Consider the following 72089-nt stretch of genomic DNA (forward strand, 5'->3'; position numbering starts at 1 on the left):
CAAGACCAAATTCCAGCGAATAATGTAGTTTCCATCACCATGATAGTTATTTTGCTTAGACACATGAAACACTGGGTGCAGTCTAGATAAACCTGGAGGTAAAGCCAATTCATAGGCCACCTCTGCAACAGACTTAAGAACTTCAGACAGTCTAATATTCCTCGGAATGAGCTTACCTCGCTTACCAAACCTCACCACATCCTTCATGGGAGAAATTTTCAACAACATCATAAACTTATGTCCCTGACCTTTTAGTCTGCATACTCCTTCTGCCTTCGCTGAGCTGCTAGAAGCTTCTTCTAAATGAATTTCAGATTCTCTAATGATTCCCTTAAAAGATCAGTTCCCCAAGGTCTCACCTCAAATGTATCAAACCAACCAATAGGAGACCTACATCTCCTCCCATACAATGCCTCAAATGAAGCCATATCAATACTCGAGTGATAGCTATTATTATATGAAAACTCTACCAAGGGTAGGAACTGATCCCAATGACCACCAAAATCTATCACGCATGCACGAAACATATCCTCTAACACTTGAATTATCCTCTCAGACTGCCTATCGGTCTGAGGGTGAAATGTAGTACTAAGATCCAATCTAGTACCTAACTCAACCTGTATTATCCTTCAAAGGTTAGAAATAAATTGCCTACCTCTATTTGATATGGTGGAAATCGAAACTCTATGCAATCGAACAATCTCGCAATTATAATGTTTGAATATGTCATGCCCCGAGAGGGTATCATAAGTGTGGCCGGCACTCAGAAACCATCTCTAGCTTCCGAGAGAACCACTTGGTCTCATTACTCATTTGTTCCTCAGTGGAAGACTTAAGAATACTAATGTGGGCTTGTCATCATCAACATCAAAGGAAAAATAGATAATTGTTAGAAGAAGTAGTTTCTAAGGAAAACTACTCCGATTACATCATCAAACTCTGTTTATGAAGCCTCTAATACTCTTAGATGGTGCCAATGACATGTCCATGACTATCTTAAAAGAAAAATAATACTAAAAAATAATAAAAGGATAGAGAGTTCCTCCGAATACAATAAGGACTCACCAAATAGCTGAAAAATAATGATCTTCAATGATGCGCCTGTTGAGGATCTCTAACACCTGTATCTGCATCATAAAATGATGCAGGTCGAATGACGCCAGTACATGAAATGTACGAGTATGTAAAATGGCAGGAAGGTAAGGACATATATCAAGAAATCCCTCTCAGGAAAACTCAGCTCAGAACTCAACAACATCTCAACATTAATATGTAATGTAAATTTAAAATAATAATAAGAAATGCTTACTCAGTTGGGAGTTTCTCTAACCGACAACCATCACTTATGAGCTAGCGATGATACAACGAAGCGATGTCGTTGCCACATTCATCCAATACCTTGCCAGGGTAAAGGACATCACCATCTTGGATCCACTCATCAAAGTCCTTTTTTGGGACTTAAGAGGCATAACCTCCATCATACGCTGACTACGTAGTTCTGGGGTTTGAGTCAATTAAACTCTTACCTAACTCGATGCTTAATACTACTCCCAAAATATGTGCTCATATTAATATCATCATCTAGTCTCATTGGACTTTAATTTAAATCATCAAATTTATCTCATTACCTCTTCATCAATCATTATACTTCAAAAACATCATTTACATCTCATCAAAACATCATTTACTCAAATTCATTTAAACTCAACTCTTTTGCTCTTTCAAAACTCAATAAAATACATATATAGTATTAATTCATATAGCTCTTTTTATCAATGAAAATATTAAAAAGCCAACATATTTACTCAAAACATGTGTAATAATATTTTTGAACATCAAATCAACTAGGATTCATGAGAAAGTAGCCATGAACAATAATTCCAATAATATGAGAGATAACAATAATAATAATATTAATGCATAAATATATCAAACTCAATAGAAGAAGAATTAATTTATTTAGAATTCAAGATTTGGATAAAACTCAACTATAACTCAATTATAATGATTTTAAATATTAGGCGCATGGACGAACTCAATTCGATGCTATGAAAGCCTTACATACCTTAAATTCGAAGCTTTACTCTGAATTGGAACACTCTTGGACTGCTAGACTTTTCTTCTTGTTGGACCATTTTGTGTACTATCCGGAGTATAAAAATCACGAGAATAGTATTTTTATACTACTAAAACTAAAACTATATTTGAGAATAAGTAAAGAAGTGTATAGAGAGAAGAGTTGCTTAAGAAAGCTTGATGAATAAAATGAGGAAATAAGGTGGGTATTTATAGGTGTGGAGGAGGGACCTAACAATAAATAAACATAATCATAAAGGATGATCTTGAAAATTCAATGGAGAATTTTGATGTCATGGATGATGTCAAATGGTTCTAGATCTTTCTATGGTAGGTGAGATGAGATCTTTTTTAACAGAATATTCGTTTTCGAAGCTGCATTTGAACAAGATAAATTCCTTATTAGGATTTGGTGTCCCATAAAAATTGTAGATATAGAAGTCTAGTTTCAGTTAGTTCAAGAATCATCCAATTTGGAGAATGCTACATCGAGATATGAATTTTATTCTACAAACACTCAATTCCATCACAACACTATGTCTTACAAAGATTAATTTATTTGATCTACGTAAACTTCAAATCTGATATGTTCTTCATGAAAGTTGTAGGTAATGATGTTGTGGTTACTCAGAAATTTGAACCACCTAATTTGGACTATTCTATGAAAAGTTATACCTAAATTACAGAGACATTATTATTTTCATCGAGAATTGAAATACCGACATACAACGTTTTAGGGGGTGTTACAAAATAACTTCTCTTCATTATAAATCATCTTAACTGGAATGAAGTGTGCAACCTCAGTTAACTTGTTAATAATCACCCATAGCGAATCAAACTTACCTAATATCTTTGGAAGACCAACCACAAAATCTATTGCAATTCTTTCCCACTTCCATTCAAAAATGGGCATTCTCTGAAGTGTCCCTCCAAGCCTTTGGTGCTCGTACTTTATCTGTTGACAATTTAGACACTAGGCAACCAAATCAATAATGTCACGCTTTATTTTACTCCATCAATAATATTATCTTAGGTCATAATACATCTTTGATTGCAACAGGATGTATAGAGTACCTCGAACTATGAGCCTTTGTAAGAATACTCTGAATCAAGTTGTTAACACGGGGCACACATACCCGCCCCTTAATCCTCAGACACTTTCCTCATCGATCACAACCTCCTTGGCCTCTCCCTCTAAGACCATATCACGAATCCGTCTCAACTTCTCATCATCAAACTGCTTTTCTTTAATCTTGTCTAGAAAAGAAGATTTTACCTCCACACATGCCAAGAATCCTCTTTTCTCTGTTACTTCCATCTTTATAAAGTCATCTACCAGAATTCAAACGATCCAAACCAATATAAAAATGCAACATCTTCCACACATCACTGCTTGTCACTCAAATCAAAACCCAAATTCCATAAAAGTCATTGATAAACCCTTAGTAGGCTTCTCCCGAACTAGTTCACATTGCATGGTCATATCTAGACTAAAAGGCAAAAATCTATACCGCCTTCCACTTCGAACCAAGGGTCTATATGAGATGTATTATTCCTTCACCTTCTTAGATTCTTTCCATGATGCAAATTTCAAATACCTTGAACTCTTTAAAATACCAGACTCTTGTTTCTTTCGCTAACTCGTTTACCAATCTTATCCTTTGACCAACAACCCATGATATTTTAACTCATGCTCTAAATCAATAATTTAAGTGGAGGACTTCCTTAGACCCTTTAACAATCAAAAGTAACAAACTCTACGACTCAAACCCTGCACAAGTCCTTTTAATTGCCCAATACCTAATGTGATCGATCATTTCTCACCTTATGAATCGATACCTTACTGAAACCTACTACCACAATCATAAACTCATAATGAAAAACTTGAATTCTGATTCTAACCATGTCACCTCATTCCCTTATTTATCAATAGTAGCTTATACCTTGAAAATCTTTATGAATTCACATATCTTAGCATATCATTGATCGCCGCTCCATCGACCTTATTATATCCTTTGTTAAAAATCCAACTTTACCAGTTACCAAACTCCAAACTACAAAAGAAAACGTATCACCAAACTCGAGCCAAACGCCTGTAGACTTGTTTTTCAAATCTTATCCAACAACTTTTAACCCATATAAATGACACATAACACTATCACCATAATTAGAGCAAAACAGATGAAACCACGTGTCTCTGAATTCAATTCTCTACTCTCTTTAAATATATATCTTTGTCCTTGCAATCAGAGTAATGATCCTTGTTCTCGCCTCCTTCCGAAGGTTAAACTACATCCCATTAATTCCTTCCATTTATGACTCTAGTTCTTTTCAATTCTATTCGAGAAATGTTTCAACACACCCTATAACTTTCCATAGGACCACATGACTCATCAAATAGTAGCAAACTACAGTCTTAGATATTTCCAAGTCGTTATTATCATACCGAATTTATTAAATCGAAATTGTTTAGCATATAGTTGCATCCCAACTATAATCTATCATGAACTCTTGTTATCATCATGCTCAATAACTCTTGCCATCACCACAAGTCACCCTTGGCATCGACATGATACCTCAAACTTAGCTATACCAACCAAATTCAAAGGAGTAACCCAATTTTATAGGCACCTTTTTACTAAAATCTTCAATTGCCTTTACCCAAGTATCCGTAGTAACAAACTAGTTCATTTCTCAAGTGCGAACGCAACATTTGATCTCATTATATGAGCATGTGATACAACTGATAACTCCTTAAGTAGTTAGTATTCGCACTTGACAATCGACATATCTATTTCCATATACAACTAGTACCATATTATACCTATTGAGAAAATTATACCAAATGGCCTACACATTTCTACCCATTGAATAGCTGCAAAACATTACCAAATATGTTCCATATCTAGCCCAAGAGATATGCATTCTTTCGTAGATCAGGTCGCTAGCAGAAGTAACACAATCCATAACTCTAACTTAGTAAGCATCGATATCATTATAGTAGTCGTATCATGTCCCTATTTTATATACACTCAATCTATAAAACCATAGTAAATATTATGACCTCAATTCTTTCATAAAGCGGTGAAATATGCTATTCTGTACTGAAGCAAATGTGAGTATCATATCTAGATAAGGCACAAAATCTGTCCTCATAGGCTGCAATGGAAATCTTCCCTTTCTCTATATTCAGGAACTCATCTCCCCTTTCATCCCTCAAGGTCCAGGGGATATACTTCTATACAAAGAAGTTAGAAGACGCTGCCCAAGTCATACAGAACCTCTAACAACACTATCAAAAATATTAGATCAATAGCTATGATTGTAAACAATCCTTAAGAGCGACAAAACTAGACTCAATGATCCCCATATTCAATCACACATAGCCAGGAAGTGACCCCGATGACTAGATGAATCTTAAGACTGTCGAACAATTGTAAGTATTCATGGAAGCTCTTATATATATTCTCATAAGTAAAGTGGTGCATGTAGAACCATTGGTGTACTTTAACTATCCCAAATAACACCAAGTATGCCATAACTCAAATGACCAAGTCTTCCTAAGGATGTCACCCTACCAAGATGACAATCACATGATCGGTACACCCATTCCACCACTAAAAAATCATCTCTAGATATGGAAACACGTGTAAACATATATAATGAATTATATTCCAAGTCATATACGAAATGAAGTAGGTGGTAACATAAGAATGTACAGAACCAAGGTCGAATAACACAAGATACTCCTTTCATAGTGCCTATATCAAACATATCCATTCATCTGACTCCATCTCTTTAATTTTTAGCTACCCACAATCAAGCAATCTGGTCCCTATTACAATCATACACATACTCGATTTATCAAATACCACATACTCTTTATGGTACTCCAATTTAGTACCAGGTCTAACGAATGGCTTAGATATTGTTGTTGCTCTAGTTCTGATCATTTGCAAAAATAGAGTGAAGAAAGTTAGATACGAATTTGTATCACCAAGATACCAATTGTATTCAAGTAATAGCATGAAAGAAAGAAGGAATGAATTTTTTCTAAAGTCCTGTAGCTTCTTGAAGAAAAGTAAATGCGTCCCCGTACCGTTCCGCAAGACTCTATGTAACACCCCTTAAAATGTTATTGATTCATGGATCCTTTCATTCATGAAGTCCAAATAAATTATCAAAAAAAAAAACTATTTAATTCAAGCATTAAACTTTATGGATTTTCATATCATGATTCTAATTGCATAGATTATTAAATATTTGAAGTTTAATCACCTATCTTATGTTAGTTTATGTTGGCTCTTAAATGCATTAAAATTTTTTTTGATTAATGAAAGGTCCTTATATGAAGACATAAAAATGTTTTAAAGTATTTTGATTATATTATGATCTCTCATGCCTAAAGTATTTTGATCATAATTATTTCTCTCATTACTAAAGTATTTTGATTATATTATGATCTCTCATGCCTAAAAATATTTTTATCATATTATGATCTCTCATTACTAAAGTATTTTGATCATAATTATATTCTCTAATGACTAAAGTATTTTGATTATATTATGATCTCTCATGTCTAAAGTATTTTGATCATAATTATTTCTCTCATGACTAAAGTATTTTGATTATATTATGTTCTCTCATGACTAAAGTATTTTGATCATGTTCTAAAGTATTTTGATCATATTCTAAAAGTATTTTGATCATAATTATTTTTCTCATGACTAAAGTATTTTGATTATATTATGTTCTCTCATGACTAAAGTATTTTGATCATGTTCTAAAGTATTTTGATCATATTCTAAAAGTATTTTGATCATGTTCTCTCATGACTAAAGTATTTTTATCATATTCTAAAAGATTTTGATCATGTTCTAAAAGTATTTTGATCATGTTCTCTCATGCCTAAAGATTTTGATCATGTTCTAAAGTATTTTGATCATGTTCTAAAGTATTTTGATCATGTTCTAAAGTATTTTGATCATGTTCTAAAAGTATTTTGATTATGTTCTCTCATGCCTAAAGTAATTTGGGCATAACTTTTCATAGGATGGTCCAAATTAGGTGATTCAAATTGCTAAATAACCATAACATCATTACCTACAACTTTCATGAAGAACATATCTTAAGATTCGGATTTTAAGTAGATCAAATAAACTGATCTTTGCAAGACATAGTGCTGTGACGGAATGGAGTGTTTGTAGAATAAAATTCATATCTCGATGTAGAATACTCCAAATTGGACGATTCTTGAACTAACTGAAACTAGACTTCTATATCTACAATTCTTATGAAGACACCAAATCCTAATAAGGAATTTATCTTATTCAAACGCAGCTTCGAAAACAGATATTCCGTTAAAAGAGATTTCATCTCACCTACCATAGAAAGATCTAGAACCATTTGACATCATCCATGACATCAAAATTCTCCATTGAATTTTCAAGATCATCCTTTATGATTATGTTTATTTATTGTTAGTTCCCTCCTCCACACCTATAAATACCCACCTTATTTCCTCATTTTATTCACCAAGCTTTCTTAAGCAACTCTTCTCTCTATATACTTCTTTACTCCTTCTCAAATATAGTTTTAGTTTTAGTAGTATAAAGATACTACTCTAGTGATTCTTATACTCCGGATAGTACACAAAATAAACCGACGAGAAGAAAAGGCTAGGGGTCCAAGAGTGTTCCAATTCGAAGTAAAGCTTCCGATTTAAGGTATGTAAGGCTTTCATAGCATTGGATTGAGTTCGTCCATGCGCCCAATATTTAAATTTATTATAATTGAGTTATAGTTGAGTTTTATCCAAATCTTGAATTCTAAATGAAATAATTCTTCTTCTATTGAGTTTGATATATTTATGCATTAATATTATTATTATTATTGTTATCTCTCATATTATTGAAATTATTGTTCATGGCTACTTTCTCATGAATCCTAATTGATTTGATGTTCATGAATATTTTTACACATATTTTGAGTAAAGATGTTGGCTTTTAAATATTTTCATTGATAAAAAGAGTGATATGAATTAATACTATATATGTATTTTATTGAGTTTTGAAAGAGCAAAAGAATTGAGCTTAAATGATTTTTTTTGAGTAAATGATGTTTTGAGCAAGATGTTTTGATGAGATGTAAATGATGTTTTCGAAGTATAATAATTGATGAAGAGGTAATGAGATGAGTTTGATGATTTAAATTAAAGTACAATGAGACTAGATGATGAGTTTAATATGAGCACATATTTTGGGAGTAGTATTGAACACCGAGTTGGGTAAAAGTTTAATTGACTCAAACCCCAGAACTACGTAGCCAGCGTAGGATGGAGGCTATGCCTCTTAAGTCCCAAAAAGAGGACTTTGATGAGTGGATCCAAGATGGTGATGTCCTTTACCCTGGCAAGGTATTGGATGGATGTGGCAACGACTCGCTTCGTTGTATCATCGCTAGCTCATAAGTGATGGTTGTCGGTTAGAGAAACTCCCAACTAAGTAAGCATTGCTTATTACTATTATTTTTATTATTATATTTTAAACTTGCATTACATATTGATGTTGAGATGATGTTGTGTAATATCCCCTAAAAACGTTGTATACGATGTTTCAATTTTTGTCTAAACATAATACAGCCTCTGTATTTTGGTCATAACTTTTCATAGAAATATCCAAATTGAGTGATTCAAATTTCTGAGTAAGCACAAGATCATTACCTATAACTTTTATGAAGACCATATTTTAAGATTCGGAGGTTAAGTAGGTCAAATAAATTAATCTTTGTAAGGTAGGATGCTGTTACGGAAATGAGTGTTTATAGAAGAAAAATCATATCTCACTGTAGGTTTATCCAAATTGGTTGATTCTTGAACGATATGAAACTAGACTTCCATATCTACAATTCTTATGAAGACACCAAATCCTAATAAGGAATTTATCTTATTCAAACGCAGCTTCCAAAAAGAGTATTCTGTCAAAGATAACTCATTTCACCTACCATAGAAAGATCTAGATACATTTGACATCACTCATGACATAAATTGTCCTCCATTTAACATCATCCATGACATCAATATATTCCACTAAATTTTCAGATTTTTATTTATAATTATTTTATTTATTGTTAGGTCATCTTTCCCACCTATAAATACCCACCTTATTTCCTCATTTTATTCATCAAGCTTTCTCAAGCAAATCTTCTCTCTATACACATTCTCAAATATAGTTTTAGTTCTTAGTAGTGAAGAAATACTATTCTGGTGATTCATATATTCCGGGTAGTACACAAAACGTTCCGGCAAGGAGAGAAGCTAGGACTCAAGAGTGTTCATTAAGTCTTCCGGTACCAACTAAAGCTTCGGTTTCCAGGTATGTAAGGTTTCAATGAGAGTATTCCTTCCACTCTCATGTCTAAATTATTTTGATTATATGATAAATTATGTTTATTTTCTTTAAGCTTTACTCTAAGTTATGTGGGTGTTTATCCATGGGTTCTTTCACCCATGTAGTCCAAAAACTCTTTCAATTAAATCTTTTGATTTCAAGTAATATTTTCTTATGGTAATTCTTATTTTTACTTAATAGTATGAATCATGGTTAAACTAATGATTATTGGTCTATTTTGATGCAACATAATTTTATATATATGAATTGATGGTTTACAAGTAATTCCTCTATTTATCTATTTAAAGGCTCTTGAAATTCATGGTGGGTTGTTTAAAGCATGATTTTTAATTAATGGATTTCAAAGTATTTATGAATATTTATTTACATACATATTTGCAAGTTGAAGTGATTTGAACCCACCTAGTTTTACTATGTTTTTAATAAAGTTTGACTTGAAAGTTTTGACTCCAAATAAATGTTTATGAAAGCAATATCTATGATAAAAAAGGGAGTCTTATGAAATGAAAGAATGATGAAATGATATGAATGATGGATTCTTTATGCAATAAGGACAATTCTTGCATATTTGAATTATCAAATGTTTTAATGAGCTATTCTACCGAATATGATGTTTGAATTCTTAAGTTATATGCTATGAATATTTTGAAGTATTAAACTATTCCGTGGGATTGACTTAGCACCGAATGAGGCATTGAGGTGGGATTCGGTAAGGGAATCCTAGTAGCAACCCCTTGTCTCATTAACTATGTGCCAACATAGGAGCCCTTGTAGGCTTAGGCTAATGGATCCATAAATAGCCCTTAAAGTTAAAGTTAAAGAAACGAATGAAGTTGACCGAGTTCTACCTGGCAAGTAGTCTCCCCGGCCAACGTAGGGGGTTATGTTGGATTCCATGTAATAGCTCGCATGGTCTTAAATGTCGGTTATGGTTACCTTCCCACAAAATGAATGTTTTAAAGGATATCCATATGATTTATTATGCATGTATTACATTATGTTCCATATTACATAAATGTTATAATATTTTCTCAATGTTCATGCATCCTTACATACTTAGTACATTCAAAGTACTAACGCATACTCTTTTGCCTACATGATATCACCATGTAGGGATCGGTGCTCCTCCTCGTTCTCCTCCACGTGGCTAGTTGATATTCCATCGAAGACTACTTTTGGTGAGTTCCCATGTTCCGGGAACAATACTCCTTTGTCTTTCTAGCTTATGATATGTTAAGATATTTTATTATGGCATTTCTTCTATTATGATTGAGGGTGAGCTAGGAACTTGTCTTAGCCCCATTAAATCTAATAGTTAGAGGTATTGTTGGACATATGTAAGTTGAATATTTATTATTATGATTTCTGCTTGTCTATTTATCATCATTACCTATGAAAGGCTAAAAGAATGCTAAGAGGCTTGTTTGAGGTACTTTCGGGTTCCTCATTCGCTATGTCACGTCTAGGCCCTAGGCTTGGGTCGTGACATGTTGAGTTCTGAGATGAGTTTTCTTGAGAGGAGTTTCTTGATATCTGTCCTTACCTTCCTGCCATTTTACATACTCGTACATTCCACGTACTGATGTCATTCGACCTGCATCGTTTTATGATGCAGATACAAGTGTTAGAGATCCTTAACAGGCGCATCGTTGAAGATCATTTCTTTTCAGCTATTTGGTGAGTCCTTCTTTTATTCGAAGGAACTCCTTATCCTTTTATTATTGTTAAGTGTGATGTTTCTTTTGAGGTAGCCATGGACATGTCATTGGCACCATCTAAGAGTATTAGAGGCTTCATAGACAGAGTTTGATGATGTAATATGAGTAGTTTTCCTTAGAAACTACTTCTTCTAAGAATTATCATTTTTTTTCCTTTTGATATTGATGATGACAAGCCCACATTAGTATTCTTAAGTCTTCCGCTGATGAACAAATGAGTAATGAGACCAAGTGGTTCTCTCGGAAGCCAGAGATGGTTTCTGAGTGCCGGTCACGCCTAGGGTACCCTCTCGGGTCGTGACACTCTACTAGACCTGTCCTTGTGTGATGAGATCACCGAACCTAAAGCTCTGATACCAAGTTTTTCACGATCTATAATGGGTTATGAGTGGCACCACACTTAACCTCCTAAGTGGGAGAACCAACGATACAAACCCCAACTTATAAAATATGACAATAACGCGGAAGTTCAATTTATGAGAGCAAGAAGTAATTAAAACACTAAAGTCTATTAAATACGTTTTCCCAAAACCTAAAAGTCATCACTTCAAGGACATATAATTCTAAAATATTACGTCTGAAAATATCAAACACCAGAATAAACAAATAACTTAATGTTTCCGAAAACTAAGGACATTATGCCATGTCCGAGAGAATCCAACACGAGCTAGAAGGAATTGCTCACCCTGGAACCTGATGTGCTGGACACTGGCTAGAGCTGAGGTCGAATCAAAGTCGATAGAACACTCGCTGCACTCCACAAAATAAAATAAAGAAAAATACAAGTAGGGGTTAGTACGGAACAATATGTACTGAGTAGGTATCATCGGCCTACTCAAAATAGAAATCAATATTCATAAAGTAATAGCGAAAAATCAACATAGCACTTAACATGTGACAACCAATAAGATCAAGATCAAGTGATTACACAATGAACAATTACATCAATCAACAATATTAAGATCACACATGAGGACTCAGGCCTCCATATCACGCACATTTGGGAAATGAGTTATTGGAGTTTGGGTAGCATTAAGTCATTTAAATTTATTTTTCTTTAATATTACCGTGTCAGAACATGACACCCAATAAAAATATGCCATGCCGGAATGTGACACCAGATCCAAATGTACCATGCCGGAATGTGACACCCGATCCAAATATACTGTGACGAAATATAACACCCGATCCAAACATACCGTGTTGGCTCGTGACACCCGATCCAAATGTAATTAATTTATCTTTCTTTATTATTACATTCCACTTTATTAATAATATTTCATCAAGCCTTCTTTATTCAATGCACCATTTTTGATAGGGCAAGTTCAAGATTATGGATTTTACGGTTTTGAGATTTCAGACCAATCACAACAACATACCAACCATCCAAACCACAATAATTAAATGCATAGTAAACTTCACACATTACTCAATGACTATAAGTCGCTATTAAGAGTCTATCTATGATATAAAATAAAAACCATAACCTACCTCAACCGAAGAGCCGAAAGTCAAGCAAGCTAATTCACCAATGTCTTTCCTTTCTTCGATGCCTCGCGTTTCCAATCTATCAAGTATATAATATTCATAAGCAAACGAGTCTGTTGACACCCATATTACTATAATCAACTTGCTAAATCCCAAGCCTAGGATTAAGTCTTAATTCCTCCAAATAACATAACTCTAAGGTTTCCATATTTACACCTAATATATAATTGGGTACACTAATATTATCAAAACTTGAATCATAATATGATAGTAAATTCGTGACCAATAACTTCTAACTACGGAAACAAGATGCATGACCTTAACCTAAATGTAAACATCCATTCTACCTATCCTTTTCTCTAATGATTTGCTTATAAATCATTATTACTCATTAAAATTTTGAACCATAAGAATCAAATTTGCCAATAATTCTACCAAATACGACAGAACAATAAAAATTGTCCATTTAGCCTTACCAAATTTGCAGCAGTATCCATTCTTTTCTACACCAAAATAAGATTCTCCAAAAATTAAGCTTTTACCAATGCCATATAATGATTACCCCATCACCATCCAATCTGTCCAATCATTAATAACCATTAATTTATTCAACCTAGTGGCACCGAAACTAGCACATCAATTGATCCCCGATAAAAACCAACAATCCTCACAATATTATTATATTACATGTCAAATATACCAATTAAATCACTAACCTGAGATTTTCACTTCGAAGTTAAAGGATGATGTCGTGCGTGTCCGACAGTTCCTCGTTCTTCTTTCGAGGGTTTGAACCGCAGTTATTTGTGGTATCGCTAAAAATTATATCAAATCCTATTAATTTATTTTAATAAATAAAGTGATATAGGGTATTAAGTAATTTATAAATTTAGTCCACCAACTAAATTAATTATCTAAAATCACCTCTCAATTAATTATCTAAAATCACTCCACTAAAATTTACGAAATGAGTCTTTTATAAAATAAAAAGTTCTAATTATCAAAATGACGTAATGGGTAGTTATTGAAGCAAATGGTATATAGGGGTGGGATGGGGTGGAAGGGAGCCAGAGTGGACCATTCAAAAAAAAAATAAGTCAAATTGGGCGGTCATTATCAATCAATTTTAATTTGCTCAATTCTAGTCGAACCTACCTACTTGACCCCCCTAACATATCTCATAACTGAATATGCAATAAGACCACAAAAAGAAAGAGAGAAAAACTTGCAAGTCGTCTAAAGTCGATGCTTCTTTGGATACAAGTCAGTTTTCAAAAGGTAAACAAAACACAACAAGAAAGACAATTAGGAAACAGGTCCTTTAAGGTGCACAAAAAGTGAAACTTATCTTATACATCTCAGTCCACAAAAATAATTTTCAGCTATGACGTTTTAAATGAGAATTACATTATACCAACAGCTGTGATAATATAAGTTGTAGTTCTATTTGTAGATAATAGATGCAAAATTTTATTTTTTTCTAGAATAGAAACGAAATTGACCTCCATTTATAGAGGAGATGATCTAGCTATCTATTAAAATCAATAATGTTACACCCCCTAAATTTTATGACGTTCCAACACATCTTGATGTCTCCGTATTTACGATATAATTTTATTTTGTCTTGATACATTGTATAATTGACGTCTAGAAGCAAATTACTACGAACTTAACATTCTGCATGCCCTTTGAGTTTGACTAATATTTGCTTAATTTTAGCCATAATATGTTATAGTCTTTTCTAACAAATCAAGTAGCTAGTAATAAAAAACCAGACAATTTTGCAAGTCATAATATAATTAATATAATCATATCATGCATGCATCTACAAAACTCACTTTGTACCAAAAAATATTCACAAAACTCGTTTCGTTGGAGCTTCTATATTCCATCAAATATCGACAGAAAATTTGGCCACAAATATCATTCGTCGCTTATTTTATTTTTTCCCCAAATTTAACACCACTAGACAAAGTGTCACTACACCAAACATGATCTTTAGCGATGATTAATTAACGACAATAGCTTAATTGCGGCTCAATATGTTATTTTAGAGGCAATTAACTCTCTTTGTAACTGTTGCTAAAGTTTGTAGCGACATTAGATCCAATGACAATTAACTAATGCTGGTAAAGGTTTTAACACTTTTTGTTAATGTGCATGTTTATAGCCAATAAAATTTATTTTTGTTGTAGTGTATCTAGCGGCCTTTCATTAATAATAATCAAAAAGGCGTAATACATAAATATGCCGAAAAAACTTTATTGTCTGAACTTTCCAATCAATTTATATGTTGGATCATGTAACACCCCCTAAAAACATTGTATATGGTGTTCCAATTCTCGACGAAAATGATACTGCTTCCGTATTTTGGGCTTAACTTTTTATATGTTGGTCTAAATTAGGTGATTCAAATTTCTAAATAAATTCAACTTCATTACCTACAACTGTTGTGAAGACCATAGCTTAAGATTCGGAGGCTAAGTAGTTCAAATAAATTAATTTTTTCAAGACCTTGTGCTGTGACGAAATGAAGTATTTGTAGAAGAAAAATCATATCTCACTGTAGGATGCTCCAAATAAGTTGATTCTTGAACGACATGAAAGGAAACTTCTAGATCTACAATTCATATGAGACACCAAATCCTAATTAGGAAGTTATCTTGTTCAAACGTAGCTTCGAAAAAGGATATTCCGTAAAGAGAAGATTCATCTCACCAACCATAGAAGATCTAGATCCATTTGACATCAATAGTCGACCAGTTGACATCACCATGACATCACAATCCTTCATTAAATTTTTATATTTTTTTTATAATTATTTTAATTATTGTTAAGTCCATCCTTTACACCTATATATACCCACCTTATTTCATCATTTTGTTCATCAAGTTTTCTCAATCAACTCTTCTCTCTATACACTTTACTCATTCTCAAAATATAGTTTTAGCTTTTAGTAGTGTAGAAATACTATTCCGGTGATTTATATATTCTGGATAGTACACAAACGCTCCGACGAGGAGAAAATACTAGGATTCAAGAGTATTCATTAAGTCCTTCGATTATGAGTAAAGCTTCAGATCTAAGGTATGTGGATGTTGATTCATGGATCCTTTCATCCATGAAGCCCAAATGAATTATCAAAGTCTTCTTTTTAATTCAAGTATGAAACTTATGGGTTTTCATATCATGATTCCAAATGCATAGATTCTCAAGTATTTGAAGTTTAATTACCTATCTTATATTAGTGTATGTAAGGCTTCAATGAGAGTATTCCTTCTACTCTCATGCCTAAAGTATTTTGATTATATGATAAATTATGTTTATTTTCTTTATGTTTTTCTCTAAGATATGTGGGTATTTATTCATGGATCTTTTCATCCATGAAACCCAAATGAATTATCAAAGTCTTCTATTTAATTCACGTATGAAACTTTATGGGTTTTCATATCATGATTCCAAATGCATAGATTATTAAGTATTTGAAGTTTAATTACCTATCTTATATTAGCGTATGTAAGGATTCAATGAGAGTATTCCTTTCACTCTCATGCCTAAAGTAATTTGATCATATGATAAATTAGGTTTATTTTCTTTAAGCTTTACTCTACAGTATGTGAGTGTTCATTCATGGGTTCTTCCACCCATGTAGTTCAAAACTCTTTCAACTAAATCTCTTGATTTCAAGTAATGTTTTCTTATGGGTAATTCTTATTTCTACTTAATAGCATTAGAACCATGGTTAAACTAATGATTATTGGTCTATTTTGATGCAAAATGATTTCATATGTATGAATTGATGGTTTGCAAGTAATTTCTCTATTTATCTTTTTAATGGTTCTTGAAATTCATGGTGGGTTGTTTAAAATATAATTTTTAATTAATGGATTTCAAAGTATTTATGCATAATTTCATTCACATACATGTTTGAAAGTTGAAGTGATTTGAACCCACCTAGTTTTACTATATTTTCAATGAAGTTTGACTTGAAAGTTTTGACTCCAAATAAATATTTATGAAAGCAATTTCTATGATCAAAAGGGAGTCTTATGAAATAAAATAATGATGAATGATGGATTCTTTATGCTATAAGGACAATTCTTGCATATTTGAATCACTAAAGGTTTTAATAAGCTATTCCACTGAATGTGTTGTTTTGAATTCTCAAGCTATATGCTATGACTATTTTGAAGTATTAAACTATTCTGTGGGATTGACATAGCACCTAATGGGTCATTGAGGTGGGATTCGGTAAGGGAATCCTAGTAGCAACCCCTTTGTTTTATTAACTATGTGCCAACATAGAAGCCCTTGTAGGCTTAGACTAATGGATCCATGAAAGCCCTTAAAGTTAAAGTTAAAGAAATGAATGAAGTTGATGGAGTTTTACCCGACAAGTAGTCTCCCCGGCCAACGTAGGGGGTTATGTTGGATTCCATGTAATAGCTCGCATGGTCTAAAATATCGGTTATGGTCATCTTCCCACAAAATGAATATTTTAAAGCATATATTTGTGATTGATTATGCATGCATTGCATTATGTTTCATATTAAATAAATGTTTTAATGTTTTCTCAATGTTCATGCATGCCTACATACTTAGTACGCTCAAAGTACTAACACAACTCTTTTGCCTACATGATATCACCATGTAGGGACCGGTGCTCCTACTCATTCTCCTCTACGTGGCTAGTTGTGATTTCGTTTGAGGGCTAATTTTGGTGAGTTCCCATACTCTGGGAATAATAATCCTTTATTTTTCTAGCTTATGATATATTGAGATCTTTAGACACTTACTATGACATTTTCTTCTGTTATGATTGAGGGTGAGCTAGGGACTTGTCTTAGCCTCGTTAAATCTAAAAGTTAGAGGTATTGTTGGACATATGTAAGTTGAAGATTTACTATTATGATTTTCACTTGTTTATTTATTGTCATTACCTATAAAAGGCTAAAAGAATGTTAAGAGGCTTATTTGAGTACTTTTGAGTTCCTCATTCATCATGTCATGTCTAGGCCCTAGATTTGGATCGTGACAGATCATGAGTTGCCTAACCACAGTTACATTTTCTATCCTTATAAATGGGCAACCCACTGTACCTTTGGGTGTAACTAAAGGTGATCTACTTTTTCAATAGCTAGGGCTGCCCTTAAGCACTAAATTAAAAGACTTTCGCTAGTCCAATGCCAACCCCTAATAAACAAAAGAGTAACAACAACAACAACAACCCAGTAAAATCCCACAACGTGGGGTTTGGGGAGGGTAAAATTTACGCAAATCTTAGGTTACATAAATTTGAAGACTTGGGAACACAAACCTTGAGAGGTTTGTGGGAATTAGAGTTTATAATTCCTTAGGTTACATAGGTTTGTAATCTTTTGTTGAAACGTTCATTGTGGTTTCGTAAAGTTGGGAGTAAATCCTGTAGATGTACAAGTTGTGGATTTTACATCTTTGTGAGTCGGGTGTTTTCACGTAAAACTAGTATATTCTTTACTTACTGCTTTTACTTTGTTGGAACACGTTACGCAACTTATTTCACTCGTAAGCTAATTTTTAAAATAATCACTAAGTTGTGTGGAATATCACTTCCTAAGAAATTAATTTAGTTCAAGGCTTCAAGCTGAAAAAATTTACAGAACTTTTCTCTGGTCAAGAGGAGTGGGGGTTTCAAAGGAAGGTTTGCTAGCCTGGGACAAATTTTGTTCGCCTAAGACTGCAGGTGGAGTGAACTTTCTCAATATTTCTGCTTGGAACAACCGAACAAGGCCGCTCTTTGCAAACTCTTGTGGAATCTTAGCCATTAAATGACACGTTTATGTATACATTATGCCTAGAAAAATGAATTCCTCAATAGAAATGAATATTAGCAATGAAGCTAAGTCTTGCGTTACCAATTCTAATGAGGTAATGAACCGCTACTAATTAACTATCATAAGGGGAAAAAAGCTAGAGAGCGCTAACACTCTATAATCATCACATAGTTTATTATACACTTTATGAAGTTCGTTGCTTATTTTGTTGCAAGGTTTGCAACCATTTTTTTTTGAAACATTAGCTACGATCATATATAATACAAATTAAACCTTGTACAAATTTCAATCAAATGGTCTTTCAGTTTACTGTCTTAACATCTCACCTCCAAAGAAGACTTATCTTAGCTGTCGTAATTAGACAATGAATTAAAAACAAATAATTAATGAAGCTCAAACTTGTGCCCAAATAAAGGACCATTTATGCAATTTGACTTTATTAACAGTCACTGGATCTGGACATAACCGTATCACAATTTCCTCGTTTTCCCTTAATTTCAATCCTTGAACAAGTATGCAAAGTCCAATATACTCCTTCAGTTTCATTCTCTTTCACTTGTCATGTTTCGTATCTCTAAAGTTAAATTATATAAATTTTAATCGATATTTTAAAGTGTATTATCTTAATCATATTAATATGAGAAAGATTGTAATTTATAGTATTTTTTATATAGTTTTCGAATATACATCTAAATTTAAATCTATAAAGTACTAACATGTCAGGTAAAACTATATAATAACGGTATAAAAAGATTCCACTATTTTGTAACAAGCGCGGTTTGAAAATCTATAAAGTACTAACATGTCAAGTAAAACTATATTATAAAGTACTAACATATCAGGTAAACCTATATATATATCGAGCACAAAAAATAAATAAGAAACACACTTATTTTCTTTACAATATTTTCCCTCATACTGGACACATCTTTAGAATAAAATGAATAGTTTAAGATTAAACTATTACTAAATATAAAATTATGATATTTTATAGAACTGACTAAAAAAGTGAAATATTGCACAGAGAGAGCATGGTATGATCCGCAAATTAGAATAGTTTATCAGGAAAAAGGTCAAAATATTCATCTAACTTTGAAAAAATACTCATCTTTACTATTTATTAAAAATTGGGGTCACCAATATCACTCTCGTTCAACAAAGTGCCCATTCTTGCTATTATTTTTTAATGAAAAACATATTCGATTTTGACACACCTTGTACACATGGCCAACAATGATATGGCCACACTATTAATTAAATTAACCAAAACACAAAATTCATAAATTAAAAAAACTCACTCTTTCCCTTTCAATCTGTTGCAAGAAGAATTAGAACCGTTTTATATTTAAAAATAATTTATTTTTAAATTTCATTTAGTGCATAATATTAATAAGATGATTTAAAGTAACCAACGAGGGTTGTGGTGGAATGGTAAGTACTCTTTCATCCTTAACCAAGAGGTCTTGGGTTCGAGTTCCTTCGAGTACGGAGTCTCCTTTGTTAGGGAGTGCTTTACCGCCTCAATGTTGGTACTTCACTGATTGAATCTGGATTTAATCGGGCTCCAGTATGGGTATCAGATACCAAGTGGAAAACCAAAAAAAAATGATTTAAAGTAGCACAAATTTTTAAAGCTTGTTTTAAGTCATAAGTTTTAGAAATTTTTTGTCACGCCCCGAGAGGGTACCCTAGGCGTGGCCGGCACTCAGAAACCATTTCTGACTTCTGAGAGAACCACTTGGTCTCATTTCTTATTTATTCATCAGCGGAAGACTTAAGAATACTAATGTGGGCTTGTCATAATCAAAGGAAAAATAGATAATTATTAGAAGAAGTAGTTTCTAAGGAGAACTACTCCGATTACATCATCAGACTCTGTCTATGAAGCCTCTAATACTCTTAGATGGTGCCAATGACATATCCATGGCTACCTCAAAAGAAACATCACACTCAACAATAATAAAAGGATAAGGAGTTCCTTCGAATACAAGAAGGACTCACCAAATAGCTGAAAAGAAATGATCTTCAACGATGCGCCTGTTGAGGATCTCTAACACCTGTATCTGCATCATAAAACGATGCAGGTCGAATGACGTCAGTACGTGGAATGTACGAGTATGTAAAATGGCAGGAAGGTAAGGACAGATATCAAGAAACTCCTCTCAAGAAAACTCAGCTCAGAACTCAACATCATCTCAACATGAATATGTAATGCAAGTTTAAAATATAATAATAAAAATAATAGTAATAAGCAATGCTTACTCAGTTGGGAGTTTCTCTAACCGACAACCATCACTTATGAGCTAGCGATGATACAACGAAGCGATGTCGTTGCCACATCCATCCAATACCTTGCCAGGGTAAAGGACATCACCATCTTGGATCCATTCATCAAAGTCCTCTTTTTGGGACTTAAGAGGCATAGCCTCCATCCTACGCTGGCTACGTAGTTCTGGGGCTTGAGTTAATTAAACTCTTACCCAACTCGGTGCTCAATACTACTCCCAAAATATGTGCTCATATTAAACTCATCATCTAGTCTCATTGGACTTTAATTTAAATCATCAAACTCATCTCATTTCATGTTCATCAATCATTATACTTCCAAAAACATCATTTACATCTCATCAAAACATCTTGCTCAAAATATCATTTTCTCAAATTTATTCAAATTCAACTCTTTTGCTCTTTCAAAACTCAATAAAATACATATATAGTATTAATTCATATAACTCTCTTTTTATCAATAAAAATAATAAAAAGCCAACATCTTTACTCAAAACATGTGTAAAAATATTCATGAACATTAAATCAATTAGGATTCATGGGAAAGTAGCCATGAACAATAATTCCAATAATATGAGAGATAAGAATAATAATAATATTAATGCATAATATATCAAACTCAATAGAAGAAGAATTATTTCATTTAGAATTCAAGATTTGGATAAAACTAAACTATAAGTCAATTATAATGAATTTAAATATTGGGCGCATGGACGAACTCAATCCAATGCTATGAAAGCCTTACATACCTTAAATCCGAAGGTTTACTCCGAATTGGAACACTCTTGGACCCCTAGCCTTTTCTTCTCGCCGGAGCGTTTTGTGTACTACCCGGAGTATAAGAATCACCGGAGTAGTATTTTTATACTACTAAAACTAAAACTATATTTGAGAAGAAGTATATAGAGAGAAGAAATGCTTAAGAAAGCTTGATGAATAAAATGAGGAAATAAGGTGGGTATTTATAGGTGGGAAAGAGGGACCTAACAATAAATAAAATAATTATAAAAAAAAATCTGAAAATTTAATGGAATATATTGATGTCATGGATGATGTTAAATGGAGGACAATTTATGTCATGCATGATGTCAAATGCATCTAGATGTTTCCATGGTAGGTAAGATGAGTTCTTTTTAACAGAATACTCGTTTTCGAAGCTGCGTTTGAATAAGATAAATTCCTTATTAGGATTTGGTGTCTTCATAATAATTGTAGATATGGAAGTCTAGTTTCATATCATTCAAGAATCAACCAATTTGGAGCAACCTACAGTGAGATATGAATTTTCTTCTATCAATACTCAATTCCGTCACAGCACTATATCTTGCAAAGATTAATTTATTTGACCTACTTATACTCCGAATTTGTAGTTATGTTCTTCATGAAAGTTGTAGGTAAGGATGTTGTGATTACCCAGAAATTTGAATCACCTAATTTGGACCAACCTATGAAAAGTTATACCCAAAATACAGAGGCTATATTATTTTCGTCGAGAATTGAAATACCGACATACAACATTTTAGGGGTTGTTACATTTTTCTTTTTTTTCTTAAATTTTGTGTCTTAATGAGATACGTGTCAAAAAATACACCTAAACTATCATTTTTTTGTGAGTTTCATATCTAAACTATTGGAAGTGTGAGTTTCATATCTAAACTATCACTTATTAATTTGAAAAACACACCTCAGTGGTGTGTGTAATATACTCTCTCTTTTATTTGAAAAACCTTATCACATGGCTTTGCACATGAATAAAATATTCCACTTTGACAATATATAAAATTTAAAAATCAAAGTATTACTATCCACAAAAAGGAGAAATTATTTTTTTTAAAATAAAATTTAAAATATTTTTCTCACCCAACTCTACCACCACCCCCACCCCCAACCCCGACAATCCCCCGCTCTTATATTTTTTTAAATTTCCTTTATAAAATATTTTTGAAAATTTTTGACTTCACCTCCTCTCCCGCTCCTTCCTAAAAAAATTGATATTATTTTTTTAAAAAAATAATTCTATCCACCCCATCTAATCATCCGCTCCTAATTTATTTTGATTTTTTTTTACATTTTTCTCGTTTTGTGTTAGATATGTATATATTTTGAGGAAAATATTTTTCTACTTGCATACCGAATTTAACAAAAATATATATTTTTTAAAAAAAGTCTTGCGGTAGGTAATATATATATATATATATATATATATATATATATATATATATATTATCAAAATGAGAAAAATCAAAAGCAAAGAATTAGGTGGATGGGATAAAATTATTTCTTTAAAATATTAAAACAATATCTAAATTATTATATGGTGGGGTGTGGGGGGGGGGGGGGGAATTTTAAAATAAATTAAAATTTTGGGGCGGCGGCGGCGACGGTTGTGGTTGTGGTGGTGGTGGTGGAGGGGGGGAGGGTTACGGTGAGAGGAAGTGGTGGAGTGGGGTAAGAAAAATATTTATATTTTAATTTATAATTTTTTTTTGGGATAGTAATACTTTAATATTTAACTTTAACTAATTTAAGTTTTGTCAAGGTGGAATGTTTTGTCCATGTGGAGTGTGATGTGATAAATTTTTTTAAATAAAAGAGAAAGTACAATATACCCACTATTATGAGGAATAAAAAACAGGTGTATTTCCCAAACTAATAAGTAATAGTTTAAGTGTAAGACTCACACTCCCAATAGTTTAGGTATGAAACTCAAAAAAGATGATATTTCAGGTGTGTTTTTGACACTTAACTCTAAATTGACGCACTAACAAAGTACAAGATACATGACCATATAAGCAAAAAAATATTTTTACCAAATAAATATGTACTTTTCAGTAAAATATTTTTTCCACTTAAACTGAGAGAAGTTGAAATATATCACATACTATATATTACTAATGAAACAATATAATATCCTATATATATTTGTACACTAGCTAAAATCACAAAGTAGTCGTCATTGGAAACCTAGTAACAAAGTAGCTTCTTAATTGGTTCAACGATAGAAATAACATTTTCTTAATCTTTGTTATCTTCCTTGATGAAAATTTAATTCAAATCATGAATCCGCGGTTATAAATGAGAGGAGTTGATTTCATGATTGTGTTTGCCTTCATATGTAGTAATCAAATAGCTTGAATCATGTCCATCTCTTTCAACTTTCTTCTTTACCTCACATCCTCGAATTGAACACTTGTAGTAATTCCTGTCGGTTATACAAAACACATGAACATATATATCATTTGTTGGAGCTAGAGTCTGTTATATGAATATTCTAGATCTCTATATATATGCAATCTAACTCTTCGAGCCACATTAGGCCTCCGTTGTTTGTACTTAATGAATGTCTTAATCTCAATTATTTATATCTAAATTGTTAAATTTGTTCCCTTTTTAGACTTGAATCTCAAATATGCAGATATTAATTATTATGTGCGTTTGTTTTATCTGAATTTACAACCATTTAATGAATCAAAATAGATTTAAATGATTAATATTTATAACAAAGTATTAATATAACTAGCTACATGAGAGAGGTAAGTCAAATGGCAGACACACTAGCTAAGGAAGGATGTAAAATGTGCAATGTGCAGTTCCACTTCTATTAGTCTAGTAAAGTGGAAGTAAACAAAATAGGAAATAGAAACTCTTATTGTTAGGTTGAAAACTAAACTTGAAAAAATGTAATAATTATTATGATTCTCACCCAAGAACAATCCTAGCAGACATGCACAAGCTGTCTTGTCATTTATATGTAATGATGCTTATTAAGTTAAGATAATATATACGACATATCTTCGTTTACCCAAAACAATGCATATATATTCAAATGTTTCTACAAAGATAGGCATGTAGTTCATTAATATTTCATCTATTTTCACCACTAACTATCGTCGATGTTTCCGCATACCATCATCAACTATCATCATGGATCCATAACCTACAACTACCATCATCAACCACAACTACAAGTCCTTATCACCACCATTTATAATTACCACTATATATCAACCACCAATCATTAACGACAATCATCACAATTATTCACTACTACATATCGTCAACCACCTTCTTCATTCACCACCACCTTGGCTATTATTACTGTCCACTACAAAATTTTATTTGTCATGACCAAGGACGACCATTGTTATTAATCACTATTGTCAGTTATCAACACCCTAGCTACTATACAAAGCCACCGTCATCACCCAACACAATCCCCAACATGCATCACAACCACCATCACTATTCAAATCGTAATACGACATCTTATATTGAGATTCAAACATCTAAATCTTAATGCGCATCTTAATATTTTTATGTGCATTTAAATTTAGACGTCTTTAAACAACATCTAGCTTTATTGTTACTAGTTTTTTGCTTTTTGGAACATGTAATTGCTTATAAATCTTTAACTTGATCTCTCCAAGTTACCAACTCTAAGAAGGCTTGGTCTATCCCTTCTTCTTTAAATGTACTCTACTTTCAGTGACAACATGATTCGAATTAACAAAAAGGAGTAGAATTTACTCCCGCCAAAAAAAAGATTTGCATGAATAATATTGATGATCATATTGGTGAGATCGATATGAATAAGCTCATAATTTATAATTTACCTTAAATAAATTTTGTTACTTTTCACCTTCTTCTTGCCATACTTTCTCCATTTATATCCATCATCCAAGATCTCAAGTTGAGTCTCTGTTCTAAAAGTAATAACATGTATTTCATTCTTCTTGATCTCTTTCTTTATGATCCCCACTTTGGATTTTCTGTAAAAACATCAAAAACGGCATCAATAAATATATGTATACCAACAATTATTAAAAAAAAAAAACAAACAAAGAAAGAAAGATAAGATTGTATAACACGAGCTTGTGATATAGCTGAGTTGGTTTCTCGTAGGGTCATTCAACTTATAGTTATTATCTAAGAAAGTAACATTTCATTTTTATTTCAATTTTCTTAATTCAACAAAGTTAGTGACATTCTGAATAATAACTATAAATTGAGTGACCATATAAGAAATCAACTCTGATATAACTATATAAATCTGATTCCAAACCGATTATTGCAAGAATTATAAATAAAGAATCAAGATAAGCTCCTATGTAATATAAAATGAATAGCATATTCCGAGCAATCTTTACTGAACTATGATCTTCTTAGCCTTGATGACTTACTCTTTCAAGTGTTTAATGTTTGGCGGTGTGGCATAAAAGGAATTGGCAGAACTTCCATTATGACTATATTCTTGAGTCATCATATGTGAATGATTTTCTAAAAGACAAGTATTGCTATTGGTAGGAGAATAATCAACAAGAAGTTGATCTACAAATGAAGAAAATTCAAAATCTTCAAAATTATAACTATAATCTTGAGTCATCACATGTGAGTGTAAAAGGGGAAAAGTAAAATTAGGGTTTCCTGTCTGAGGGAAAGTATTTGTTTCTAGGAAATTGGAGTTCATTGTGTTTGGAGAAAAAATAATTAGCCAATAAAACCTAAGAAAGACTTTTCAAGAAAAGGGTGACTTTCATAGAATGGTGGTGTGTTTCTATATCTAGCATTGTGTATATATTTTTTTGTTTTGAGGGAGCTTTCTTACCACCTTCCTAGCTTGTACTCCTTCTGTTTATTTTTACTTGTCCACTATATTAAAAATAGATGTTCAATAATATTTATCCAATTTATGAAATCAAGAGATAATTTTAACTTAGTTCCTAATTTACCCTTATCACTAATTAGTAGTCATTTTCCTATTACATTTTTCAAGAAATTATAATTATTATATTCAATGATTGATATGGTAAAATTACCCTTCTATTTATAGTTTCTTAAGAATTATATAAAATCAATAGTTGACAAGTATTGTTAAATGGAGGAAGTAAGATATAAGGAATGTGTAGTTTTTCTTCATTTATTTAATCTCTAATTATCCGGTATTAAAATATACCGACTTGACTAATTCATATTCTTATTGTGTAGGGCCCATTTAATGGGCGAAACATCTTTACATCAGGAATTCACTACTAGAAAACAAGAAATCAGCAACGGACAAAACTATGTACCTAAAAAGCAAATACTTCATGATAATCCCATTTATTTATGGATTAGCAACATATCATAAGAATATTCAATTAGCTAGGAACTTTTTTAGCAACGGATTTGCTAGAAATTATCGATAAATTTTGTAGCTAATTTCATTTTTTTTTAGTGTTTCTCCATTTTCAATGATCAAAATTGAAACCTTTTGTTAAGTCTGGTTGAGTGGCGAGAACCACATAAATTAAAACAAAATCAATCTAACACCCTTCATCATATATTTAAATCAAAAATCATTACATATATACACTAAATACTGAAAATTGTTCACGAATTTTTTTTTACTTCACCAATAGAGCTTCATATCTCATTACCATAATCCACACTCTTTGGTGTCGTTCTTGGATACGTAATGAGTGATGGAAATTGAGAGATGCGGTAAGAAAAGTCAGAAATATGAAAAGGAAAATTTGCTTATAGGTTAGTCCAGTGATGGAGATGTTTCTTTCCTTATCATAATTAAATAGGGTATTTTATTTAAATTTCATAGTGAAAAAGCTCAATTATAATTTTTTCCAACTTTTTTGGTAATTATCCGAATTCTCTCTTTTTTCTAGATTTCTGATAAATACGAATGACGCTGATATATCGCGATTTGATACATAAGTCATTTAATGATACATCGCTAGTTGATATAAACCAAACATTGTAATATCAATAAAACTTATGAATCAACTTATAACACCTAATATATCATGAACACAATAAAAATAGAAGTAAAACTTATGTTTTACTGATACATTTTGTGTTTGGTTTATATCAACTAGCAATGTATCATGAAAATGACTTATGTATCAAATCGCGATGTATCAACATCATTCCTATGCATCAGAAAAGATATTTTTAATTTTTTTTATAAATGATAGAGAATAATTGAAAATATAGAAATATAAGGTGTGTAATTTGATAAATTTTTCAATTAAATATTATAGGAGTAGTGTTTTTTGTTTCTGATGGTCTTTGACTCTTGACACATTTTCCTTTGATAGGAAAATATAATTAATTAAAAAGAATTACATGCATGACAGCTATTATAAGGAATTAGTTTTTCCATTTTAATTAAATTATGTAATAAACTAAAATTCTGGTTGACCTTTGGACAAGTAGAAATAGACTTGTACGTATAGGGGTCGTTTTTTTCCTTCTATATATGAAATACATCTATCCAGGCTTTTACCTTCTGAGGTAGTAGGGAGTTTCTACCTTGTATATTATTTAGGTAAAAGAATACAAGAAGGGGATCAAATCGTATATCTAGTTACAAGGGGATGTCAAGGGGAGGGATGGAAGCAATAAACTCCAATTTAAAAATAGCTAAAGTAGACAAAAGAGGTTACTATTTATATGAAACGGTCGAGGTCTTTAGAGTTCGATTGCACAATGTACATTCAATTTCTGACTCGATGCATTTTTTCTGATGTCTTCAATAATCTTTTGGAGTCTCCATGGCCACTTGTAGCATTTAAACAACGAGCATCGAGTCAAGTTTCACATCTAGTCCTACAAAGTGTGGGTTACAACACCAACTAATACCAATTAGCACGGTTTGAGCTTCACTGAAATTGTTAGTGTATAATTGGGTGTTATAGGCAAAAGCCATAAGCATGTCCCATTTCTATTTCTAACAATTCCTCCGGCTTCTGCTTTGTTGATTAGAGGCATAAAGCTTCTATCTGTGTTGAGATTCCAATTGTTAGCCATAGATTTGGTCCAATTGACTAGCAATCTAATGATAATGAGCTTGTATTGTTTCACTATCCAGCAAACAATCCTTCCAGCTCCATGTCTCCTCCATATTGCTGAATTTTTTTCTCTATTACATGCCACATTCACTTGAAATAAAATTTAATTAAAAAATTTAGCAATCAAGATATTTCCCAACATGTAGTGCTAGGAGTAATATGAATAAGAAAGTGAAGTAGTATGTTCTTTGGGGTAGAATTTTACCACTACAAGAGTCTATTTAGCACATTTGTTCTGTTGAACCTCATGCCTAATAGCTACGATATTTGCTTCCACACTTTAATTATAAATTACTCTCTGCAAAAACATGATCTTCTATTTCATCTCTGAAAATCTTACATCAAGAACAACTGAAATCCAAGTTAGGAGTAAATATCTTAATAATATTGTATAAAGGAAGTTTTCTTTGCAAGAGTCTCCACATGAAAAAATAGGTTTTTGAGTGGGAGTTTCTGATAAACTCCATTAATGGAGCTTTGTAAAGTCGGAAATGAGCAGAGAAGGATAAGAGAGAAGAGAAGAGAAAATAATGAGAGAAAGTAGTTATTGAGTTAGATCATCTTAGATCATACAATATTTGTGAGTAGCATGTGTATTTATAGATTACATGTGGAAGCTACTCTCTAACTAACCATAACTAACTTCTAACAAACTTAGTTTGCTTAACTAACCATGATAGCTTGCCTAACTAACTTCACTAGTTAACACTCCCCCTCAAGCTTATGGTTTAAAAAAATCCATGACACCCAAGCCACTTAGGAGTAGTTGATGTTGTGATTTGCCATGACTCTTTGTGAGTAGATCAGCTAGCTGATTTTTAGTATGAGTGAACTCAGTTTTCAGAATTCCTTGACATATCCTTTCTCTTACAAAGTGACAATCTATGTCTATGCGTTTAGTCCTTTCATGGAAGATAGGATTTGCAGTAATTTGTATTGCTGACTTGCTATCACACACCATTCTAACTGGTAACTCAAATTGAACTCCAAGCTCTCTGAACAGGCCTATTAACTAAGTGATATCAGTTGCACAGTTTGCCATGCTCCTGAATTCAGCTTCTACTGAGCTTCTAGAGACTGTCTCTTGTTTCTTTGACGTCCAAGAGATCAGAGCTCCACCAAATTTGATTAAGTATCCAATGACAGACCTTCTAGTATCTAGACATGCTTCCAGTCTGAGTCACAGTAGGCCAGGAGTTAATTTATATCTTCAGATGGCATAAAAAGTCCAAGACCTGGAGCTTCCTTAATGTACCTTACCACTCGGAGTGCTGCTTCCATGTGTGATTCCTTAGGACAATGCATATATTGACTCAAAACCTGAACTGAGAATGCAAGATCAGGTCTAGTAATGGTGAGATAGAGAAGCCTTCCTACTAATCTTTGATATCTGCCAGGATCCTTCAACATGGGATCTTCAGGTTCCCTTATATGAGAGATACATTCATCATACTTTACAGATGTTAGTTTCTGGTTCTGTTCAAGTTGTGTAATTGCATGCTTAGCTCCCCTTAGGCCAGGCACAACTGTTAACTCCAATGCATATTTCCTCTGAGACAAATGTATACCTTAACTAGATCTAGAAACCTCAATTCCTAGAAAGAATTTAAGTTCTCCTAGATCCTTCATTTTGAATTGTTTTTGCAGGTCCTTTCTTATGTAGTCTATAAGTGTTTGATTGCTGCCAGTGATTAAGATATCATCTACATAAACCAGTACAATAACCATGTCACCTTCAACCTGTCTAGTGAAAAATGAATAATCATAGTGACTCTGAAGGAATCCTAGTTGTACCAAGGCTTCTGTTAATTTCAGATTCCATTGTCTAAGAGCTTGTTCAAGGCCATAGAGCAACTTTTGTAGTTTGTAGACCTTACCATGCTCCCTCTGTCTTGCAAAACCAACAGGAATAGACATGTAGATCTCTTCCAAAAGATCACCATTAAGGAATGCATTGTGAATATCCATTTGGTGAATGCACCAATCTTTAGAAAAAGAAAGAGCAACAATGGATCTAACAGTAACCATCTTGGCAACAGCGCTAAATGTCTCACTATAGTCCAAGCCTTTTTGTTGGCTATATCCTTTGGCCACTAGCCTTGTCTTAAATCTTTCTACCTCTCCTGAAGCCTTGTACTTCACTTTATATACCCACTTACAGCAATTAGGCTTCTTTCCAGGAGGCAAGTCCATCACACTCCAAGTTATTATCCTACAAGGCAATAATCTCTAGTTCCATAGCCTGAACCCACTTAGGATTAAGTGATGCTTTAGAGTATGAAATAGGTTCATCTATAACTGAGTAGACAGCTAGAGCATGAACATATGAGGGGGAAAAATGAGCATAGGATAGATGATCAGAAATAGGAAAGGAAGATGAAGTGTTGTGATGTGTAGTTACAAAGTCCTGGAGCCAAAAAGGGGGGTTTAGTTTGTCTAGAAGACTTCCTAGGAGGAAGAGGAAGTACATCTGGCTGAGAGATAGTAGAAAGGTATGAGGAGAGAGAAAGAGATTCTAGAAAAGGGACAAGAGGAGAAACAGTGGTAGGAGATGATTGAGATACTACAGGAGAAGGAGAATGTGGCACAAAAGAAGAATCGAGAACTTGTGTAGAAAGGGTAAGAAAAGGAAAAATAGGATTAGAAGAAATTTACAAATCTTTGAATGGAAAAACATCCTTCTTGAACACTACATTTCTGTTGACAAACAGAGATTTTGAATGCAAGTCATATAAGAGATAGCCCTTTTGTGATAGAGAGTACCCCATTATGACTGGAAGAATGACTCTAGGAGAAAACTTGTCTAGGACCTTTGGATATGCAGCATAGCATGGACATCCAAAGGTTTTTATATGTGAGAGAGAAGGGGGGGATGAATATAACATTTCAAAAGGAGATTTATAATAAAGACTTTGGAAGGAAGTCTATTAATAAGATAGGCAACAGTGGTGACACATTCACCCTAGGATTTCAAAGGAATACTAGCCTGAAATTTGATAGCTCTAGCCACATCTAAGATAGTTCTATATTTTCTTTTAGCAACACCATTTTGATGAGGTGTATATAAATATGTAGTCTGATGAAAGATATCAAAAGTAGATAAAAGAGATTGAAAGTCATGACTAAGAAACTTACTTCCATTGTCAGTCCTGAAGGTTTTAATAGTAGTAGAGAATAGATTGTGAACTTATGAAAATAAGTTTCTCAGCACCACTATAGTATCAGATTTAGATGTTATAAGAAATAACCAAGTAAATCTGAAGAAGTCATAGACAACAGTAATAAAATACTTCATTCCAGAATGAGTTGGTACTCTATAAGGACACATATATCATAATAAACTAGTTCAAACACAGATTTAGAAGTATGACAGCTTATAGGAAAAGGCAACTTAGTTTGTTTAGATAAGGGATAGAAAGTACATGGTAAATGCATAGTGGTATGCACAATCTCAAGACTAGTAGACCTTTTTATTATATCTATAGGGGCATGTCCTAATCATTTATGCCATAAGGAAATAGACTCAGACTAACTTGATGATGAAGAAGAAGAGCTATTAGTTGAATGTGCTGAATGAGAGGGGGCTGGAACTGAGTTGGTAAGATCTTCCTTGAGGATGTAGAGACCTTGATCTTCTCTACCAATCCCCCGGACCAGTCCATTGGAGAGATCCTGAAAAATACAAAAGTCAGGAAAGAAAATTGCCATACAATAAAGTTCTTTGATAAGTTGTGACACAGATAATAGGTTACACTTAAAGTCTGGAACAAACAACACATTATTAATAATTTGACCACCAAGTACTTTAGTTTTCCCAGTATGTGAACCTGGTACTATATTACCAGTAGGCAAGTGAACTTTTCTCCTCTCAGAACTAGGCACTAATTGAACTATATAAAGCACATCAAGTCTAGATGTCATATGATATGTGGCTATAGTGTCAACTATCCAATCCTTAGGCACATAGTTGGAGACTAAACCAAACAAGATACTATTGCAGTAGCTGCTTTGGCTGAGTGCTCTCCTACATTTTCACTTTCTTTTGCCAATATTTGCATGATTTGATGATACTAATCTTGTGTGAAAAAGGCTGCTGGAGCTGGAGGATTCAGACTGGTAGCAGTATTACCACTTTGTAATAAACTAGCAGGTTGAGAAGCTTCAACTTGATTGTCATAGGAGCTGGTGGTTCCACCTTTGTTCTTTGATCTTCAGCCAACAAGATAACCTTTGACTTTCAAGCATTTCTCCTTAGTGTGTCCTCTGTATCCACATACTTCACACACAATAACAACCTTCTATAGCTTTTATGGCTTGTATCGAGAGTCATATTTTCCTTTATTTGGATGTCTATCACCTCTTGGTTGATGTCCAAAATTATCATTCCTATGAGCATGAGCTTTCTGACTAAACAAAGTTGTACTTTCAACAGCTCTAGGAAGAGAAGCATCTGAACTTGTATGAATCAAGTTTCTCTAACTTTCATGATCTAAGATGAGTGATAATGCTTTGTTTAGGTTAGGAGTAGGAGTCTATAGAAGAATTTGACCTCTAGCAGTTGAATAGGATTCATTCAATCCCATTAGAAACTGAAGTAGTCATTGATACTCATAATGTTCTTTGAATTTCCTAGACTCATCACAAGAACATCCTGGACAAGGCATGATGGAGTCGAACTCATTCCATAGACTCTTAAGTATAGTATAGTAATCTGTTACTGACAAAGTTCCTTGGCTAAGACTGTAAATCTCATTGTGGAGATGAAACACATGTGCACCATTGATCTTGTCAAATCTCTCCTTTAGATCACACCATACTTTGTGAGCATCACCACCATACACTACACTGCTATGCAAACCTGACCTCACAACATTCATTATCCATGACAAAACAACATCATTGCACTTCTCCCAAATATTAAAATACTCAGGCCCAAACTTAGATTTAGGAAATCTACCATCAACAAAGCCTAGTTTACTCTTTCCTAATAGTATAATGCACATAGATCTACTCCAGAGTGCATAGTTTTCTGTGCCAGTGAGTTGCAGAGAAATTAAGGAGCTACCGGGAGTTTTATTAAGTTGAAGATACAACGGATGATTGTGATCTATAATTGGAGCACTGAAATTGGCTGCTCTAGTAATTGTATTTGCTGTGTTTGAGTTTAGATTGACAGTTTCCAATGATCCAACTTCAACTTCTTCTGTAATTGCCATTGGTTCACGACTTCGAAACTTAATCTTCTATTTGGATGCTTACTCTATTACTTAGCTTCGAATCTTAGCACTCCAGCACACTAAACTATAGTACACAATGATGTTTTTAGTCTAAGAACCAACAAGGCTCAGATATCATGATAAAATCCATTAATGGAGCTTTGTAAAGTAGGAAATGAGAGAGAAGAAAAGAGAAACTAATGAGAGAAAGTAGTTATTAAGTTAGATCATCTTAGATCATACAATACATGTGATAAGTTAGATTATCTTAGATCATACAATACATGTGAGTAGCATGTGTATTTATATTAGCCATAACTAACTTCTAACAAACTTATTAGCTTAACTAACCATGATAGCTTGCCTAACTAACTTCACTAGTTAACAGTTTCTTTATCCAGATTTTATACTAAAGAGAAGAGGTATTAATTCTTTTCGCTGAACAAGTCAAAAACAGAAGATCAAGAGAATTGATCAGAGGAGGAAAGATTCCAAGTTTGCTTGATCATTAGTGTGTTGATTGCTAATACTATTCCCAATGATGATGTCTGTAATATCATTTGGAAATTCTTGTCGAAAAGAATTTAAATTTCAATTATTATCATGAAGGTAATTGTTTATCATAGTGTTGTTAGGCTTAATAAGGGGGCCAATTAGACTTTTGAGTGAATCCTGATTGGTTCAGTTGTCCCATCAGAAAAGTGAGGTTCCACTGTTGATATTCCAAGTGATATTGTTTTTTAACAAATCTCTATATCTAAGCATATATTTTAAAGAGAAAAAGTCTCTAGTAGTCACCACTTCAAAAATTGCATTAATTACTTCTAGGTTAAGATTTAGCTTTAGGAAATTGAGTCCATAAAGAATTTCAGTTCTTAATCTCCATCATCTTTTAGAATTGAAAGTATGACATATATCAATTAATCTTTTAAAACTCAACTGGCCTTCCTCTTTAGGAAAGCACAATTTGTCTCAAGAGCTCTAACGATATTTGTTTTTGCCCTCTTTTTGTCCCAAAAGAAATTAGAAAAGTACACTCCAATTTCTTTGATAACAATGACAAGGGGCATTAATACATCAAAGGTGTGTAGAGTTTAAGACTGAAAAATATGCTTTTAACGATCTGTTTTCATCATTATGGATAAGTCAATGGAAAGGAAATTGAACCAGAAAATATCTAGTAGTAACTTGGAAAAATTGAGCCTAGGACAGACTTGGATGGAATCTGAGATAGGTGAGATTTGGGGTAATCCGATAATGAATGGTTTATGTATTTATCAGTTTGATGGTTGAAATTGATATTCAAGACACTAAGGAGCCCGTATGGATTTTTGAAATCAAATTCGGGTGAGTAAAATTCCCATAATTGATCTTGGCATAAAGGGTTAATTTTAGAACGTCATGGTTTGAGGTCATGTTGCAAAATGGGAGCTTCAGACATAAATTCTGAGTTTCTGTACCATGCAACCCGCCAAGATGGGATTATTACCGCTATGGCGAGTCCTCCATAGCGCGGTACGTAGCGCCATGGAGGGGCAGACGTGGTTTTAAACAAAAAATAGTCTCAAAAATAATATTTTCTGCACTTTCTCGTTTTGGAGAGCAAATGAACGAACTAGGGATATTTCTTTCAGTTTTCCACCCATTGTTGCGCCAAATGTAAGTTAAATACTCCTCTACTTCATTAATTAATTCTTAGAACCTAGAATTCATGGTAATTATCTTGGGGGTAGGGGTGGGGAGTACTTGACCAGAATTTAAATGGTGAAAATTAGTCAGAGGATCATAAAAGTGGCTAAGAATTAGAATTTTGATGTAACCTGGTTATTGTAGGAAAATAGTTCATTGATTTGTGTATTTCTTATTTAATTTTAGACCAAGAACAAGCCGATAGACTTCGAAAAAAAAATGTCCAGCTGTTTAGAGTTTTCAAGGCTTGGTTTTGAGATAGGTGATGGTTTTACATTTCTATCTGTGTTACATGTACTTGTTACTGTAATTGATAGTATTGTCTGCATGTGTAAGACTAGGAAAGATATAATAAACTTAATGAAATGATTTCTGAGATCAATTACATGCAGTAATGAACCTATCACTTGATTGTGCAAGTATGTGGACTATCCATTGTGGATTGTGATTGTTATATATTGGATCGAGTGTCACGTTTTGACATATTATATATATATATATATATATATATATAGATAGATAGATAGATATAGATATAGATATAGATATATATAGATATAGATATAGATATATACACATTAAATTGGGTGTCATGTGTAGACACATATACATATTGGATCGGATGTCACATTTTGACACTTATACATATTGAATCGGGTGTCACGTACCGATACATATACATATTAGATAAGGTGTCACGTTCTGACACAAACTATTGGTTTGGGTGTGGGTCCCCTGAGAGGACTGTTGTTGGCTGTTGTTTGAGATTGATATTGTTAAATTGACTAATGCTTATGAATTTGCTAATTGGTTAATATGTTCATGGATGTCTGTTTTTACTATATTATAGTTGCTTGCATATATTTCACTGACTCGGTTGGCCGCATGATTCTACCAGTGCACTGTTGTTAATGTGTACTGATACTATATTTGCTCTTTCTTTGTAGAGTATAAGGCATCTTCAGGCGGCTGCTGACAGACCTTAGTTAGGAGACCACTGACTTTCAAGATTCAAAGGTGAACGCAGCTCTTTCAAGCTGCCATGGATTCTTCTAGGATCTCAGTCCAACCTTTCAGACTTAGACTCTGTCTTAAGACTATTTTATTTTGTTGTTTTGGGGTTGCATCCTCTTACTCTTAGACCTTTTCCTTGGTAGAGTTTTGGCACAGTGACTTTCAGGTCCGCATGTTGACTGTATTGATGATTGTTTGTTTAATTTTCTGAGTTTATGGGAACTTAGTTAAAATGTATTTTAAAATCGTTTTCACAATCTTTTGAATGGTTGTTCCTGTGTTAGGATGCTAATGGGGGTATAGTTTTGATTCTCCTACTGAAAGAATTGTGTGGGTGCCACTCACAGCCTAATTTGGATAGTGACAATGCTTTATGATAATAGTTTTGCCACCAGTAGAGAGAAACTTACCTTTCCAACCCGTGGCTTTGTTCATGATCTTTTTGGTGATGTCTGAAAAATAGCCTATGCTCGTAACTGATTCGTACATTAATATTAATACATGCATAACTCAAACTAATTACCAAACGATAGTGTGATAGGAAGTAGTATATGATAATGTTATTTGTCCAAATATTACAAATGCAATCAAACTTTTCTATAATAATAACATTATTTGTTCAAACATTTTTTAGTCTCTATAGTAAATGATAAATTGGTATATGTTCATTGACATGTACATCTTATTCGGTTGTTATAGATTAAAAAAGACAGAGATATTTTATGTATTTTATTTCTACTCAAAAATACCTTGTACAAAATGCTATTACAAAGTATATAATTATTTCTATATTTGGCTTTATGACACCAGAGGTTGTAGTTATTGCTTCAAGTATGAAATATAACCGAGTAGAAACAGAAATGAGAAATTTAGTAAATTTAACTCAGAATTAATCAACACTATATTAGTATAGAAAAAGGAAAAATCAATTAATATTTTGATTAGATTATTATAGAAAAATAGACCACTATAATGATGATCATCATTCCTATAGATAATAGATGGTCTTATTGAAAAAAAATACCAAAGAAAACTTGTCAACTATGATAAAATGTTATTATACTCACGTTATAGAGGTTTTGTAACATATAGCAAGTTTTTTGTACGGATGCTCTTAAAATTAATTGGTGTTTAATTTTTTTGTATCTCATTAATAAAAAATTATGAATCAAAGTATTCTATCTATCCAGATATAAGTCGTTCGACATAAGTTTAAATTTTTTATTTTTAGAAATTGAACTTTTGAATCGCTCGATACAAATATTATAATTAAGTTATGCAATAAATAAATTGTGTATTATTTTTTAGAATTCGTTGTAGTGTTCAAAAACTAGAGTTATGTTTTTTGTGGCATATATTTTGTTATCCTTTTTAGAGAAAAGAAATTTGATAGCTAATGTGGGATGGTAGAGTATATTTGTGGGCCTGTGTGTTATGTATTCTTTTAGGAGAAATACATATGCCATAGCAACATATGAATTAACATGTGAATATTATGATACATAAACATAAGTTTATGCACCACCAAAAAGTTGTTTGATATTTCGAAGTCAAAAACATAATTTGTGAAATATTATGATATAGAAGTATAAATGTATGTACCAAAAAAAAAAATATTTGTTATATAATATCAAAATATTTCATGTACTTATTTTTTTAAAATCTAAAGTGTTGAAAAATAAAAATTAACATCGTCCTAAAATAGGAGAATTTGTGTAAATTGACCCAATATATAACTCTTTAACTTGCTTAGAATTTGTTGAGGTCAATAGAGGTTGGACCAAATATGTTTTAAGCACATTGGGATAGTGTGTGTATATATATATATATAACGCATCTCCTCCAAGTTGTTAGAATATGTTAAAATATATTATGAAAGGAAATGAATTCCGTGCTTGATTTCATTGAACTTGGTCAATATATACAAATTACAAGATATTAGTTAGGCAAATATCTTGCTAACAATATCCATGACTAATTGCTAAATACAAAGATTGATACTAATAGCTAAAACTAAGGAACCTAAATATATGCTTGCTATAAATACAAAAATACAATATTAATTAGAATATATTTAAAATATATTATTAAAGACATAATATATTTTAACATATTCTAACACACCCCCTCAATTGAAGCGGGAGGTTCTCATATGCTTAGACTGTCCCGAAAATCATTAAATAAAATGTGCGGAAGCCCTTTTGTGAAAATATCAGCAATTTTGTAATGGGACGGCACATGTAGCACACGTACTTCGCCACGAGCCACTTTCTCACGAACGAAGTGAATATCCATCTCAATGTGTTTAGTGCGTTGATGTTGAACTAGGTTGCCGAATAAGTATATCGCACTCACATTGTCACAATAAACTAGGGTAGCCTTTTGAATAGGACAATGCAACTCTAGTAGTAGATTTCGGATCCAGCATGAATCAGAAACAACATTAGCAACACTCCTGTACTCCGCCTCTGCACTACTACGGGAGAGAGTAGGTTGTCGTTTGAAAGACCAAGAGACCAGATTAACCCCCAAAAAAATACAATACCCAAAAGTGAAACGACGGGTGTCAGAAAACCCACCCCAATCAGCATCTGTATAACAGATAAGTTGATTAACTGAGGATTTTTACAAATGCAAACCGTGGGTTATAGTAACCTAAAGATAGGGTATAATACACTTGAGGGCACTCATGTGCTCATTAGTCGGAGCGTGCATATAAAGACAAACCTACTGCACGGCATATAGATGTCTGGCCGAGGGAATGTGAGATACTGAAGAGCACCTGCAAAACTACGATACTTAGTCGGGTCATTATATGGAGTATCTTCGGTTGCACTAAGTTTGGACTTAGTGCCAACAAGAGTAGGACAGGAACTGCAGTTAAAGATTCTGGTACGTTCAATAATTTTTGTAGCATATTGTGTCTGAGATAAGAAGACACCGTGGGTATTACGGGTGACAATAATATCCAAGAAGAAACTCAGATGACCAAGATCGTTCATAGCAAATTCAGAAGACAAGAGAGCCATAATATGCTTACGAAGATGGTCAGAAGAAGCTGTAAGAATAATGTTATCCACATATAACAGAATATAAGCAATAGCAGAACCATTCTTGTAAACGAATAAAGAGTGATCTGACTTATTATGAGAGAACCCAATGGTAGCCACAAAATCAGCAAATCTTTGGTACCAAGTCCGAGGAGCCTGTTTTAACCTTTACAAAGACTTTTTCAGAAGGCAAACATAGTCTAGAAATTGTTTGCTGCGGAAACCTATAGGTTAATGCATATAAACTGTTTCATTGAGACGATTATTTAAGAAAGAATTCTTGACATCCATTTGATGAATGGGCCAAGATTTAGAGAGAGCAATGCTGAGAACTGCTCTAATGGTAGCTAATTTAACTACGGGGCTAAATATTTTATCACAATCAATGCCCTGCTGTTGTGTATTTCCATCACCAATAAGATGATCTTTGTAACGCTAAAAAAAACCGTCAGAATTATGTTTATGACGAAAAATCCACATATACCAAATAACATTCACATTAGGTGGCCTAGGCACTAATTCCCAAGTCTTATTTTCAATTAAAGCATTAAATTCATCCAATATTGTACTTTTCTAATTATGATCACGAAGCGCACTAACAGAATTTTTTGGGATAGGAGAAATATCAGTAGTGGTTGTAGTGTGGTAGTTGAAAGAGTATTTTCGGTTGGATTTAAAAATGTCGTTAGATGCACGAGTGGTCATGCGGTGTGAAATAGGGTTAGTAGACCTAGAAGTGGTGTGAAGAGAGGTCAAGATAGCTGGGTTGGGTGTAGGAGATGATGGGCCATGGACACCACTACTTGAGGTAGTAGCGACATAGAGAGGAAGAGAGAGAGTGGGTTGCTGTAGCTGCTGGGCTAAAGGAGAAGCAGCATGAGGTGAGGTGTGATCTGGGCTCGTGTGAGACTATAATCCAAATTGATGAAGAAAGGCCGAATTTATTTTGGGCTACACAGGTTGGTCCAGTTGATTAGGTGGGTTAGTTTGCAATTTAGGTTAAGTGAAATTTTGTGACAAATGATATTTTAAATGGGAATTAATAGTGTCACTAAAAATATCATAATCCGAATATTTTATTTTGTGAAGTTTGGAGAATGGAAATTCAGTTTCCACAAAATGAACATGACGATAGATAATAATTTTACCACTAGACATGTCATAGCATTTTAAACCATGATGATTAGGAGTCGGACCTAAATAAGCACAAGGAGTGGACCTTTCTTGTAATTTATGAATAGTAGATGAGGGGAATAATGGAAAACATAAGCAACCAAAAACACGCAAACCCAAATAATCCGGATCACTTTGATAGCGGGTGATTGGTTATTCAATACCTTGGAAGGAAGGATGTTGAGAAGATATGTGGTCATGGAGAATGCATGATGCCAAAAGGATAGTGGCATAGATACATGAGCAAGAAGAGTTCGGATGATAATATTGATGGATTTTATGTGTCTTTCGGCCTTGCCATTTTAAGGAGATCTATGAGGGCATGAAAGACGGAAAAACATGCCATGTTTCTCAAAAAAATTCGTAAAAGTGCCATTTATATACTCCTACCAGTGTCACACTGAAACGTCTTAATATTACGTTCTAATTGAGTTTTGACTAAAACATGAAAAACTAAGAAAAGGTGTTTGACTTGAGATTTCTTGGCAATAGGAAATGTCCACAGAAACTTACTATAGTCATTAAGAAAAAGAACATAAAAACAATGGACGGAAGTACTAACAATGGGAGAAATTCAAAAATCACTATGAATAATATCGAACGGAAGAAAAATATATGAAATCGAATCATAAAAAGGTAGCTTAAAATGTTTTCCAAGAGGAAAAGAAGAACAAAAAGTTTTGCAAGCCTTATTACAATCAATAAACTTTTTACTATAAAGAGACTTCAGTATATTATCGCCAAGGTGACCTAGACGATTGTGCCAAATATCTGAAGGCAAAGCAGTAAAAACAGATTGGTTGGTGAAAGCAACGGTCTGAGAGTTGGAGAAAAGTAGATATAAGTCTCCGGTACTATCACATCTCATTAGTCTGTTCCCCGCCAGTAAGTCATTAACAGAGAAATTAAAAGGGTTAAATAATATAAAAATCATATTATCTATGGTAAACTTACGAACTGAGACTAAATTTTTGATGAGTTTTGAAGCATGTAACACATTGTTTAAGGTAAATGATGGATAGGGTGGGGGCAAAATAGTGCGATCGTGACCAATAATTAGAATTAAATGACCACTACCGACAACAATGTTATGATGCTTATTCCTTGAATTAAAATAAGAAGAGAGAATACCTACATCCATCGTTGTGTGAGATGTAGCACTGATATCCATGTAGTAGTTCCCATCAGGTTGAGAAAATGAAAGAGCTGCATAGCGGCCTCAATGTCGGTGGGTGTGTAGCTAGGAGCAGTAGGCGCAAGAGCATTGAAAGATTAAGGTCTGGGCCCAAGTACGCCTGGCCTAGAGTATGAAGGGTGTTGGCCCCCTGGAATGCAGGAAACAAGCAAGGAAGCACTGTCCAACCTCCCCAACCAGGCTGCCACTGTGGTGGTGGGCCTTACGGACGTGGCTGTCACTGGTGCTGCTGATGTGTTGGCTGATTTGTACTGGGTCCACTTGGGCTTTGTTGGGCCGCTTTTTTCTTGCCATTTGATTTTGAATTGTTTGTGTTTTTATTATTGTTGTTTCTTTAGTTGCTAGTAGAGGAGTCATTCAAAGAGGAAGAAGGTGAGGCAACAATGGCAGTGTTATCGAGCCGACTTTTGGACACACCATTTTCACGAGCTTGGCGAGCCTTTATGGTACGCTCAATCATTTTCAACCTGGAACGACAACTTTCAAAGGGGGAAAATGACTCTTGATTTTGTATAAAATTTACCATACCACTATACGCTTCCGGTAAGGAGCCGTAAGATGTAAAATCAGGCGACTATTAGTCATCGGAGCATCAACATCATCCAACCTATCCACCAAAGATTGTAAATAATTAAAATAACTGTCAATTGAGGTGAAACCTTCAAAAATAGCATTCGTACAGTCCTCCTCGAGATGGGTGGCTCGGAAGGCTTTGTTGTCTTGAAAAAGAGATTCAAGACAGTTTCACGCGCCCTCTGCCTTGTCATTATATTTGAGGATAGCTAGAAGAAGATCAAGAGCAATGGTAGTGTAAATCCATTGAAATATAACAGCGTCCAAACGCTTCCAAAGAGCCGGATCAGCCGACTTGGCCGTAGTATAGACAGCCAGAGCTGACGCTTCCGTGATGGGGAATCAAATGATCGTAAAGATCATAAACCCTAGCAAGATTGATGAACAGAGTAGCCCAAGAATGATACAAGCCTTGCTCATTATCTAATATTACGGGTATGAGAGACTTAATATTAGTGACAATGAGAGCGGAATAAAATTTGGGCGAGTCTGTCATGAGAAGAGATGAAAGGAGATAGGAAGAAGAAGATATGAGGCTAGGATTAAGAGATCGTACTAGTCTGATACCATGAAGGAAATGAATTCCGTGCTTGATTTCATTGAACTTGGTCAATATATACAAATTACAAGATATTAGTTAGGCAAATATCTTGCTAACAATATCCATGACTAATTGCTAAATACAAAGATTGATACTAATAGCTAAAACTAAGAAGTCTAAATATATGCTTGCTATAAATACAAAAATACAATATTAATTAGAATATATTCTAAATATATTATTAACGGCATAATATATTTTAACATATTCTAACAAAAGTACTTAGGACCAATTCTCAAACATATGTGGCAACAATTTGGTAAAAAATAGTAGTTACTATTTCATTCTCTATTTATACTTTCTTCGGTTATTTTTGCTTGTCAACTTTAAATTTTATATGTCTTTTTTTTAAAAAAATTAATTAAGTATTTATCACAATATTCATATAGTCTTATGCCTTGAGAAATAATTTAAAAAATAATTAATTATTGAGGATAAAATAGAAAAAAATAATTACATCGAGGAAGGGACACAAACCAACCAGTGACGGAGCCATATATATTTGAGGGGTGTCGATCGACACCCCTTCGTCTGAAAATTATATTGTGTAACTAGGTAAAAATATTTTTTATGTACTTGAGAATCTTGACTATGAAAGAAATTATCTCCCTCATATCTGATCTATAGGGACCTGTGACTTCTTTCACGAAATCTATATGGTCTAGCCATTGGAGTATTTTTTTTTCCCACTAATTCAACAATTAAAATATTTATGAGAATAATTATTAAAAATATTATTTAGTGGAAAAAGTTCAATGGAGAAATAGTGACTTTTCAGTAATGGCTTCAGCTTAATTATTTGAACATGCAAACAAATTAAAGTCTCGGAAAAAAATCATTATCAAAAAAACACTATGATCTGTGAAACAAGAAGTGAGTAGAGTTGTCAAAATGGGTTGACCCAACCTAATCCAATCCAATCCAATCCTAAAGAGCTAGCAAGTTAAATATGTTAGGACGGACTGCCCCATTTAACTAAAGGGCCTATAAAATAGCAATTCAATCCAGTCCTAAGCGAGCTATTGGTTGGGATGGATTAGGACTAGATTGACCATTCAATCAAAAGATGGACAACATTGGCCTCTTAGAAAGATTATCGAACATTGATGAACACAACATCAATATGTCAAAAACTCACATGTTTATGAGTTGCACACATTTTAGTGGAATACTTATAAAACAACAGAATAGGCAAAATACAACAGTCAACATTTATAGGATTCATCAGAAGAACATATATTACATGATCATTTTTTTATAAACTTAACAAGAAACACAAAAGTAAAAGATGTCAAAGATTCATAGTTATATTACCTTCAATTGCCTAGTTTCTAAAGATTCGATAAAATAAAACACTACTTAAAATATATGTAATAAATATTTTAAAATTCACGAACCACAAGCTAGCCTCTAAGGCTCGTGGGTTGAGCCTATGAGGCTGGCGGGCCAAATGAGGATGAGCTAAAAAGCTTCGCTTCTAAATGGACTGAAAAATTTTAGCCCAATCTCACTTAATTCAAGGGATAAATTGAGCCGGCCTCATGGACCAAATTCATTTTGACAGCTCTAAAAGTGAGAGATAAAGAGATTATAATCTTGAGAATAAGTTATAGAAAAAGAAGGAAAAAGTGAAGAATTCGTCTATAGACCATATTAGATCGGATATTAGGTACATAATCATTTCTCAAATTGATGATTCATCATTCAAGCTGGTCCTGGTAATACTATCGTGATCGTAATTTTGAAAAGATAATTTATTTTAGGCCAATTGTAAGTAAGAAGGAATTCAAACTCCAACATCATGATTTATATCCACGTGTACTCTAAACCTTTGAGTTATATATGTCTCACCCCACTCCGTTACATTTATCTCGAAAAAACCCTTTTTTTCTAGTCATATCGAATTAAGAAGATGTTTCTCTAAATGGTAAACTCTGAAGATAACAATTTAATTCGTATCAAAGTCTCAACTTATTTTAGCAGTAGCTTTTTTGCAATTTTTTTTACTAAATAAATCAGATAATAATGGTATAATAACAAGATATTAAAGGGCGGCCGTGCGAAAATTAAATTGTCAGGCTAAATGTCTATATATACGTAATTATACTCCATTAATTGGATATTTGTTTTTTCAAGAATAAATTTTCTGATTTTTATTACTACTTGATTTGTTAGAAAGACTATATACACTAGATAAAGTAATATAATCGGTAAAGTAATAATCTTGCTAAATAAATATTTTCTTTTGATTCCGACTTGAGCCAGTTATATTAAAATAATATTTTCGCTAAATGCATTAGATAATAATTAAAAACAAAGCATTAAAGACCCAGAAAAAATATAAAATAACAATTACTAGAATACATCAAGAATTTATATATATTCTAGCTTCTTTTTTTTTAGTTAGCATAAAATATCTTCATATTCTATATACATGAATACAATTAGAAACATTAAACTTCACTTAATTCATTTGGCTTTCCTATATTTAAATAATAAATATGCAAAGACTACACTTTTTAGTTTTTCTAGATTTAAACATTTGAAATTCTTAATTCAAATATTTTTTTTCTTTCTTATGGCACATACTGCAAAATATTCTCTAAAATAATAAATATTTATTTATTAATAAATAAATATTTTATACATTTATCGATAAACTAATAATCTCGATAAATAAATATTTTTTTCAATCTCAAGCATATGATTGTAACATGAAAAAAGATAAAATAATTTGGCAAATATTAGTCAAAGAGTAGATGTTAAGTTCACACTTCATACTAATTAACTGAGTTCACACTTCATACTAATTAACTGACATTTCTGATTGGCTCTTCTAGACGAAAACAATACAAAGCATTAAGACAAAATAAATTCTCAGTTGTAATTTTTTTGTCTAAGTAAATTTTGATTAATAAATTGGATTTTAATTAAAGTTTGACATGATTGGTAAATCAATAATCCAACAGGCTGGTACAATGCATCTTCGATCGTCGACTGATCAAAAAAGGTAATTTTAATAAGTATGTCTTCAAATTTGACCAAAGATTGGTGACCAAATGGAATGAATCCCTTTCCTTTTAACCAAATGTCACGGTCGGATTTGAATTTTGTGAATAAAAAATTTTACTAGTGAGCGTTTTTCTATTTAATGGGTCTTATACGATGTGAATTTTACTTAATATTGAATATCAAAAATTTCGGGGGGAAATCGAAAAAATAGTCTCGATCTTTCTTATAAGTAGGGGTCAATATAATATTCTCCTCCTACATTTATATATCTAACACAAAACTTAAATGTATTAAGTGCATGATTATAGGTATAACTAGGCATGACAAAATTAGTCCAAAACTATTTAACTCTCCCAATCGATTTAAGTTTTAATGGGTTTGGGCTAAAATTTTAAAAATTAGCTAATTTGAGCTAGCTCAAGTTAACCCATCACAAACATAATTTAGATGTGACAAAGTGTCTACTAAAAAAAATGTTGAATGGATTGATTTTGAATTATGAGAATTCTTTTTTGCCTTCGAAAGGAAATATTACAATATTGTAGAGAAAATGGAATTTTCCCAATAAATATAGATCCCTTTGATATCATTTGAGAAAAAACAAACTCTTGTTGCACTCTCAAAATAAATTTGTGTTACAATCATTAGTAGAAATAAGAAAATAATACAATTTAATTTAAGTAGAAAATTCTCTTTCTTCCTTAGGTCATGCGTATTTAATACATGCATAAGCTCAAACTGACTTAAGTTATGATCCTATCATGAGATCTGGGTCCCGACCCCGACTTAGGATCTGATACCCATCCTAACTCAGGAATAAGGACTCGAGACTCGATCTGCTGTCCAATTCTGACTCAAGACTCGAAGCCTGATCCTTGGATCAATCCCCACCCCACCCTGACTCAAGACTTAATACCAACCTAAACTTGAAACTCGCCCAACATTGACCCCAAATCATAACCAGACCCTAGACCTTGACTCAATACCTAACCTCGACCTTGATAAAAATGGGACCGAGCCTGACCCAGGCCTTCATCCCCAACCCCAAATCTGAACCCAGATCCTAACCTAGGACCCTATCCTAACCCAGATCCAAGACCCCCAACTTGAAACTTGATACTAAACTTGACCTCGACAAGGAATTCAAACATCGGGTTGAGTATAACTTGAGACACAAACCCAAGCACCAACTTTACCCTAATTCAAGACCATAGCTAGGACTAGAGATCTCAACCCAAACCTCGACTCAGGACTCATTCCCAGCCTGAACCTCAAATCCGACCTCAAATCCCAATCTAGGACTCGATACTCGAACCAAATCCGATCCTTGACTTAGACCGGACACTCAATCCCCATCTAAACCTCAACACAAAATTTGAACCTCGATCTGCCCCCAACTCTGGATTTAAACCTTGACCTAGACCCTCTACCCAACCTGACTTTGATATAATGTAATATTTATGGAGACTTGTTTGTGATATTTGGTTATGAAATTTATGATATTTCTAAAAATATATAATCAAATTAAGTTGAGTCAAATTGAATGGGTTGAGTTATTAGCCATCATTTGGATTTTGGCCCATCTTGACTCTATCCATCTCAACCGAAATAAGGTTTGGGCGGGGTTGTGCATTAACCCGTGTATTATTCCTCTTAATAAGCCCAAATTCAATCCATTTCTCACTCTTGATACAACACCTCCTTAATTAAATTCTCATTTAGAACGTGATAATTGGTTGGAATTGTTTTTGTTTTCATTAAAAGGTTAAATATTAGTTGCAACTTTATTACTATTACTAAGATACTGGAGCCCGTGCTAGCACGATCCCAATATGTATTATTTTTCTGTTTAAATTCATGTGACACATATAGAACTTGGAAGGTCAATCAAATTTTAATATTATTTAGATATTTTAAATTATTAATTATTGTGATTTATAGTACTTTTTATATAATTTCTGAATAACATATGTTAATTTCCATCTTTCAATTTATGTGATAGTAACAGAATTTTGAGAGTCAATTGAACTTTTTTTTTATGTCTTTTAAATGTTTTAAGTTTTATTTAATGTGGTTCATAAGATTTTTTACATATTTTTTAAATAATATATATTGCTCATTTGTCTCAATTTATATGGTACATATAGAATTTTAAGAGTCACCTAATTTTTTATATGTTTTTTAATATTTCAAGTTGTTAATTATTGAGATTTACAGTATTGTTTACGTCCTTTTAAAATAATACATGTTACTTTCTCTGTTCCATTTTATGTGGTACATATAGGATTTTAAGAGTTAACATAATTTTTTTTCTTAAAATATTTTAAGTTATTAATTATTATGATTTATAATACTTTTTTATGTTATTTTCACAAAATATATATTATCTTCTTTGTCCCAATTTATGTATTACATGTGAAATTTTGAGAATTAATTAATGTGATTTGTAATATTTTTAAGATAACACTTATGTAACATATGTAATTTAACCCATTTTGATATGTCTTTTAAATATTTTAAGTTGTTAATTATTATTATCTATAATATTTTTAGTGTAATTTTCAAATATGATATATTTCTCTCTTTGTCCTAATTTTATATTGCACATATAGAATTTTAAAATTTAACCCCTTTTTATACGTCTTTTAAATATTATTATTATTATTATTATTATTATTATTATTATTATTGTATTATAATTTATAGTATTGTTTTGACATAATTTTCAAATAATATATATTACTTCTCATGTCTCAATTTATATGACAATAATAAAATTTCAAGAGTCAATCAATTTTTAAAATATTACTCTTTGATTTCTAATTTTATCTTTATTACGTTTTGTAGATTAAATAATAGATATTAATAATGAAGATATGAATGACCTTATAACATTAATAATAGACCTATAATTCTTAAACTATGGACTGTGGATTTCAACTTCAATAAGGAATTTCCTACAATAATTCCTCTCTGGGTGAAATTTTCAAAGTTTTCTATGTCTTGTTGGGGTAAAGGTTTATTGAGTAGAATAGCTAGTGTCATAGGAGTTTCAATATATGATGATGAATGTACTGCTAAACAAATAAGGATCCCTTATGCTCGAATGTTGAAGTGAATGTTACACAACCACTACCTGATAAGATTGTTGTTATGGACCCTCATGAGAAAGTGTTTGAGCAGGAGGTTTTATATGATTGAAAACCTAAGTTCTGTCCTAAATGCTCAATGGTTGGACATGTATGCCCAAGCCAAACAATGCAATAACAACCCTTCCAACTTAAGAAGAAGCAAGGCACTAGTATAGTTGGACAAGAATGAAAACCTATAGGTGTGATTAGGAAACCTGCTCCAAAAATAAAAAAACTTCAATGCAGAAACAAGTAGAAGATAAGTCCTCCCAGGGTGCAAAAGGCATAATGGTTCAGGTGAATACTAATTCAGAGAGAAGAATAGATGAAGTTCCTCAATGCTCCAAAAGCATAAATCAGAATAGAGAAGTAGTATATAGCCCTGAATTTAACTTGATTGATTTCCCACTTTTGGGATGTTGGACAAAGAAGAATACATGGGGAAATACTTTCAGAAGGCTCAATGAATATGTTCAATTACCTCCTGATAAATGAGAACAAACACACAGTATCTAATGAGTTGGCTTATATGGAATGTAAGAGGAATAAATAAGAGGCATAAGTAGAAGGAACTAAAAATCTATTTAAGGAAGAAATGTATTAAACTAGCTGCTTTAGTGGAAACTAGAGTCAAGATTCACAAAGATCCTAAGACTCTTGCAAATATCAATCTTGGATGGCAATCTCTTAATAACTATCAATGTGCTGAGAATGGAAGGATATGGATGATGTGGGATACAAACTATTATCAAATGACTCATAGTAGAACTACTGCTCAATCAATCCATTGCATGATAAATAATACCATTGGAACTGTATCTTATTTTGCTACTATTATATATGCTTTTAACACTAATAAGAAGAGAAAAAAAACTCTGGATAGAATTAGCACAAATTGAATGAGGGGTTGATAGACCTTGAATTATAGCTGGAGACTTTAATGTTGTGTTGTATCCAAATGATAGATTATATGGTGTCCCAGTATCCTTAGATGAAACTCAAGACTTCTCCAAGTGTTTTCATGATTTACATCTCAATGAACTACCTTGAAAAGGACATTATTATACTTGGTCAAATAAATAGATGGATACTGATAGAATTTGCAGCAGAATTGACAGAATGTTTGGCAATTCAAATTGGATGATGTATTAGGGTCATATGGTTACACAATATGAAGTACCCTATATCTTTGTTCATTCTCCTATGCTATTCAAAATTGAGGACAATCAGTGGATAGTCAAGACTCCATTCAGGTTCTTCAATATTTGGGCAGATCATAGCAAGTTCATGGGTAAAGTAACAGAAGTAGGAAACAAACAACGAGCACCAAGAAAAAAAAGAAAATATTTGGGCAAAGTTGAGAGCCTTAAAGAAGATATTGAAAACTTTAAACAAGGAGGAATTTCAAAACATCTACACTAGAATAACTGAAGCTAGACTTGAACTAATCCAAACACAGGAAAAAATTATTCAACAATGCACAGATGAACTTCTTAGCAAAGAAAGGCAAATATTGATGGATATTGAGAAATGGAACCTTGTGGAAGAAAGTGCCCTCAAACAAAAATCTAGAGCTAAATGGATAAAACTTGGAGATAACAATAGCAAGTATTTTTCAATAGTGATCAAGAAGAGAACTAATAAGAAAATGATGCTAGAACTCACTTCACTCAATGGAACAAGCCTCAAAACACCAGAAGCTATTAATGAGGAAGTCACTCAGTTCTATAAGGCTCTCATGGGATCTAGCAGTACAAGATTACAGGTTGTTGATAAGAAGACTATGAGGAGAGGAGCTACAATCACATATGAACAAGGAGCTGAATTATATAGATATGTTAAAGATGAAGAAATCTGGAATGCATTAGCTTTTATTGGGGATGATAAATCACCTAGTGTAGATGCATACAATGCCTATTTTTATAAGAAGACATGGAGCATCACCAAAGATGAGATACTGATAGCCATCAAAGAGTTCTTTATTTCTGGAAAACTCTATAGACCAGTCAATTGCACTATGGTCACTCTAATCCCTAAAACTGCTAGCCCAATAAATATTAAAGAGTATAGGCCTATAGCTTACTACACCATTTTATATAAAATCATTGCTAAAGTGCTAACTACTAGGATGCAGAGAATTATGACATACATTATCAGTGAAGCACAATCAGATTTTATTCTAGGGAGAAAACTTGCAGATAACATCTGTAATGCCCCTCAAAATTCTTTCCTAGGATTCGGACCCTTCTTGTATTTGTGTAGGGTCGAACCAATTATTTAGAAGTGTGTGATTGAGTTAAGATGATTCCCCGAGTAATTGAGGAGTGTTGGAGATGATGTGGGGTCACGGAGGACCCCTAGGGCCGAGCTAAGACCAAAAAGATTAGTCGTGGCTAAGTTTGAGGAGGAGTTCGCATGAGAGGTTGAGTTCTAATGACCCTATATTATGATATATGACGATCTGGGTGGCCCACGACCTATTAAATTAATGGTCGTTGAGTCTTCTTTCCAATGCCACCAAGAATGTAAATTTTGGAGTTCGGAGTCGAAAGATACGACGATCCTAAGATGAACTAGTACAGCAGAGTTTTCGGCCTGGGTTGCAATTGCTGGAAAACTGGGCATTGGCGCCGCAGTGGCGCGATGCGCCACTATCGCGCCAGAAATATGCCTCAGTAGTTTGGGCTCTGGCGCGGCGCGCCACTAAAAGATGTGCAGGATTTTTCAAGCCAATTTCTGAACCCAGAAAATATTGGCTTTGGCACTGTAAGGGCGCGATGCGCCACTATCGCACCAGAAATATGCCTCAGTAGTTTGGTCTCTGGTGCGGCGCGCCACTACGAGGTGTGCAGGTTTTAGGCGTAATCGACCTGGCGCTGCAATGGCGCGACGCGCCCCTATCGTGTCAGGTGCATTTTTGCCTATTTTTCAAAACTTTGAGAAGGGGCAATTTGGGAATTTGTCCCAAATTATATATGTATTACCATTGGTCTTTTGGGAACATATTTTTACAGCCTCACTCTCTCTCTAAAAGCCCTAGGAGCTTCTCTCTCTCTCTCTTCTTCTTCTTCTTCTCCATTTCCAATAAGAAGAGTTCCAAGAGCTTCAAGGTTTGAGTTCTCCATTAAAGACCCAACCACAAGGTTTTCTTCAAGTCTTCACTAAGGTATGTAAGGCTATCCAAAACATGGGTTGAGTCCACCCATGTGCCCTACTCTTGCTTTGAGGTTAGATGTTCATGAAAAATGGAGTTTTCTTGGTATGGTTATATTTGTATGAGCTTTGTCCCCTATTTATTTGACTCTATATGTGTTGATGTTGTTGAGCTAAAAAGTTCTTAAAATGGGCCTTTATGTGAGTATGAGTTTATGAAGATGAGTTGTTAAATATATTTTATTGATCTTCTTAATGATGTAGGTTATAATAAAAGATGCTATCTTCTTACAAATATGCCTATTATAAAGTGTCGAGTTAAAGTCTTGAAGTTGTGATGAGTCTCAAGGATTTCTCAATGAATGGAGGAAATGATTGGTTATGTCTATATATTTCTATAAATGTGCATTTAAATTTCCTTGAAAGATATGATTGAGATTGATCGGATAGTATGATTGAGAGAGATTTGATCATGATAGAGTTGATGAGTTGACAAGATTGTGATGAGACTTGTCGATGTGATTGATTGAGTTGATTGGATGGAGTTTTATGAGCATTGAGTCTTGGGAGAAGTATCAAGCACCGAATTGGGCAAGAGTATAGTCCATACTCGAACCCAATAACTACGTCGCCAAACGTAGGGGGGATTGAACCGTTAAAGTCGGATGTTTCCCCGAGATGTTTGTCCTGACATTATAGGACTTAGTTGGATTAGATCCATGATTGGTTGATTCGTTCATACTTTGGCAAAGTATGAACGGATGCGGCAACAACGTCGGTTTGTTGTACTTTCACTGGCTCATAAGTGATGGTTATCGGTTAAGAGAAACTCCCAAATAGGTCTTGATAGTACTCTGAGTCAGACTGAGTTGAATGATATGTGATTGGTCCCGTCTGAATCATATTCTCGTTTAGACTTAGAACATTGAGTGAGTTGTCCTGTATATATACGTATATGAGTTGAGATTCCGAGTTGAATGATCCTTCCTTGATGTTCGTTGTATTCGGCCATTTTACATACTCGTACATTCCATGTACTGACGCCATTTGTCCTGCATCGTTTCATGATGCAGAGACAGGTACCAGAGATCGTCAACCAGCGCACCGTTGATTATCTACGCAATTTCAGCTACGTGGTGAGTCCTCCTAGCTTCCGGAGGATCTTGAGCTCCCTGTATAGCTTCATATTGTCTCCTTTATTTTGATTGTGGTAGCCATAGGCTTGTTATTGGCACCTTCTAGACTTTAATAGAGGCTTCATAGACTAGAGTGTGGGGAGTTTGGACTGTTATTTTGGGGAGTCCTATTATATTTATTTTGTTGAGTTAAACATGTATGGTCATCGGCCCCCATATTGTAAATAACATATTATAATTGAGCCTTCCTTTGAGCGTATAGGACCGAATGACGGAATGATTGAGTTAGGTGGTTCTCTTGGAGGTCAGAAATAACTTTCAAGTGCCGGTCACGTCTAGGGTACCCTCCTGGGACGTGACAACATCATCCTAGCAAATGAGCTTATTAAAGCTTACTCTAGAAAGCACATCTCTCCAAGGTATATGATTAAAATAGACCTGCAAAAGGCTTATGATTCTGTGGAATGGTCATTCTTGGAATAAGTGCTAGAGAATCTCTGCTTTTCTAGGAAATTCATTGACTGGATCCTTAAATATTTGCACATTATGAACTATACAGTTTTGGTTAATGGAGAACCCACTCCTCCTTTTAATGTTGCAAGAGGACTTAGATAGGGAGACCCTATTTCCCCTTATCTATTTCCTATATCTATGGAATACTTGAGCAGATGCCTAGATGAAGTTAAAGACAATTGAAAATTCAAGTTTCATCCTAAATGTGCAAGATTGAGAATAACTCATATATGCTCTGCAGATAATTTGCTCTTGTTCTGCAGAGGGGATCAACAATCAATAAGGGTCATATATCAATATTTTCAAAAGTTCTCCCTAGCTTCTGAACTGCAAACAAATATAAATAAGAGTTTCATTTATTTTGGTGGAGTCACTGATCAGATAAAGGAGATCATACTACAGCAGTTTCATTTTAGCAATGGGGAGTTCCCTTTCAAATATCTTAGTGTTCTTTTATCCACTAAAAAGTTATCTCTTATGCAATGGACATCTCTAGTGAATAAAATTGTAGCTTGAATTACCTTCTGGACTGCCAAGAAACTTTCCTATGCAGGAAGAATGCAATTAATTCAATCGGTTCTCTTTGGCATCCAAGCCTACTCGTCCCAACTATTCATCATACCTACAAAAGTCCTTAAGCTCATTGAGGCTTATTGTAGGAGCTTCATATGGTCAGGTACCAACACCATCACCAAGAGGACACTGATAGCATGTGAGAGGATATGCTTACCCAAATATGCTGGAGGAATGAGGCTTATCAACATACAACTATGGAATCAAGCTGCTATTGTTAAGACCTTCTGGGAACTTGCTCATAAAACTGATAAGTTATGGATTAGATGGATCCGTTCTTTTTATATAAAATCCCACACTGTCTTTAGTGTTTCTATACCTCAACATGCTTCATGGATGGTTAGAAAGATACTTGCTGCTAGAGTGATATTAGAACGGATACATACTCCAAGAGACTCACAAACTATTGCTAACTTTTATGTGAACTTGTTGGGTAATAGACCAACAGTTCCCTAGAAAAGTCTGATGTTTAACAACAATGCAAGACCAAAGGCTATTATTACAATGTGGATCATAATGCAGAACAAACACCCAACTACTGGTAGATTAGCCTCCTGGGGAATGGATGTCAACCAACAATGCAAACTCTGTCAACAAGATGTGAAAAATAGAGATCATCTTTTTACTCAATGTGAATTTACTAGAGCTATTTGAAAGAGACTGCTTACCTGGATTAAATGACCACTCTTTCAAGCTGATACATGGGATATGCATTTGGAATGGACTCTGAAACAATCTAAAGGTAAGTCTCACAATGCAAAACTTTTCAAATTAATGTATGTCGAGTGCTCTTATGCAGTATAGATGGAAAGAAATCAGAGGACATTTGAAGAAATAAGAAGAAATTATGAAGACATAACTAAAGAAATAGCATATATGTGTAGTTTGAGAGCTCCTTTGGTGATTAGTACTAGACTACAACAATTTCTCTTCTTCTGAAGTTAGTTGTATTTTAAAACTTTTAGTTTGAATTTTTTTTCTTTTGTTGGATAACAAATTGTGATGCATATAATTTATTATGATTATATAAATATTTTTCGGTGATTAATAAAAACGGTTAGTTACCAAAAAAAAATGAACTAACATTTTAAGGAATTATATACTTAAGATTGTGTGAAAAGAGAGAATTGACATCCAAAAGATGGTAGGGCCCACAAGTACTCAAAGAAATAAGAAAAGAAATGGGCCCACGTATAGAAGAGGTCTTAAAGAACGGCGGGAAAGGAGGTAAAAAGTAACACAAGTATTGATTTTTAATACTAATACTTAGTTCCGAATGCATACATAATTGATGGTAGAAGCAAATCAATATGAACTAAACGTCATACCTTTGACTATTAATAATATTTGCCTAGTTATAGTCATGTTATAGTCTTTTAATAATAATATTTGCCTAGTTATAGTCATGTTATAGTCTTTTAGTAATAATATTTGCCTAGTTATAGTCATGTTATAGTCTTTCTAACAAATCAAGTAGTAGTTATTATAAAAAAAACAGATAATTTTGCAAGTTAGAATAATATAATTAGCAACAAACAAAAATTAATTGCTAAATAGGTTTAGCGACGGAAGATCTTATAGCTAATTATGTTTTTATTATTATTGGTGTTGTATGTTTCTGTGCCATACTATGCATGAAATTAAGTCATGTATAAATTTCAACCTAATTAAAATAGAAAGACTAGATTAGATATTCTATGCCAACCCCCAAGATTGTGACTTGTCTTTGTAGTCGAAAATAGACATAGTAATAAAAAGCACATAATATATGCTAATAGTTGAGTCAAAATAAGGAACCATTCATACAATTTGACTTCGTCACAATTTCCTCATCTTTGCTTTCATTTTCACGAAAGGAGATCTTTTTTTTTTAAAAAAAAGAAGCTATAATTTAACTTATACCAACGATGTAAGAATTCTATGCTATCAAAAATTATTTTGTGTGTATAAAAAATAATATCACGTAAATAGGTCAAGTTTATTTTTTAATCATACACATGCATAGCATATTTAATCTGTTTTGTGTCTAATGACTGATAGAAGGAGAACATTCATCCCACCGCATTCTCGATATTAGTTTTCAATTTATAATTAGAAGTCCTCCTTTCATGCGTCATCAGATTGTGAGATGATTAAACAAAAGTCTAAAATAATCATTTTATACTTTTGTGGAAAAAAGTGCATTAATTATTTTAAATTTTAAGATTAAAATAAAAGGAGAATTATTGCCGTCACATAAATAAATGCTAGCTAGTCCGATATTGATGGAGATACTTAGTTCCTTGCATAGATTACATTTATCTTGTATGACATTAGACATTAGTCATAGCCAATTCGTAATTTATCAACCAATCTTACGTTTTGGTTGAAATATATATACAATGGGCGCATTAGGTGAAGCCTGATCCGATGCACATTCTTTGTCGAAAAAATTATATAGTATATATAGGTTAAATATTAGCTATTATGAGTGTATATTCAATCTTGTACGCCCTTAACACAACTGACAAGTAAATTTGCACACCCTTCGTCAAAGTTTCTAGCTCCACAACTTATATATATATCCTCTCAATTAATTCATATTTTTAATTTTATAGGTCTTAAATTGAGGTTGGGTCTCGAGTTTCGTACCTCAAGTCTCGAATTGAGATCGGGTCCTAGGTTCTTGGTCAAGGTCGGGGTTGGTTGTCAGATTCGAAGGCTCGATCCTCGCCATCACATTGACAGAGCTAAGATTCTCGTCAAGGGTGTTCATACTTTTAGAATAAGGGTGGATGATTTTTTTTTAAATCAAAAAGAAAAGAAATGAATTAGTAATTATTTTTTAATTTAAAAGGATAAAGTCAAACACTATAAATGATTGCTTAGTTTGTTTTGATGAGTTGAAACCTTTTAGTAAAGTGTAAGAGCTTGGGCTCGTACCCACAAATTTAAGAAAATTTAAACAGTCTTTGCTGCTAGGCTATCTCTTTCTACTATGTTAAAGATGTTCAACAGCTGGTATACATCCAAAATCATATGACCACCCTTGTATGTGTCACGCTCCGGGAGGGTATCCTGGACGTGACCGGCACTTGAAAGCCATTTCTGACTTTCAAGCGAACCACCTAATTATATCACTCTATCATTCAGTCATATACGCTAAAAGGAAGGCTCAATTATAACATGCTATTTACAATATGGGGGTCGAAGGCCAAACATGTTTAACTCAACAAAATAAGTATAATAGGACTTCTCAAAATAATAGTCCAACCTCCCCACACTCTATTCTATGAAGCCTCTATCAAAGTCTAGGAGGTGCCGATGACAAGCCCATGGCTACCAAAAATCAACATAAAGGAAACGATAATAAAACTATACAAGGAAGCTCAACATCCTCCGGAAAACTAGGAGGACTCACCAACTAGCTGGGAGTGTATGTGAATCTTCAACGGAGCGTCAACCGATGATCTCTAGTACCTGTCTCTGCATCATGAAATGATGCAGGCCAAATGGCGTCAGTACATGTAATGTACGAGTATGTAAAATGGCCGGATGAAACAAACATCAAGAAGACATCAATATCAACTCAGGACCTCAACTCATATATATATACAGGACAACTCACTCAAATGTCCTAAGTCTAACAAGAATAGTTTAGACGGGACTAACTCATACCCCACTCAACTCAACTGACTCAGAGCACTATCAAGACCTAAATAGGAGTTTCTCTTATCCGACAACCATCACCTATGAGCCGGTGATAGTACAACAATCAGACGTTGTTTCCACGTCCGTCCATACCTTTCTAGGGCATGAACGCCTCACTAATCATGGATACCATCGATTTGTCAAGTCCTATCATTTCAGGACAATAAAATGGGAAACATCCGACTTTAACGATTCGATCCCATGGAAAGCATCCGACTTTAATGGTTTCATTCCTACCTACGTTGGCGGCGTAGTTTCTGGGGTTCGAGTATGGACTATACTCTTACCCGCTTCGGTGCTCGATACTCCTCCCATTACTCCATGCTCATAAGACTCCCTCCAATCATCTCAAACAAGCCCTCACGGCTAGTTTCATGTGGAACATTTCCCACTCATCAACTCTATTCTCATTCTCAACTCAATTAAGTCATAATGACAAGTTCCATTAAGGACCTCGTCCACTCGTCAATTCTATCCTCCAATTAACTCAATCAAGCCTTATTTAGGTAAGCATTTATGACATCTCCTCAAAACTCATCACAACTCTATGACTTTAGCTCAACAATTCCAGTAGAATAACACATTTAAGGAAAATGACTTAAGCAACATAATCACATGGCTAAAGAGATCAACAAAACATAATAATAAGTCATCTCCATCAACTCATACTAACATGAAGGTTTTAGGAACTTCTTAGCTCAACAACATCAACACATAAAGCATTAAATAAATAGGGAACAAAACTCATTCAAACATAAACCATACCAAGAAACTCCATTTTCATGGACATCTAACTTCAAAGCAAGAGTAGGGCACATGGGTGGACTCAACCCATATTTTGGATAGCCTTACATACCTTAGAATAGACTCTTGAAGAAACCTTGTTGTTGGGTCTTCAATGGAAAGCTTGAAGTCTTGAAGTTCTTGGAACAATCTCTTGTTGGAAATGGAGAAGAAGAAGAAGAAGAAGATGAAAAAGAGGGAGTTTTTTCTAGGGCTTTTCTAGAGAGAGAGAGGGGCTGCAAATTGTGACCCCAAAATGCCCAAGGATGATACATATATAATTTGAGTGAATTCCCAAATTGCCCCTTCTTAAAAGTTCTGAAAAATAGGCGAAAATGCACCTGGCGCGATAGTGGCGCGTTGCACCATTGCAGCGCCAGGCCGATTACGCCTAAAACCTGCACACCTTGTAGTGGCGCGCCGCGCCAAGGACCAAACTACTGAGACACATTCTTGGCGCGATAGTGGCGCATCGCGCCCTTACAACGCCAATGCCATATTTTCTGGGTTCTGGAAATTGGATTGAAAAACTCTGCACACCTTTTAGTGGCGCGCCGCGCCAGAGCCCAAACTACTGAGGCATGTTTCTGGCGCGATAGTGGCGCATCGCGCCACTGCGGCGCCAAGCCCAGTTTTCTAGCACTTGCAACCCAGGCCTGAAAATCTCTGCTATGCTAGTTCATCTTAGGATCGTCATATCTTTCGACTCCGAACTCTAAAAATTACATTCTTGGTGGCGTTGGAAAATAGACTCGACGACCTTTAATTTGATGGGTCGTGGACCACCCAGATTGTCGTCTTTTGAAAGATAGGGTCGTTAGAAGTCAACCCCTTAAGCGAACTCCTCCTCAAACTTAGCCACGACGAATCTTTTGGATTTGGTTTGGTCCTAGGGGTCCTTTATGACCCCACATCACCTCTAACGCTGCTCAATTTCTCAAAGACTCATCTTACTCATGCAAATGCTCCACAATACTCGAGTTCGACCCTATCCGAATACAAGAAAGGTCCGAATCTTAGGGAAAATTTTTGAGGGGTGCTACAGTATGGGTGCAGCTCAGCCCCGGATAGATGGTAGGGGAGAGGTGTGAAGCAAATGCTATATAGGGGTGGGATGGGGTGGAAGGGAGCCAGAGGTGGACCATTCAAAAAAAAAAAAAGTCAAATTGGAGAGTCATTATCAATCAATTTTAATTTACTCAATTCTAGTAGAACCTACCTGCTTGACCCCCCTAATATATCTCATAACTGAATATGCAATAAGACCAAAAAAAGAAAGAGAGAAAAACTTGCAAGTCGTCTATAGTCGATGCTTCTTTGTATACAAGTCAGTTTTCAAAAGGTAAACAAAACACAACAAGAAAGACAATTAGGAAACAGGTCCTTTAAGGTGCACAAAAAGTGAAACTTATCTTATACATCTCAGTCCACAAAAATAATTTTCAGCTATCACGTTTTAAATGAGAATTATATTATACCAACAGCTGTGATAATATAAGTTGTAGTTCGATTTGTAGATAATAGATGCAAAATTTATTTTTTTCTAGAATAGAAACGAAATTGACCTCTATTTATAGAGGAGATGATCTAGCTATCTATTAAAATCAATAATGTTACACCCCCTAAATTTTATGACGTTCCAACACATCTTGATGTCTCCGTATTTACGATATAATTTTATTTTGTCTTGATACATTGTATAATTGACGTCTAGAAGCAAATCACTACGAACTTAACATTCTGCATGCCCTTTGAGTTTGACTAATATTTGCTTAATTTTAGCCATAATATGTTATAGTCTTTTCTAACAAATCAAGTAGCTAGTAATAAAAAACCAGACAATTTTGCAAGTCATAATATAATTAATATAATCATATCATGCATGCATCTACAAAACTCACTTTGTACCAAAAAATATTCACAAAACTCGTTTCGTTGGAGCTTCTATATTCCATCAAATATCGACAGAAAATTTGGCCACAAATATCATTCGTCGCTTATTTTATTTTTTCCCCAAATTTAATACCACTAGACAAAGTGTTACTACACCAAAAATGATCTTTAGCGATGATTAATTAACGACGATAGATTAATTGCGGCTCAATATGTTATTTTAGAGGCAATTAACTCTATTTGTAACTGTTGCTAAAGTTTGTAGCGACATTAGATCCAATGACAATTAACTAATGCTGGTAAAGGCTTTAACACTTTTTGTTAATGTGCATGTTTATAGCCAATAAAATTTATTTTTGTTATAGTGTATCTAGCGGCCTTTCATTAATAATAATAAAAAAGCGTAATACTTAAATATGCCAAAAATACTTTATTGTCTGAACTTTCCAATCAATTTGTATGTTGGATCATGTAACACCCCCTAAAAATTGTATATGGTGTTCCAATTCTCGACGAAAATGATAATGCTTCTGTATTTTGGGTATAACTTTTTATATGTTGGTCTAAATTAGGTGATTCAAATTTCTAAATAACCCCAACTTCATTACCTACAACTTTTGTGAAAACCATAGCTTAAGATTCTGAGGTTAAGTAGTTCAAATAAATAAATTTTTACAAGACCTGGCGTTGTGACGAAATGGAGTATTTGTAGAAGAAAAATCATATCTAACTGTAGGATGCTCCAAATCAGTTGGTTCTTAAACGACATGAAAGGAAATTTTTATATCTACAATTCATATGAGACACTAAATCATAATTAGGAAGTTATCTTACTTAAATGTAGCTCCGAAAAATGGTATTCCGTAAAGAGAAGGTTCATCTCACCAACCATAGAAGAACTAGATCCATTTGACATCATCCATGACATCACAATCCTTCATTAAATTTTTAGATTTTTCTTTATAATTATTTTAATTATTGTTAAGTCCCTCCTTCACACCTATACATACCCACCTTATTTCATAATTTTGTTCGTCAAGCTTTCTCAATCAACTCTTCTCTATATACACTTCTTTACTCATTCTCAAAATATAGTTTTAGCTTTTATTAGTGTAGAAATACTATTTCGGTAATTCATATACTCTGGATAGTACGCAAAACGCTCCGGCAAGGAGAAAATGCTAGGTAAAGCTTCAGATTCCTTCGATTCTGAGTAAAGCTTCAGATCTAAGGTATGTGGGTGTTGATTCATGGATCCTTTCATCCATGAAGCCCAAATGAATTATCAAAGTCTTCTTAATTAAAGTATGAAACTTATGAATTTTCATATCATGATTCCAAATGCATAGATTCTTAAGTATTTGAAGTTTAATTACCTATCTTATATTAGTGTATGTAAGGCTTCAATGAGAGTATTCCTTATACTCTCATGCCTAAAGTATTTTGATTATATGATAAATTATGTTTTCTTTAAGTTTACTCTAAGGTATGTGGGTATTGATTCATGGATCCTTTCATCCATGAAACCCAAATGAACTATCAAAGTCTTCTATTTAATTCAAGTATGACACTTTATGAATTTTCATATCATTATTCCAAATACATAGATTATTAAGTATTTGAAGTTTAATTACCTATCTTATATTAGCGTATGTAAGGATTCAACGAGAGTATTTCTTCCACTTTCATACCTAAAGTATTTTGATCATATGATAAATTAGGTTTATTTTCTTTAAGCTTTACTCTACAGTATGTGAGTGTTCATCCATGGGTTCTTCCACCCATGTAGTTCAAAACTCTTTCAACTAAATCTCTTGATTTCAAGTAATATTTTCTTATGGTTAATTCTTATTTCTACTTAATAGCATGAACCATGGTTAAACTAATGATTATTGGTCTATTTTGATGCAAAATGATTTCATATGTATGAATTGATGGTTTGCAAGTAAAATCTCTATTTATCTTTTTAATGGTTCTTGAAATTCAAGGTGGGTTGTTTAAAATATGATTTTTAATTAATAGATTTCAAAGTATTTATGCATAATTTCATTTACATACATGTTTGAAAGTTGAAGTGATTTGAACCCACCTAGTTTTACTATATTTTCAATGAAGTTTGACTTAAAAGTTTTGACTCCAAATAAATATTTATGAAAGTAATTTCTATGATCAAAAGAGAGTCTTATGAAATAAAAGAATGATGAAATGCTATGAATGATGGATTCTTTATACTATAAGGACAATTCTTGCATATTTGAATCACTAAAGATTTTAATAAGTTATTCCACTAAATGTGATGTTTTGAATTCTCAGGCTATATGCTATGACTATTTTGAAGTACTAAACTATTCCGTGGGATTGACATAGCACCGAATGGGTCATCAGGTGGGATTCAGTAAGGAAATCCTAGTAGCAATCCCTTGTCTCATTAAGTATGTGCCAACATAGGAGTCCTTGTAGGCTTAGGCTAATGGATCCATGAAAGCCCTTAAAGTTAAAGTTAAAGAAATGAATGAAGTTGACGGAGTTCTACTTGACAAGTAGTCTCCCCGGCCAACATAGGGGATTATGTTGGATTCCATGTAATAGCTCTCATGATCTTAAATGTAGGTTATGGTCATCTTCCCACAAAATGAATGTTTTAAAGCATATATATATGATTGATTATTCATGCATTGCATTATGTTTCATATTACATAAATATTTTAATGTTTCCTCAATGTTCATGCATGCCTACATACTTAGTAAATTCAAAGTACTAACGCAACTCTTTTGCCTACATGATATCACCATGTAGGGGCCGGTGCTCCTTCTCATTCTCCTCCACGTGGTTAGTTGTGATTTCGTTTGAGGGCTAATTTTGGTGAGTTCCCATGCTCCGGGAATAATAATCCTTTATCTTTTTAGCTTATGATATATTGAGATCTTTAGACACTTATTATGACATTTTCTTCTATTATGATTGAGGGTGAGTTAGGAACTTGTTTTAGCCTCGTTAAATCTAAAAATTAGAGGTATTTGGACATATGTAAGTTTAAGATTTACTATTATGATTTCCACTTGTTTATTTATTGTCATTACCTATAAAAGGCTAAAAGAATACTAAGAGGCTTGTTTGAGGTACTTTTGGGTTCTTCATTCGCCATGTTACATCTAAGCCCTAGACTTGGGTCGTGACAGATCATGAGTTGCCCACAGTTACATTTTCTATCCTTGTAAATGGGCAACCCACTGTACCTTTGGGAGTAACTACTTTTTGAATATCTAGGGCTGCCCTTAAGCACTAAATTAAAAGACTTTCGCTAGTCCAATGCCGGCCCCAATTCTAATGAGGTAATAAATCGCTACTAATTAACTATTATAAGAAAAAAAAAGCTAAAGAGCGTTAGCATTCTATAATCATCACATAGTTTATAATACACTTTATGAAGTTCGTCTCTTATTTTGTTGCAAGGTTTGCAACCATTTTTTTTTTGAAACATTAGCTACGATCATATATAATACAAATTAAACCTTGTACAAATTTCAACCAAATGGTCTTTCAGTTTACTGTCTTAACATCTCACCTCCAAAGAAGACTTATCTTAGCTGTCGTAATTAGACAATGAATTAAAAACAAAATAATTAATGAAGCTCAAAGTTGTGCCCAAATAAAGGACCATTTATGAAATTTGACTTTATTAACAGTCACTGGATCTGGACATAACTGTATCACAATTTCCTCGTTTTTCCTTAATTTCAATCCTTGAACAAGTATGCAAAGTCCAATATACTCCAGTTTCATTCTCTTTCACTTGTTATTTCTCGTATCTCTAAAGTTAAATTATATAAATTTTAATCGATATTTTAAAATGTATTATCTTAATCATATTAATATGAGAAATATTGTAATTTATAGTGTTTTTTATATAGTTTTCGAACATACATCTAAATTTAAATTTATAAAGAACTAACATGTCAGGTAAAACTATATAATAACGGTATAAAAAGATTCCACTATTTTGTAACAAGCACGATTTGAAAATCTATAAAGTATTAACATGTCAGGTAAAATTATATTATAAAGTACTAACATATCAGGTAAACCTATATATATAGAGAGCACAAAAAATAAGTAAGAAACACATTTATTTTCTTTACAATATTTTTCCTCATACTGGATACATCTTTACGATAAAATGAATAGTTTAAGATTAAACTATTACTAAATATAAAAATATAATATTTTATAGAACTGACTAAAAAAATGAAAGAATATTACACATGAGAGAGCATGGTATGATCCGCAAATTAGAATAGTTTATCAGGAAAAAGGTCAAAATATTCATCGAACTTTGAGAAAATACTCATATTTACTATTCATTATAAATTGGGGTCACAGTGTCACTCTCGTTCAACAAAGTGCCCATTCATGCTATTATTTTTTAATGAAAAATATATTCGATTTTGACACACCTTGCACACATGGCCAACGATGATATGGCCACGCTATTAATTAAATTAACCAAAACAAAAAATTCATAAATTAAAAAACCTCACTTTTTCCCTTTTAATCTGTTGCAAGAAGAATTAGAACTTTTTTTTATATCTAAAAATAATTTATTTTTAAATTTCATTTAGTGCATAATATTAATAAGATGATTTAAAGTAACCAACAAGGGTTGTGGTGCAATGGTAAGTACTCCTTCATCCTTAACTAAGAGGTCTCGGGTTCGAGTTCCTTATTAATTTAAAAAACACACCTCAGTGGTGTGTGTAATATACTATCTCACTTATTTGAAAACCCTTGTCACATTCCTTTGCACATGGATAAAATATTCCATCTTTACAATATATAATAAACTTTTAATATTAGTTAAAAAATTAAAAATCAAAGAGTTACTATACAAAAAAAAGAGAATTTTTTTTACAAAAATAAAATTTAAAATATTTTTCTCACCCAACTCTACCACCACCCCCACCCCATCCACCATGTCCTCCACCCCACCCCCGACAATCCCCCGCCCTTATATTTTTTTTAATTTCTTTTATAAAATATTTTTGAAAAATTCTGACTTCACCTCCTCTCCCGCTCCTTCCTAAAAAAATTGATATTATTTTTTAAAAAAATAAAATTCTATCCAAATAAATATATTTTAATTTGGAGTGGGGTAAGAAAAATATTATATTTTAATTTATAATTTTTTGGGATAGTAATACTTTAATATTTAATTTTAACTAATTTAATTTTTATCAAGGTAGAATATTTTTACTAAATAAATATGTACTTTTCAGTAAAATATTTTTTTCCACTTAAAACATTGTTTCTCATAGCTGGTCAACTATATAACACATTACAATTATATGCCGGCTGTAAACTTAGAGAAGTTGAAATATATCACACACGATATATTACTAATGAAACAATATAATATCCTATATGTATATTTGTACACTAGCTAAAATCACAAAGTAGTCGTCATTGGAAACCTAGTAACAAAGTAGCTTCTTAATTGGTTCAACGATAGAAATAACATTTTCTTAATCTTTGTTATCTTCCTTTATGAAAATTCAATTCAAATCATGAATCCGCGGTTGTAAATGAGAGGAGTTGACTTCATGATTGTGTCTGCCTTCATATGTAGTAATCAAATAGCTTGAATCATGTCCATCTCTTTCAACTTTCTTCTTTACCACACATCCTTGAATCGAACACTTGTAGTAATTCCTGTTCGGTTATTCAAAACACATGAACATATATATCATTTGTTGGAGCTAAAGTCTGTTATGTGAATCTTCTAGATCTCTATATATATGCAATCTAACTCTTCGAGCCACATTAGGCCTCCGTTGTTTGTACTTAATGAATGTCTTAACCTCAATTATTTATATCTAAATTGTTAAATTTGTTTCTTTTTTAGACTTGAATCTCAAATATGCAGATATTAATTATTATGTGGTTTTTTTTTTCTGAATTTACAAGCCAACTCTTTTGTGCAATGTGCAGTTCCACTTCTATTAGTCTAGTAAAGTGGAAGTAAACAAAATAGGAAATAGGAACTCTTATTGTTAGGCTGAAAACTAAATTTGAAAAAATGTAACAATTATTATGATACTCACCCCAAGAACAATCCTAGCAGACATGCACAAGCTGTCTTGTCATTTATATGTAACGATGCTTTTTAAGTTAAGATAATATATACGACATTATCTTCGTTTACCCAAAACAATGCATATATATTCAAATGTTTCTACAAAGATAGGCATGTAGTTCATTACTATTTCATCTATTTTCACTACTGACTATCGTTGATGTCGCCGCATACCATCATCAATTATTATCATGCATCCATAATCTACAACCACCATCATCAACCACAACTACAGTCATTATCACCACCATTTATAATTGTTGGGTTTAATTGATAGGTTGAATGGGAAATTGAGGGAAAAAGAAGTGGAGAGGAAATGATATGTTCTCTCTTGCTTTATTAAATAAGTTTTGGTCTCACATAGGTGGTGGAAATGAAAAGTCTCCTACTTAAAAGTAGAAGCACTCCTTCATGTTGGTAAAGAGTCAAGAAGAGGGTCTCCCCTCGCGCCGTCGTCGTCGCTCGCTCGGCTCGGCTTCGGCTAGGTGGTGGAAATTTCCCATAGGTGGTGGAAATTTCCCTCCGTTTTTTCCAACGGATTTTTGAAAGGTTGCAACCTTGTCCGAAAAGTTGCAAACCTTTCCTCAACATCTTAAATTGAGATTCAAACATCTAAATCTTAATGTGCATATTAATATTTTTATGTGCATTTAAATTTAGATGTCTTTAAACAACATCTAGCTTTATTGTTACTAGTTTTTTGCTTTTTGGAACATGTAATTGCTTATAAATCTTTAACTTGATCTCTCCAAGTTACCAACTCTAAGAAGGCTTGGTCTATCCCTTCTTCTTTAAATGTACTCTACTTTCAGTGACAACATGGTTCGAATTAACAAAAAAGGAGTAGAATTTACTCCCCCCCCCCCCTCCAAAAAAAAAAAAAAATTTGCATGAATAATATTGATGATCATATTGGTGAGAGGGGAATGTATAAGCTCATAATATATAATTTACCTTAAATAAATGTTGTTACTTTTCACCTTCTTCTTGCCATACTTTCTCCATTTATATCCATCATTCAAGATCTCAAGTTGAGTCTCTGTTCTAAAAGCAATAACATGTCTTTCATTCTTCTTGATCTCTTTCTTTATGATCCCCACTTTGGATTTTCTGTAAAAACATCAAAAACGACATCAATAAATATATGTAAAAAAAAACAAAGAAAGAAAGATAAGATTGTATAACACGAGCTTGTGATATAGCTGAGTTGGTTTCTCGTAGGGTCACTCAACTTATAGTTATTATTTAAGAAAGTTATATTTTTTTTATTTCAATTTTCTTAATTCAACAAAGTAAGAGACATTCTGAATAATAACTATAAATTGAGTGACCATATGAGAAATTAACTCTGATATAACTATATACATCTGATTCCAAACTGATTATTGCAAAAATTATAAATAAGGAATCAAGATCGGCTCCTATGTAATATAAAAAGAATAGCATATTCCGAGCGATCTTTACTGAACTATGATCTTCTTAGACTTGATGACGTACTCTTTCAAGTGTTTAATGTTTGGTGGTGTGGCATAAAAGGAATGGGCAGAACTTCCATTATAACTATATTCTTGAGTCATCATATGTGAGTGATTTTCTAAAAGACAAGTATTGTTATTGGTTGGAGAATAATCAACAAGAAGTTGATCTAGAAATGAAGAAGATTCAAAATCTTCAAAATTATAACTATAATCTTGAGTCATCAGATGTGAGTGTAAAAGGGGAAAAGTAAAATTAGGGTTTCCTGTCTGAGGGAAAGCACTTGTTTCTAGGAAATTGGAGTTCATTGTCTTTGGAGAAAAAATAATTAGCCAATAAGACCTAAGAAAGACTTTTCAAGAAAACGGTGACTTTCATAGAATGGTGGTGTGTTTCTAGAAACAATTAGCCCTATATATTTTTTTGTTTTGAGGGAGCTTTCTTACCACCTTCCTAGCTAGTACTCTCTTCATTTAGAAAATAGATGTCCAATAATATTTATCTAATTTATGAAATCAAAATATAATTTTGACTTAGTTCCTAATTTACCATTTTCACTGATTAGTAGTCATTTCCCTATTACATTTTTCAAGAAATTATATTTATTATATTCAATAACTGATATGGTAAAATTACCCTTCTATTTATAGTTTTTTAAGAATTATATAAAATCAATAGTGGACAAGTATTGTTAAACACGGGGGAAGTAAGATATAAGGAATGCACAGTTTTTCTTCATTTATTTAATCTCTAATTATCCGGTATTAAAATATACGACTCGACTAATTCATATTCTTATTGTGTAGGTCCCATTTAATGGGCGAAACATCTTTACATCAGGAATTCACTACTAGAAAACAAGAAATCAGCAACGGACAAAACTATGTACCTGAAAAGCAAATATTTCATGATAATCCCATTTATTTTTTTTGTAGTGTTTCTCCATTCCCAATGATCAAAATTGAAACCTTTGGTTAAGCCTGGTTGAGTGGCGGGAACCACATAAATTGAAACAAAATCAATCTAACACTCCTCATCATATATATATATATATATATATATATATATATATATATATATATCATTACATTTATACACTAAATACTGAAAATTGTTCACGAAATTTTTTTACTTCACCAATAGAGCTTCATATAGACCGTGGAGATCTCATTACCATAATCCACACACTTTGGTGTCGTTCTTGGGTACGTAATGAGTGATGGCAATTGAGAGATGCGGTAAGAAAAGTCAGAAATATGAAAAGGAAAATTTGCTTATAGGTTAGTCCAGTGATGGAGATGTTTCTTTCCTTATCATAATTAAATATTATAGGAGTAGTGTTTTTTGTTTCTGATGGTCTTTGACTCTTGATACATTTCCCTTTTGATAGGAAAATATAATTAATTAAAAAGAATTACATGCATGAAAGCTATTATAAGGAATTAGTTTTTCCATTTTACTTAAATTATGTAATAAACTAAAATTCTGGTTGACCTTTGGACAAGTAGAAATAGACTTGTACGTATAGGGGTCGTTTTTTTCCTTCTATATATGAAATACATCCATCCAGGCGTTTACCTTCTGAGGTAGTAGGGAGTTTCTACCTTGTATATTATTTAGGTAAAAGAATACAAGAAGGGGATCAAATCGTATATCTAGTTACAAGGGGATGTCAAGGGGAGGGATGGAAGCAATAAACTCTAATTTAAAAATAGCTAAAGTAGACAAAAGAGGTTACTATTTATATGAAATGGTCGAGGTCTTTAGAGTTCGATTGCACAATGTACATTCAATTTCTGATTCGATGCATTTTTTCTGATGTCTTCAATAATCTTTTGGAGTGTCCATGGCCACTTGTAGCATTTAAACAACGAGCATCGAGTCAAGTTTCACATCTAGTCCTACAAAGTGTTGGTTACAACATCAACTAATACCAATTAGCACGGTTTGAGCTTCACTGAAATTGTTAGTGTATAATTGGGTGTTATAGGCAAAAGCCATAAGCATGTCCCATTTCTATTTCTAACAATTCCTCCGGCTTCTGCTTTGTTGATTAGAGGCATAAAGCTTCTATCTGTGTTGAGATTCCAATTGTTAGCCATAGATTTGGTCCAATTGACTAGCAATCTAATGATAATGAGCTTGTATTGTTTCACTATCCAGCAAACAATCCTTCCAGCTCCATGTCTCCTCCATATTGCTGAAATTTTTTCTCTATTACATGTCACATTCACTTGAAATAAAATTTAATTAAAAAATTTAGCAATCAAGATATTTCCCAACATGTAGTGCTAGGAGTAATATGAATAAGAAAGTGAAGTAGTACGTTCTTTGCGGTAGAATTTTACCACTACAAGAGTCTATTTAGCACATTTGTTCTGTTGAACCTCATGCCTAATAGCTACGATATTTGCTTCCACACTTTAATTATAAATTACTCTCTGCAAAAAACATGATCTTCTATTTCATCTTTGAAAATCTTACATCAAGAACAACTGGAATCCAAGTTAGGAGTAAATATCTTAATAATATTGTATAAAGGAAGTTTTCTTTGCAAGAGTCTCCACGTGAAAAAAGAGGTTTTTGAGCGGGAGTTGATAAACTCCATTAATGGAGCTTTGTAAAGTAGGAAATGAGCAGAGAAGGATAAGAGAGAAGAGAAGAGAAAATAATGAGAGAAAGTAGTTATTGAGTTAGATCATCTTAGATCATACAATACATGTGAGTAGCATGTGTATTTATAGATTACATGTGGAAGCTACTCTCTAACTAACCATAGCTAACTTCTAACAAACTTAGTTTGCTTAACTAACCATGATAGCTTGCCTAACTAACTTCACTAGTTAACACTCCCCCTCAAGCTTATGGTTTAAAAAAATCCATGACACCCAAGCCACTTAGGAGTAATTGATGTTGTGCTTTGCCATGACTCTTTGTGAGTAGATCAGCTAGCTGATCTTTAGTATGAGTGAACTCAGTTTTCAGAATTCCTTGACAGATACTTTCTCTTACAAAGTGACAATCTATGTCTATGCGTTTAGTCCTTTCATGGAAGATAGGATTTGCAGCAATTTGTATTGCTAACTTGCTATCACACACCATTCTAACTGGTAACTCAAACTGAACTCCAAGCTCTCTGAACAGGTCTATTAAGTAAGTGATCTCAGCTGCACAGTTTGTCATGCTCCTGAATTCAGCTTCTACTGAGCTCCTAGAGACTGTCTCTTGTTTCTTTGACTTCCAAGAAATTAGAGCTCCACCAAATTTGATTAAGTATCCAATGACAGACCTTCTAGTATCTAGACATGCTCCCCAGTTTGAGTCACAGTAGGCCAGGAGCTAATTTGTATCTTCAGATGGCATAAAAAGTCCAAGACCTGGAGCTTTCTTAATGTACCTTACCACCCGGAGTGCTGCTTCCATGTGTGATTTCTTAGGACAATGCATATATTG

At 33.3% G+C, this 72089-nt stretch overlaps 2 protein-coding genes across 2 annotated transcripts; both read right to left on the reverse strand.

The window, feature by feature from the left end:
- Nucleotides 1-23748: 23748 nt before the first annotated feature.
- LOC129889473 (probable WRKY transcription factor 51) lies at nucleotides 23749-26257 on the reverse strand. The gene is made up of 3 exons (XM_055964779.1): nucleotides 25971-26257; nucleotides 25404-25559; nucleotides 23749-23992 (listed from the first exon to the last, which is right to left on the reverse strand). Exons 1-3 carry the CDS (start codon nucleotides 26255-26257, stop codon nucleotides 23860-23862), a joined length of 576 nt encoding a protein of 191 aa, XP_055820754.1. The 3' UTR covers nucleotides 23749-23859.
- Nucleotides 26258-66464: 40207 nt separating this feature from the next.
- On the reverse strand, nucleotides 66465-68944 carry LOC129889480 (probable WRKY transcription factor 51). The gene is made up of 3 exons (XM_055964790.1): nucleotides 68658-68944; nucleotides 68115-68270; nucleotides 66465-66736 (listed from the first exon to the last, which is right to left on the reverse strand). Exons 1-3 carry the CDS (start codon nucleotides 68942-68944, stop codon nucleotides 66580-66582), a joined length of 600 nt encoding a protein of 199 aa, XP_055820765.1. The 3' UTR covers nucleotides 66465-66579.
- Between the last annotated feature and the right edge of the window lie 3145 nt (nucleotides 68945-72089).

This window comes from Solanum dulcamara, chromosome 1 (assembly GCF_947179165.1).
Source record: "Solanum dulcamara chromosome 1, daSolDulc1.2, whole genome shotgun sequence".
Taxonomy (NCBI): domain Eukaryota; kingdom Viridiplantae; phylum Streptophyta; class Magnoliopsida; order Solanales; family Solanaceae; genus Solanum; species Solanum dulcamara.

What these genes read in the sequence shown, in the direction of transcription:
- LOC129889480 (XM_055964790.1), bottom strand. Translation starts at nt 68,944, where the DNA reads ATGAACTCCAATTTCCTAGAAACAAGTGCTTTCCCTCAGACAGGAAAC. An exon ending in AACATTAAACACTTGAAAGA is followed by an intron (nt 68,271 to 68,657) that starts GTACGTCATCAA and finishes ATGTTTTTACAG; the next exon opens with AAAATCCAAAGTGGGGATCA. An exon ending in AGTAACAACATTTATTTAAG is followed by an intron (nt 66,737 to 68,114) that starts GTAAATTATATA and finishes ATAACCGAACAG; the next exon opens with GAATTACTACAAGTGTTCGA.
- LOC129889473 (XM_055964779.1), bottom strand. Translation starts at nt 26,257, where the DNA reads ATGAACTCCAATTTCCTAGAAACAAATACTTTCCCTCAGACAGGAAAC. An exon ending in AACATTAAACACTTGAAAGA is followed by an intron (nt 25,560 to 25,970) that starts GTAAGTCATCAA and finishes ATGTTTTTACAG; the next exon opens with AAAATCCAAAGTGGGGATCA. An exon ending in AGTAACAAAATTTATTTAAG is followed by an intron (nt 23,993 to 25,403) that starts GTAAATTATAAA and finishes TATAACCGACAG; the next exon opens with GAATTACTACAAGTGTTCAA.